General features: G+C 59.6%; 7 protein-coding genes across 10 annotated transcripts in view; 2 read left to right on the top strand and 5 right to left on the bottom strand.

The window, feature by feature from the left end:
- The first annotated feature begins 993 nt into the window (after window positions 1–993).
- Window positions 994–1398, top strand: NHLH1 (nescient helix-loop-helix 1). Its single transcript, XM_009983106.2, has one exon. The coding sequence runs from the start codon at window positions 994–996 to the stop codon at window positions 1396–1398; it is 405 nt and encodes a 134-aa protein (XP_009981408.2).
- A 16182-nt stretch (window positions 1399–17580) lies between these two features.
- Window positions 17581–24918, top strand: VANGL2 (VANGL planar cell polarity protein 2). 2 transcript variants are annotated; one of them, XM_086630434.1, is made up of 7 exons: window positions 17581–17651; window positions 17752–17872; window positions 19206–19813; window positions 22383–22513; window positions 23397–23532; window positions 23850–24081; window positions 24658–24918. In XM_086630434.1, exons 1-7 carry the CDS (start codon window positions 17581–17583, stop codon window positions 24916–24918), a joined length of 1560 nt encoding a protein of 519 aa, XP_086486560.1. The 2 variants fall into 2 exon arrangements, with proteins under 2 accessions (XP_086486560.1, XP_086486559.1); XM_086630433.1 differs by having other exon boundaries at window positions 22383–22519.
- Window positions 24919–29270: 4352 nt separating this feature from the next.
- LOC147526119 (uncharacterized) lies at window positions 29271–31437 on the bottom strand. Its single transcript, XM_086630341.1, has 7 exons — window positions 31377–31437; window positions 30414–30620; window positions 30167–30268; window positions 29839–29877; window positions 29659–29720; window positions 29451–29534; window positions 29271–29366 (listed from the first exon to the last, which is right to left on the bottom strand). Exons 1-7 carry the CDS (start codon window positions 31435–31437, stop codon window positions 29271–29273), a joined length of 651 nt encoding a protein of 216 aa, XP_086486467.1.
- A 2098-nt stretch (window positions 31438–33535) lies between these two features.
- LOC104374582 (SLAM family member 7-like) lies at window positions 33536–39038 on the bottom strand. 3 transcript variants are annotated; one of them, XM_086630435.1, is made up of 8 exons: window positions 38752–39038; window positions 38383–38652; window positions 38178–38204; window positions 37387–37485; window positions 37158–37202; window positions 35586–35644; window positions 35112–35222; window positions 33536–34869 (listed from the first exon to the last, which is right to left on the bottom strand). In XM_086630435.1, the coding sequence occupies exons 1-8, from the start codon at window positions 39017–39019 to the stop codon at window positions 34789–34791; spliced, it is 960 nt and encodes a 319-aa protein (XP_086486561.1). In that variant the 5' UTR covers window positions 39020–39038; the 3' UTR covers window positions 33536–34788. The 3 variants fall into 3 exon arrangements, with proteins under 3 accessions (XP_086486561.1, XP_086486562.1, XP_086486564.1); XM_086630436.1 differs by lacking the exon at window positions 38178–38204; XM_086630438.1 differs by lacking the exons at window positions 33536–34869; window positions 35112–35222 and adding an exon at window positions 35236–35284.
- Window positions 39039–44676: 5638 nt separating this feature from the next.
- On the bottom strand, window positions 44677–51459 carry LOC104376543 (signaling lymphocytic activation molecule-like). The gene is made up of 7 exons (XM_086630340.1): window positions 51408–51459; window positions 48266–48592; window positions 47630–47911; window positions 46580–46681; window positions 45572–45654; window positions 44858–45013; window positions 44677–44733 (listed from the first exon to the last, which is right to left on the bottom strand). Exons 1-7 carry the CDS (start codon window positions 51457–51459, stop codon window positions 44677–44679), a joined length of 1059 nt encoding a protein of 352 aa, XP_086486466.1.
- Window positions 51460–58209: 6750 nt separating this feature from the next.
- CD48 (CD48 molecule) lies at window positions 58210–61611 on the bottom strand. The gene is made up of 4 exons (XM_009988446.2): window positions 61410–61611; window positions 59570–59884; window positions 59225–59488; window positions 58210–58942 (listed from the first exon to the last, which is right to left on the bottom strand). Exons 1-4 carry the CDS (start codon window positions 61459–61461, stop codon window positions 58857–58859), a joined length of 717 nt encoding a protein of 238 aa, XP_009986748.2. The 5' UTR covers window positions 61462–61611; the 3' UTR covers window positions 58210–58856.
- A 4380-nt stretch (window positions 61612–65991) lies between these two features.
- LOC104374696 (natural killer cell receptor 2B4-like) overlaps window positions 65992–66387 on the bottom strand; it is a 4793-nt gene continuing 4397 nt past the window's right edge. Inside the window, exon 9 of the mRNA XM_086630339.1 lies at window positions 65992–66387. This exon is cut by the window's right edge and continues 19 nt beyond it. Within this exon, the coding sequence (XP_086486465.1) occupies window positions 66383–66387 (5 nt within the window). The 3' untranslated portion in view covers window positions 65992–66382.

Below are 66387 nucleotides of genomic sequence, written 5' to 3'. Positions count from 1 at the left end.
CAGCCCTTCTCCGGAGAGGAAAGGGAAAAGATGCGCCTGTGGCAAGACCTGCCTTTCCCAGCCCTGCTCCCGGGGTGCCGGAGGCATCTGTGCGGGCTCCGGGCCCCGGTGCCGGAGCCACGCAGGGAAGGCAGCCGAGAGGGAGGAGAAGGGAAAAGAGAGGCAGCTTTCCCGGCCGGCAGCGTAGCGTCCCGGAGGGAACGGGGAGCCAGCGTCTATTTGGACACATCAAGCAAAGCAGCTGTGTTGGGTTCCATATGTCGGGGGTGCCAGGATCCATGACATACGGGCTCATTTAGTACACAATAAGCCCCCCCTTCCTCTCGCCCCCGCAGTCTGTTTTTCCCCTTCGCTCATCCACCACCTGTCATCTCTCCGGAGAGCCGGGAGAAATGGTTTCCACCTTCTCCCGGAGCCACCCCACCGGCTCCCGCTCCGCCGCCCGGGACCGGGGCCCCGGAGCCCCAGCCCAGCCCGGCAGGGATGGCTCCGGGGCCGCAGGGCAGGCGGAACCGCCGCGCTCTCCGGCTCCATCCCTCGTGTCCGTGGGGAGCCGGGCAGCACTGAGAGCCCCTGTGCTTCTGTTTTCTAGAGCGTGCGGGAAGAGTTCGGCTCCGACACCTGACGGCTCCGAAACTGGGTCCTGCCACGGCTGCACGGAAGAGCCCGCGGTCTCTGGGCACGCACGGAGGACGTTTCATTATTAATTTTATTTATATGCATCCTGCCATCTTTCTTACATTAGTTACTGTCAAAGCCGTCGCCCGCCCAACGAGTTCTCCAGGGAAAAGGGAAAATTTTGCAATTCCCTTGGGGAGGCTGTGTGTGATGAGGAGGAAGAGGAGGAGAATAACCAGGGGCTTGCTGTGATCCGGAGACCTCCTCTTTCAAGTAGAGCGGTTTTGCTCCGACGTCGTGCCCGGCTCAGCCTGTCCTCCCGACGTACCGCATCGCTGAAGCCTCCACCTCTCTGTCCAACCCTCTCCCACCAAGATGATGCTCAATTCGGACCAGACAGAGCTCGATCTGCCCCCGACGCACTCCGAGTCCGAGTCCGTCTTCAGCGACTGCGGCGGCGGCCGCGTGGGCAGCGCCGAGGACGCCGGCGGCGTTGGCTTGTGCGCTCAGTCCCGGGTAAGCGAGCCGGGCGAAGCCGTGAAGAAAGACCTGCAGCACCTGAGTCGGGAGGAACGGCGGCGCCGGCGCCGCGCCACGGCCAAATACCGGACAGCCCACGCCACGCGGGAGCGGATCCGCGTCGAAGCCTTCAACATGGCCTTCGCCGAGCTGCGGAAGCTGCTGCCCACCCTGCCGCCGGACAAGAAGCTCTCCAAGATTGAGATCCTCCGCTTGGCCATCTGCTACATCTCCTACCTGAACCACGTGCTGGATGTCTGAGCCACCCAGCCTGCGTCCGTCTGTCTGGCTGCTGCGTCTCCTGCCTGAATGTGTGTGGGGCACCTGAGCCAAGAGCTCAAGTCCGTCTGTCCATCTATGACCTGAACCACATGTTGAGCATCCAAAACGCTGCACCTCCTGTGCTCATCCGTCTGTTCAAATGGACCAAGTCCCCAGCTGTCTGCTCTACCCCCCATCTGAACTATCTTCTGTATTTCCCCGCCACCAAGCCCGTGTCTGTCTGTCTTTCCATCCTGCCTGAGCCAGGCTGGATGTTTGGTCCATCACCCATCTGTCCGTCCTGCTGGACCTGCTGCCCGAAGCCTGTGCTGGCCGTGTACACTCCCGACTTCTGTCCGTCCTGCTGTGTATCCCACTTGAACTGCCTGTAGGATCCTGAGCCCGCGTCCGTCAGTCTGTCCGCCACGTCCGCTCCCTGACCCACAGCAGGAGCCACTGAGCCCACGTCTGGCTGTGCGTCACCTCTTTTACACGAGCCACGACGAAATGGGCCTGTGAGACGCTGCAGCACCGAGCAACCCTGGGGTCCACTGTCTGTCCGTCTGTCTGTCCACACCTTCTGCCACCGGCCACCCCACCAGCACGGCCAGTCTGGGTGTTTTGTCTCTTTGCTGCTGTTCTGCCCCTGGCATCGTGCTGGGCACTTAAAGGCCCACGTTGAGACCGCCCTCTCCGTAGAAGGAGAAGAGCCCAGGAGCATCCATGGGCACGGGGCAGCTCCTCTGTGTCTGCACTGGCTTTTCACGCCCCAAAAGGAAGCACGAAACGTGGTGCAGACCTGGCAGGACCTGGCCACGCTTTCCGCGGACGACGGCGGCCGCTTCGCCTCGCGCTGGAGCAGAGAGGCTGCTGGCTGGCTGTGCCACCTGCGACGCTGGCCCTGCTCCCGTGCCAGGCTGGAGCAGCACCCGGGGGCTCTCCAAGCCCCTCCGTCGCACATCTGTCTCCCCAAAGCTCAGCGCTCTGCCCCCCAGACCCCTGCGTCCCCAGCTTTGCTGCCCGACCCTCCTTTGCACTAGTGCACGACGAGTGTGAAGCCCCCCTGGCCTGGCCGGTGGCACCGACATCCGCGACCACCCAGTGCAGCACTTCATCCCTCCCCGCTCTTCCTCAGCCTCCCCAGTTCGGGTCTCCTGGTGAAAAAGGCTTGAGTGGGGTCACGAGCACGGCACGTACCCCGGCACGGGGGGGACACCGACGCTCAGCGCCCCCGGTGCTGTCGGGGCTCATGTGCAAAGAGGCTTCGCCCTGGGGTGCCGTGAACCCCCCTGGTTTTAAACCAGCATGGCACTGGTGCAGCGTGACATTTCCCAGCTCTGGGGCTGGGGCAAACTGCACTTTACCTGCGGCTGGTGGGACAGGGGGGTTGGAGAGGGGAGGGAGCAGGCACGGCCCCATTTCCCAGCTTCCAGCAGCTCTCCCCGGCCCCCCCCCGCACACGGATCAGCACTTTGGGAGAGGGAGGGGGCCGGGAAGGGAAAGCAGAGCCCAGCAGCCTCTTTTCCAGGGCTGAGACTGGGGGAAACTCGTTGCAAGAGTGAATGTTTTGCCTCGTTTTATGGCTGTTTGTTTGTTTTGAGAGTTCATTTTGCACTGGCAGTGGCAAGAGCACAAGCGGAGCCCGGGCCGGGGACCGGGACTGCCGGAGAACCGCCGGCTGTGCCTGGAGCCAACGCTCGGGGCCGCGGGCACAGCCCCAGCCCGGCTGGCGGGGAGCCGATTCGGGCTGCTCCTCGTTGGGCCGCGCTGGGGCAGACGGGCTTTGGCCGTGCCAGAGATGAAACCTTCGTGGTGAGAGGGTCAGTGCCACGTCCCGCCAGCACCAGCAAACCCCAGCGCCGGAGCAGGGGGGTCCCCGCGGCACCAGCCCCGCTCTGCCCTCCGGCATCCCACCCCCTCCTGGTTTTTGCCCTCCCGAGGTGTCGACCGCTGCCCATGGTGGGTGTCGGAGCCCTACGAGCCCCAGCTGGGCTTCCCGGGACCTCCCAGCCCTCCCGGCTCCATCCCACCCCGGCGCCCCGCGATGCCTCGCTCCGTACCTCATTTCCCACCCCCTCTCCCAGGAAAAGCAGGGAGAACGATGGCTACCTCTGTCTCGCAAGGACTCCCCGGTGAACGTGGGATCACCGAGGGCCGGAGCAGCGGATCCCATCACCGTACCGCCCAGCGGGGCAGCGGCAGAGCAAACCAGAGCAGGGCAGCCCACCCCCCCCCCCCCCTCCACTTCACCAGCCACGTCTCTGTGCCACGAGGATATTTATTGAATTAATTTATTGATAAATGTTATTATTTATTCGCTGTGTTGTGCACTTTTGGGAAAGGAAAGCGAGAAAACGAACAACAACAACAAAAAAAATCATCATGCCCCCGGCGGCAAACCAACCCCCCCCCCTCGTACGGTGTGCCCCAGCGTGTGTTTGTCTTGGCTGTTCAGGCTGTGCAAGGATTTATTATTTATGAGTTCACAAGGAAGTCGGGGAACGGGGGAAATGAATTAAACTGCCAGCAAAAGAGAGATCTTGAACTTGGAGTGCCCGGCTTCCCTTTTTCTTTCTTTCTTTTTTTTTTTTTTTTTTTGTTTTTTTAATCTCCCTTTTAACCGTCTCTCCCTTGCGCTGTTGGGTGGTGGTGGTGGATTCCCCCCGCAGGAGGTGCTGGCGGTGCCCGTAGCTGTGAAAGGAGGTGGTGGGAGGGGGTGGCCATCACCCACCGCTCCGGCCGAGGGACTGGGATGTGTCCTTTTGGCACTGGGAGAGTCCCACCAGCACTGGCTGGGCTCGGGCTCGCTCACATCCAGGGTGCACATCACCGTGTCCTTGGCTTTCCCCAGCTCTGGGTTTGCTGGGACGAGCAGACCCCGAACGGCCCCATCTCTCTGGTGACAGCAGAGGGCTGAGGACATCTGCTCCAGCCATCAGCATCTCCAAACGCCCCCAATAAACCCCCTTCCCTCTCCCCCGTACCCCCGGGAAATCAGCGCCGTCCTGGCACCCACGTCACCCGTCACTTGACCGTGCACCTCTGCCCTGCGGATCCTCCGTGGTCCCCTTCCCCGTGTCCCCCCGCGAGCCCCCCAGCCCACCTCGAGCTCCACAGGGGAGCAAGTTTGCGGCTCGTCTCCTTTGTCTGCGCCGCTGCCGCGCGCCCCCGGGGGGGGGCTGCAGCTGTTCGCCGACTTGCTCCAAATTTCTTCCTATAATCAATTGGCCTCGGCTGCGGCTCGGCGCAGCGGAGATGCGTCAAAGGGGAAATAATAAACATGGGGGAGGGAGGGAGGGACGGAGCGAGGAGACTTTTGCCCCGGGCTGCACGGGCGGTAGTGGGTGGTGGGGCACAAGAGGGGACCTTGGGGGACCTCGGTGTTCCCAGGACCCCTTTTCATCCCAGCTCAAGGATTTCTCCCCGGGCTGCGCCGTGTCCCCGCCGCCTGCATCCAGACTCGGCTCCTCTCCCGGCACCAACATCCACGCACGGAGATTCCTGGAGATGCCACCGAGGTGGCGATGGGCTTGGGGCAGCGCGCGCTCCGCGGCGGCAGATCCCAAACCCCTTTGGGGCCCGGCGCTCCCAGCCGCCAGCCCCGGCCCTGACATATGGTCTTCATTGTGCCTCGCACAATGGAATCACTCCATGCCCATTCACACACCCTCGCTGTCATCTCCGACAGATCGGGTCCCTCGCCGGCTCTTTGTGCCCACGGGCAGGCGGAGGAACCCGCAGCTCCGCTTCTCCTCTACCTCCCTGAGCGTTTTCCTCGACGCTTCCCAACTCTATTCCCTTCTCTCTCCTTCCCCACACACGTCTCCATCCCTCCATCCTTGCCCCGGCCCCGCTGCGCAGGTAGGTGCGTACACGTGTTTCACGAGCACTTTTCAGTTGAGAAATTCCCGTGGAAGGTTGTCCTGAAGGTGCAGACAGACGGACACGCGTGGAACCGCCGCGCTGCTTCTGCCCGGTGGCATTTCTGTGTCCCTGCCCCGAGGACGACGAGGTGGGGATGGCTGCCAGCCGCCTTCCACATCCCTTCCTCTCCCAAAAAGAAGCAGCCGGGGTAGGATGTGACACCCCGGGTTGGGAAGGGGGAAGGATACCCCCCCCACCACCCCCTTGTCCCAGCCTGCTGCCCCCGGGCTGGGCTGCCTGCCTGTGCCCGGGTCCCCCGGGATGTCACCGTGGGCAGCAGCTGCGTCCCTGCTCCGCTGCGCGGGGCGGCAGTGCCATCTGCTGGGGCCTGGCCCTGCCACCCCCCTCCCCTCAAGGCTGGGGACCCCCGTCCGTGCCAGCCGGGCCCTGGAGCATCCCTGTCCCCTGCCAAGGGACCTGAGGGCAGTTTGGGACCCGAGGGCGGTTTGGGACCCAAGGGCGGTTTGGGACCGATGTGTCCCCATCCCAGGCAGGGGCCGCAGCACGTGGCGCTGGGACAGGAGGGTCAGGGAGCTGAGGAGGGTCAGGCAAACCCCTGTGGAGATGGGTCAGATGCTGCTGATCCTGCCTGGGGCAGGGACAGGCTGCCCACCCTGCTTTCTAGGACTCCTAATCTCCGGAGTTATCTGCCCGGAGCCTCTGTCCTCCCCCTGCGGAGCGGGACGCCTGGCCGCGACACCTTGGGACTGATGGGTGTTGGACCTCTCTGGGGTCTGGGTGTTGGTGTGTGGGGTGGTGGGGCAGCTCTGGGCAAGGAGAGGGGTCCAGCGGGTGTGAGGGGACACAGCTGCCCCCCTGCTCTGCTCAGGGAGGTGGACGAGGACTTTGCAAGGGCCCTGGGTCTTCCCCGCTCTGCAGAAGGTCGTTTCCAAGAACAAGGCAAGACGGAGCTGGGTTTGGAGACTCCTTCATCCCCAGGAGATGGAAGGGAAGCGCCCAGCACCCTGGTGCACTGCTGATCCAGGGTGCTCCACACGGGACGGGGCTGGGCACCTTGCAGAGCCGGGCGGGCTCTTGTGTGCTGCGAGCAGGGTGCGGAGGGAGGGCACCATCCCCGTAAATCACAAGGTGGAACAATGTCCCACAAAGGTGGAACAATGCAGCCCTTCCCAGATGGCGGGGAGGCTCCAGCAGCCCCAGCTGGCCAGGAACGAGCTCCGAGGGCCCATTAATCACTCCCAGAGCCGGAGCCGGAGCGGGAAGGAGAGGACAGCCCAGGGCAGCTGGCTGCAGGGGGAAGGGGCAGCAGAGGGGACCCACACCCAGAGGGTCCCCAAGCCCTGTGGGTCACACGGACCCAAACTTGGCCACAGCTCCTGCATCCCGAGGTTACACCTCAAGGCCACTCCAGTGACTCAGCCCAGTGAACCGTGTGGAAAGGGGAAGTGGGGGGGACACTGACCCCCCCCCCCCCCCCCAGCTCTGTGCCAGGAGCCAGGGGAACCAGCACAGGCTGGGACCCACCTCCCTCGAGGCTCCACGGCCGGTGCAGGATGCAGCATTGTGTCTCTGTGCTGTTTCGTAGGTGGAGGCAGAGAGGGACCTGGGGCAGCCCCAGGGGAGAGGCCAGAGCTGGGCCCCCCCCGTGACAGCCGCAGCGTGGAGCCCACCCAGGGGTGGGAAAATACACAGTGGGGTGTCATGGGCCGAGCTGTGTGGGGCACCCCGGGGCGGGAGCTGCAACGATGGCTCCCAGACGGGCTCCTCCATGAGAGCCCAGATCCTCGACCAGAAAGGAGGGACAAGCTGGCCAGATTCGGGGGCGGGGGGAGTGTCGCTTCCGAGGTGCCCCAAGCTCTGTCCTCCAGCTTACAGCTCTGACTGCCCTTTCCCTCCCCTCTCCCTCCCTCAGCAGCTCTCACTGAGCTCAGCCCGGGCCTGGCATCCATGGATGCTGCAGAGAGGATGTTGCCGGACACCATCAGCCCGGTGCTTCAGCTTACGGGGCACAGGCTGGTGGGGGGGTACCCCAGGGGGACCCAAAACACATGAGCTGAGCTGTGCTGGGGCTCAGACTGGGCAAGACCCCTCCAGCCTGAGCTTGGCCTGGCCAGGACCAGGAGCAGGATCAGGACCAGGACCAGGATCAGGATCAGGATCAGGACCAGGAGCAGGACCACGATCAGGACACCAGGAGGCAGGAGCAGGACCAGGACCAGGAATACAGGACCATGGACTCAGGATCAGGACCAGAAAGCAGGACCAGGACCAGAAGCAGGACCAGGACCAGGAGCAGGACCAGGACCAGGAGCAGGACCACGATCAGGAGCAGGACCAGGAGCAGGAGCAGGAGCAGGAGCAGGCCTAACTAGCAACTAGCCCCTAGCCCCTAGCCCCTAGCCCCTAGCCCCATCGCTCCCCCCGCCCACTCCCCAACCCTCCTCCCCATTAAAGGAAAACAAGCCATTTAAATCCGGCCAATGGCGTGCGCCGGGAGGAGAGAGGCCGCACGCCATTGGGTAGCGCGGGGCGGGGGGCGGGCCCGGCCCGTTCCCAGCCCCGCTCATTGATATAAAGCGCCCGGCGGCCCGGCCCGGCTGTTCCGGGCAGCTGCCGCGCCCCCGCCGCGGGGGTCGCCCCACGCGTGGGGGTGTCCCTACGGCCCCCCTGGTCAGCAGGGTGCTCTGCGTGGGGGTCCCTGGCCCCTGGGGGTGAGGGGGTGCTGGGCCCACCCACCATGAGCCCCCCTCTGCTGCTGGGGGGTGCGAGTGGCCCGTGGGTGCAGAGGCTTCTTCCCACGGGCCCTGCTGGGTGAGGGGGGGTGCTGCCCTCCCCCCACCCCGTAAGGGACCCCTCACACCTGGGGGGGGCTTGCATAGGGCACAGCTCCATCCTTTCCAGCCCCCCTCCCCAGTTCCCTCTCTGCAAATGGGTGGTCTGCAGGTGTGTGAACCCCCCCCACCCCCCCCGCGTGTCCCCTGTCCCTGGGGAGGAGGGCTGGGTGAGGGGGGGTCCTCCAGGTGCTCCCACCCAGCCCAGCACATCAGGAGCCCGGGGGGACTGAGGGTCGGGGCCCCCCTGGGCCTGGGCAGAGCCAAGACACCTTTACCGCGGGGGTCGTGGGGGGGACCCTCCACCCGGTGCGCTGGGGTCAGAGCCGGACCGGGGCGATGGACCCACTTTTCATGGGTGGGGGCACCCGAGGGCCCCGGGGAGCTGCTTGTTCACAGGCACGTCCTTACCCCCACCCCAAAACAGCCCGGCCTGGCACAAGGCGGGGAGCAGGAGCACGACCCCAATGGGCTGTTACCCCTTGGGGGGCACCTCTGCCAGGGCGAAGGCTCATCCTTCCCCCCCTGCAGCCTGGCAGGGCTCTCACCCGGGAGCAGAGGGCACTGGGGGCACAGTGACCCCCCAGGAGCAGAGGGGCACCTGGGGGCATGGGGACCCTTAGGAGCAGAGGGATGCTTGGGGCACAGTGACCCCCCAGGGGCAGAGGGGCACCTGGGGCACAGTGACCCCCCGGGAGCAGAGGGGCACTTGGGGCACAGTGACCCCCCCCCCCCCGCCCCGGGTGTAGAGGGGCACGGGGACCTCGGCGGCTCTGCGTGACCCCCCCGACTGCTGAACCCAGCGGAGCCTCCCGGGGGGCTTAACCCTGAGCCCCACCGCGCCCACCCCCCAGGAGCGGGGACCCCCTGGAGGGGGGGGACATACCACCCCCCCTCCCCCCGCCATCCTTATCCCGAAAGCTGCGGGTCGAGGATCGGGTGGGACCCCCCACCCCGGGCGGGCCCCCCCCCTCCCCCTCCCCACCTGCAGGTACGGGGGGAGGAAGCCGAGGGTGGGTCCCGTCCTGTCGCCCCCCCCCCCCACCTAGACAATGGCCCCGGAGGGGCGCCGGGAGCGCGGAGCGGAGACAATGGGCGGGCGCGGGGGGAGCGGCCGGGAACAGCGGCGGGGGGGGGGGGGGGGGGGGCCGCCGGGCGCACGGCGGAGCTGGCGTGGGGGGGGGGACACCCGCTCCGCTGGGATTCGGGCTTTCCTCCGCCTCCTCCTCCTCCTCCTCTTCCTCCTCCTCCTCCTCCTCCTCTTCAGCAGCAGCAGCAGCAGCACCAGTGCCGGGATTTCGGTGCGGGGGGGGGGGCGGGACGCGCACAAAGGTGCGGCGGCGATGGTGAGTGCGGGGCTGGGGGCGGGGGGGGGACACACCGGGGCGCGGGGGGGGAGCGGGGCCGGGCGGGGCGGGAGCCGGGGCCGCGCTCGGCGCGTCCCCGCAGGAAGGGCCTGCGAAGCCGGGGACTTTCCTGGGCCGGCGGCCAGGCGGGGAGCGGCTGCTCGGCGAGCCCCGTGCCGGGGGGAGATGGATGGGGGGGGGGCGGGGGGGGAGGGGGCTGCCAGGCGTTTTCCCCCCTCCCCGGCTTTGATGGGTGGGGGGGTCCCTGGGGGGAGGATGCGCCCGGGGATGGGTCCCCGCTCCCACGGTGCTGCTCGCTCCCTTTCCGCCGGCCCCCCCCGCAGCGGGGCGGTGGGGCCGGGACCCCCCCCCCCCAAGTGCACGCAGCCTGGCACCGGTGCCTGTGGCTTTCCCGCTCCGCAGCGGGCATCCTTCTACTGGCCAAGTGGTCAACCAGCCCGTGACCTCCGAGCCCTTTGTGCCCAGCCCGGCGGTGGGCACGGGGGCTTCCTCCCCGCTCGCCCCCCCCTGCGGGGCAGGGGGACGAGGGTGAGCATTTTCGGGGTGTTCACCCCCCCCCTTCCTGCCCCGCTCCGGGGCTGGGTGGCTGCTCTGAAGACGGGGAGATGAAAAGAGCCGAAAGAGCCGCCCGCTCCTGCCGGATCGGGGTCTGGCCCCACCGACACGCTCACCTGCTTCTGGGAGAGACCCGGCCGGATTCTGATCCGGTTTATCTTGGTGCTGTGCTGGCGCTGAGCCCTGAGCAGACGGGGAGTTCCCTGCGCTTTACACCGGGCACGGGCTCGGGCACCGGCCCCGCTGCTCTCGCCCGGCCTGAGCGGCTTCGTTTCCCTGGGAGAAGGTGTAAAGCCTGTTGCCCCCCCCCCACACCCCCTCCAGGCCTTGGTGTAAGAACCGAGGTGGAGGGTTAAACCCCCCCCCCCCCAAAAAAAAAAAAGAAGAATTAAATATGATCTTCGCGGAGCCTCTGGGGACGGCTGTTGCTTAATCACAGCAATTCGGGATTGTGCTGGGACCGAGCCGGGCTCCGAGGCAGCCGGAGTCGGATGCGGTGGGTGCTCAGCCCGGCTTCTCCTGGGTATTTACGCCGTCTCTGTGCCTGGGAGGGCGAGCTCAGGATGAGACCGGCGGATTTAATTAGCAGGCGGCTTCATCGGAGCCGGCCATGCTCCTCGCCTGGCTGCGGGACCCCGGGGTGGTTGTTTTTAGGGGTTGCGGGTCGCTGGGTCCCATAGGCAGCCCCCGGCCCAGTGGCACAGCCCTGAGGACGGGCACAGGGGTGTGGGCACCGGCTGCCCATCCCCACGCTCCTTCTGGGCTCCATTCCGCCATTCCAACGCTCAAATGTGGTTTCTCGTTGTCATCGGCTCGCAGACAATGGGGCCAGAGGGGGCTTGGGGGAAGGCGGGGAGCCCATCACCCCGGCGTCGGGCAGGACCGAAGCAGCCCCAGCTCTTTGGACTGAGTTAATTTGAGGGTTTGGTTCTGTTTTCTGAGGGCCGGCACGGCTGGCAGAGGCTTTATGGCTTTATTGTCCAGCCAGGATGGTTGGGAGGGGACCTGGGAGAAAACCACAGGGGTCTTGGCTGCCCCCCCAGTGAGTGCCCGACCCTGTGGGCATCGTGGCACCGGGGCGGCTGGACCAGCTGCTGAAGCCGGACCCCACGCGAGGAATTTTTTTTTTCCCTTGTGCCCTCTGAAGGCGTTTGCTGCCTCAGGCTGAGCTCGGCCCCACCTCGAGCACCGTGGCCAGTGGGCGAAGGCGGTCGCTTCCCGACGGATGCTTTGCCAGGCTCCGAGACGCGGATAATGCCGTCTGCCCGCCGGAGCCTGGCAGGATTTAGTAGGGTTAAGTATTAGGTGCCTGGAGTGGATGGAGCAGAGCTATAATCCATCCAAAAGCGCAGTCGTGCGCTGCTGGTGGCCCTTTGGGGTAGGAAGTGGCTTTTTGGGGTGTCACCGCGGCGCCTCGGGGACGGAGCTGCCGTCGGTGCTCTCGGAGAACACGCCGAAATGAAAGCAACGGCCCAAAGCACCAACGCTGACCCCAGCTCCTCCTCGGCTCACCCCATCCCAGTGTCCTGCATCACTGCTCGGGACCACCGGAGGAGCAGTCTGGGACCACCGGTGGTCGCACCCTCCTGTGCCCAAGGGTGACCGTAGGTTGGTCGCTTTGCGCCGGCGTCCCACCGGACTGGAGCTGTGATTTGGGCAGCGGGAGGAGATCTGGCACAGGCAGCACCTCGCTGGGCAACGCTGTGCCCGTCCCACCTCCGCCTGGACCCAGCACCAAGAAACTTTGAGGCTGAAGCTGCTGCTCATCTTCCCGGGAAGCACCGAGCTGGGCACCGAGCCCTGGGAAGGGAGAGACCCCGGAACAGGGAAGCGGCCGGTGGGCATCGGGGTGGCGGTTAGGGTTAGGATCCCTTGGTGCAGGCACGTTTTGCAATGCAAATCCCTTTCTCTGTTGCATGGAATCCAGTTCTCATGCAAATCCCTGGATTTGGTATTTTTTTTTTGATTTTATTTTTTATTTTATTTTTCTTTCTCCCTTCTCCCTCTGGTTCTAGAGCGCGGCGCGGGCGCTTTGACCCGCGCGGAGGCAGTTAGCGCATCCCTGACTCCGTTGCCACTTCCATCATTCCCGGATGCTCAACGGGATCGAAACGCTGGGTGAAAGGGCTGGGGGTTGGCCCGGAGTGGCGCAGCAGGACTTCCTCGCCGGAGGAAACTCGGTGGGGACCGAGACGCTCCAGGGACTGGACGTTCCTGTGGATATTGTAACAATCCCGAGTGACGGTAATTGGAGGTGGCACTTTGGAAGGGATATTAAACCTTCTGCATCCAAGCTGACGCTGAGCAATTTGAGAGCAGAATGAGACCCCATGGGGGGAGTGGAATTAAGCCACTCGGGCTTCCCATGGGCCTTTCCCGCGTCCCTCTGAAGCGCCCGGTCGTGCCAACGGACCAAAAAGCTGGAAATTTGTGGATTCTTCCCAGTGATGGCATCTCCTGGGGCTTTCCCAGCCCGACCCGGGGGGATTCAGCTGGCGAAGGGAGCGGAGCAGCCCCTGGGTTGGGGGCCGTGCTGTGAAGGCTCAGCTCCGGGAGGATGCGTGGGGCTGGATACAGCCCAGGGAGAAGGGAAGGAAAATTGTGGGAGTTTGTGTTTCTGGAGGGGGTGCGCAAACGGGGGGAGGGCAGCGAGTCGCCGTGGTGGTCCCTCCCCAGCTCCTCCGTCGATGATGCACGGCCAGTGCTTGGGGCTTGAATAGCCATGGGGGGAAGAAACCTGCTTTGACCCCCCAGCTCCTGCCTGGGGAGTCCGTCATCCCCCTCCCCATCCAAGCAGGGACACCCATCACCCATGGGCACCCAGCTCCTGGTGCCGGCAGCCACATCGGGTATTTGGTGCGGCAGCGTGGGGCTCGGGGGGCCGGTGGGCGCCGGGGAAGCGCCTATTGTGCGAGGGCAGCAAGGCGTGTTTGTGTAGCCAAGCGAGCAAATGTGCCGGCCGCTCGGCTCGGCGGACCCGCGTGCCGGGGCCGGGAGGTGCCTCCCGTTCCCAGGCCGACTTCGGAGACGTGCCAGCGGCAGGGGGTCCCAAGGCCAATGGTCCCCAGTGTCGGTGAGCCGAGGGGGGGAACAGCCCAAAATTTCCGGTGTGAGGCAGGGCTGAGGCTCTGCGTTTGGTTTTCTGCCTGGCCATAAACAGTTATGGACTCCGGCTTGCGGTGTGCCTCAGTTTCCCCATCTGCGTCATGGGCAGAGCTGTGCTTTCAGCCCTCCCAGGCTTATTGGGAGGATAAACAGCAGTGAAGTCATGTGCCAGGAATCCAGGACCCCGGGATGCTCCCGGCCTCCTCCGTGACTCAGTTTCCCAGTCGCCGCGGTGCTCATCAGGAAAACGCCTGCCCAGATGTGACTGAATTTTCCTTCTGCTCGGCCCCGGCGGTGGGAAGCTGCCATCACCCCCCGCTCTCATCACCACGTTAGAGTGTCCTGGCTTAACGCTGGGATTTATTTAATGGATCTACATTTGCAGATGCTGGGAAAGAAAAGGGCACCGGTGCCATAAATCGCCGAGCTCTGGCACGGGAGCAGGCGGGCGCTCACCGACCCGCTCCGGTGCAAAGGCAGCTGCTTCCATCCCGACCCTCTCAGCCGGGACGGGAGTCGTTCGGCCGCCGATTTCTCCCTCTTCCCTTTGCTCAAAGCAGGATTTTCTCCAGCAAATGTCGGGGTCTGGCTCTGACGGGGTCCCGGCGCTGGATAAAGTGGGGAGGGTGCCACGCGGCGTGGGCTTGTGCCATCCCGGCCGAGGGCCACGCTGCCTCCTCAAAGGGATTCCCCTTGGAGCTGTTGGAAATAAGCTTTTTGCCTAGAAACAGTTGGATTTTTTTGCTTTTTTTGGAGCGTTTGAATGCGAAAGACAGTTTGTGTTTGAGGTTCCCGGGCTCAAAGGCAGGAGACACGGCGTTCCGGAGCGCCCCGAAGCCCCGGCCGAGCTCCCTCCGCTTTGAACCCCGCCGTGTGCTCCAGCATCATCCCGAGGAGCCGTCCAGTCTGGACTTGAAGATGTCGAGAGATGGCAAATCCTCTCCTCCCCTGGGGAATTTGTTCTGATGGTTAATCAACACGCTATTATAAAAAAAAAAAAAAAAAAAAAAAAACCAAAAACCAAAACGGTGAGTTTTCCTCCTTGTTTGCATGTGTCTGGCTTCTCGCTCCCGGCCCTCGGCGCTTGCTCGGCATCTCCGCCGGCTCGCTAAGGTGAAGCTGCTTCTCCTCCTGGAGACGAGATCTCCATTTCCAACCTCTGCCAGAGCACCTGGTGCTGCCAAACCGGCTTCCCCCGCTCCGCTGGGCAAACCATCCCGAAAAGAAAATCCTTTTCTTCACCGCCGGAGCGGCCAAGTTGCTCCATCAGCACCGGAGCGGCTGCGGGACGGGAGGATGAGGAGCTCCCGGCTCCAGCGACCTGCGGGATCACTGCTTGATCTACAAATCAACCTTGGAAAACTGCTGGGTTGGGGGTTATTCCCCCCACCCGCCTTTGCCGGGGAGAAAGTTTGGCCGGTTTGGTACGGGCGAGCCGGAGGGTCCCCGTCGGCCAGAGCCGGAGCCCTGGTCTGGATGCGGAGGTTGCCCGTGGCTCACCCGTGGATCGTGCCGGAGCGAAGCATCCCACGCAGCTGCCGTGCCCTGGGAAAGGGCCCCAGAGCCCTGTCGCCCGTAACCTCCGTCCCGTCACTGGTTTGGGATGGAAGGGCCGGGATTGCCGCAGCCATTCCCACGGCTCCTCGCTCGCTCCCCTCGGAAATACGTGCTGTGTTCTCCCTCTGGATCACCCTTCATCCCCCGGTTGTGGCTTTGCCTTTGGGAGCTGGGTGGCCCCGGGCTCCCCAGGCCACCGATGCAGTTGTTGGACCCCTTGACTCGTGGCCACGGGCTCGTGGTGGCCGAGGAGCGTTAAATCCACGGGTTGGAATCGCCGAAGTGCGTTGGAAAACCCCGTCTTGATTTTGACGGATAAATCGGCTTCGCCTCTCCGGGAGCTCCTGGCTGGAGCGGGGCGGCGTGGGAGCGGTGCTCAGCCGCGCTCCGGACCTCGGGGAGGGTCACATCCAGCCGCAGGCAGCCAGCACGGTGCCAGGGCACAGGACAGGGTGCCGGTGCGGCGTGGAGGTGATGCCAGGGCAGATTTTGGGCTTGTGACCTGCAGGACAAGGACTTCGGCGATGCCCGGTGTGCCCAGCCGCTCTCCCCCCAAAACACGTGGCTGCCGTGGCACACGCGTGGTCCGGGTCCCTCCGGGGCGGGGATGCCGTGAAGCATCCCGGCTGCCTTCCTCCTGATTTCTTTTCTCTCTCGCTTCCCCCAGCTTGCCCGTGGCCCCCTGGCACGGCTGCCCATCCCGTGAGCGGCCCCCCATGCGCAGCCCCTCGCCGGTACCCGCCAGCTGGATGCCGTCCCCGCCGGAGGCTCAGGATGCCCCGAGCGCCTCGGTGACCACCGGGACAGGGGCCAGCACCCGCCTGCACCCACCTCGCCCCGACCTCCCGCACCGTCCTGCTGGTGAGTCCTCCCCCTGGGTCTGTCCCCTGTCCCAGTATCAACCTCTTAATGGTTTTAATGGACCGAACTGGGGACAAACCAGTCCCCGGATGGAGGCAGCGGCTGAGGCTCCGGCATTGTTCCTGGCAGAAACTCGAGCCTGGCCACAAACAAAGCCCAGAATAGGGGTGGGGGGGGATGCTGACAGGAGGCTGGGGGGGTGCGCAGGGGGGTCCTTTCTCTCCCAGCCCCTTCCCCCATCGCTCGCTGGGGATGCTGGGACGAGCTCCCGGCCCTGTTGCCATCTCCTAGACAACCGGCGTGCAAGGGGGGGGCTTTTGTTTCCATAGTGATACATGTGGGAGCATCCAGCATCTGGGACAAAAAGGACACCCACCCCCCCCCCTCCTCGACCCCCCGTCTCCCCCTCCCCGAGGATTTGGAAAAGAGGCCAAAAGACATTTGGGATTTATTTGGGCAAAATGGCATTTCCGTGGTAACCCGGCACCACCCCCAAACACAGCCGGCGCGGCCGCCCCGGCATGCGGTCCCGGCTGGGAAGGGGGATTCGGGGCTCTGGGGGGTGCCTGATGCCCACAGCCCCCCCGAACCCTTAGAGTGAGGGCGGGAGGATTTGGCAGGACCCCTCCGACGGGGTCCGGCATCCCCCGGCACGGCTCAGGCAGCACCGTGTCCCCTCTGCCACCCTGAGTGTGGATCCCGTCTCTGTCCCACTCTCCTCCCTGGTGGGATCACGGACCCTGGCAAACCAGTGCCGAGCCCGCGCTGGGGCTGTGGGCAGCTCGGGAGGCCCCAAAACCAGTGGGGTGACCGTCGGTGACACCACCAGCACAGACCCCGGCTCCTTCCCGCAGCCCCCCGAGCCTTGGCGCGGGGTCCCGGTGCGTTACGCTGCCCGGCCGGGATCTGAGCTCGGCATTTTTTTCCCAAGCCGGCGGAGATGCGGCACCGTAAGCGGGCGTAGGCGGGTATCACGGGCACGTGTGTATGTATTTATATACATCCGTGCCCACGAATGGCTGTAATGGGACTTTGGTTGGGTGAATCGGTGCGCCAGGCTGGTGGGATCTCCTCCGAGCCAGCCCAGCCGCGGTGGACTGGTCCCCGGCTACTTGCCGGGGTAGCCAACACCGGTGGTCCCATCCTCGGAGCCACCGCGGTGGCTCCCGGCATCCCGGGAGCTCCCCGCTTCCCCCGGCAGCCCCGAGCGCTCCGCCGGCTGCGCGCGGAGCCGGAGCCGGGGCCGGGGTGAAGCGATGCTCCTCGAGGAACCGGAGCTCCCGGGGCTGAGATCCCGGCTCGGCGCCGGGAAACGTGCCCGGGCAGAGCCCCGCGCTGCGAGACGGGCCTGAAATGTTGCCTGAGCCCAATTATTCATTCCTTTTTTTTTTTTTTTATTTTGGCCCCCACCCTAGGCGCTCTTTTGGCAGCTCAACTAACGATCGTGATATTAATTAAAGCGTAAATCACCCGAAAGAGAAGCTAATGGTGCAGGATCGTTAATAAAGGGGAAGGTGCCCTCTTAGATCCCAGCTTGGGCGTGGGAGAAAGTAGAAAATGCCCCAAAATGCCCCAAATTCCCTTTTTGTGCTGAAGTCCCGTCCCTGTTTGTTGCTGGAGCTGTGGTGGTGCAGGGGTGGGGTGGGATGGGATGGGTGGGATGGGGATGGGATGGGGATGGGGATGGGATGGGGATGGGATGGGATGGGATGGGATGGGATGGGGATGGGATGGGATGGGATGCCCATCAGCAGCCCAGACCTGTGAAGGGGTGTCACCGGGATGCCACCGCGCCACCACCGACCCTTCCCTTCGCCCTGGCAGGCGGACGAGCCATTTTCTCCTGAGACGAGCCCAACCAAGCGATCAAAATAGAGTCCCTCAAGGTGACGGTCGACTTCTTGAAGGTGCCCTTGGGCCTGAAGAAGCCCCCCCTGAAGGAGGCCCTGGCCGCCGTCCCGGGGCCGGGCAGACCCAAGCCCCTCGGCGTGGAGCGGCACAAGCCCCGGCGCTCCGACACCATGGACAATGAGTCGCAGTACTCGGGATATTCCTACAAATCCGGGCATTCCCGCAGCTCCCGCAAGCACAGGTGACGGGTTGGTGGGGGGGGGGATCCCCTGGTCCCGATGGGTGCTGCCACCCCGGCGCACCCACCTCACTCCGCTCCACTCCCTTCTTTTGCCTCCCAGGGACCGGCGGGACCGGCATCGCTCGAAAAGCCGGGAAGGGAGCCGCGGGGACAAGTCGGTGACCATCCAAGCGCCGGGAGAGCCCTTGTTGGACAACGAGTCGACCCGGGGGGACGAGAGGGTGAGTTTGGGGTGGGGAGGGCGAACAGGGTTGGCATCCCTGCCCCACCGTGGGGATGCTGCCGAGGGTGGGAGCCGCCGGCGGGGCGCGGGGGCTCCCGGCATGCCCAGTGCTCGCCGGCGGAGCGGTCGAGCCGGTTGGGCTGGCCCTGGGCTGGCGGCCGGGCTCCTGCCAACACCGCGGCAGCGCCGGCGGGGAGGGCGGGCGGGCGGCGCGGGTGCAAATGAAAGGGGGACCGGCTGTGGCAGCGCCCCGGGGTGAGCATGGGCTGCCCAGGGTGGAAGACACCCCGGGGATCCACTCCCTGGGGATCGACTCCCTGGGGATCAGCTCCAGCTCCTCGCTCGGCACCTGCCGGCGCCGCCGGCTCGGCTGTGCCAAGGTGGAATAACCCCAGCCTGACTCCCGGCAGGATCGTGCCGGACCCCACGCTGGGTGCCGGCGCGCCGCCGGCTGCTGCGGAGCCCGATCCTCGGCTTTAATCATCTCCCAGCCTCCTACGCAGGCGGCTCCGGCTCTTTTCATCTTCCCCCATGGAGACGTCGGCGCCGGCAGAGGCCGGGCTTTGCCGCGGTCGAGCCTGCCCGGTGCAGCCGTGGCCGGAGCGAGCCGATGGCAGCGTGGGTTCACCTGGGTACAGGCTGGGATACCCTCCCGGACCCCCCTCTGCTTCCCACCCCTCCAAAAATCCCCCAGCCGGGGCTTTATTTTGCCGTTTGGACAGAAATTGGTGGTTTTCCTGCAGAAATTTGGGGAAGGGGGGAAATAGGATGCACTAAACCCCCAAGTTTCAAGGATGCCAAAGCGCCCTAAAACAGAACGGGAAGGTCAGACCTGTCCGGCACTCTGAGCCTGCCGGATCACCGGCGACTTCATCCCAGCCGGTGCTGGCAGCGGCAGCGCCCGCTGGCGCGGCGGCGGTGGGGAGGGTGTGTTGGGCCGGCGGCCGGGCATGTTCCTTCTGGCCCCGCTAATGAGGGGGTTTGCCCGGAAGCTGGATGCTTCCCACTTCCAAAGCTGCTCTCGCCGGTGCCGGAGAGGCGGAACGCGGCACCGGAGTCACCGACCGGGGGTTTTCCTGGAGGGTCGCAGCCAAATTGCTGCGTCTTTTCCACCCCCGACCCCAATCTGGAGTTTTCCAGCATCTAAATGGGGGTGATGGTGCCGGGCAGCGCGCCGGGCTTCGAGGTTTGGTGACGGTGGGAGACGCCGGCGGTGGGGTGGGGTGGGGTGGGGGTGCGGCGCGGCCGGCAGCCCCCTGGGGCGCTGGGGGCGGTGGAGGGGACGCGTGGGACCATCCCCGGCGTAACCCTCCCGCCTTCTCCTTCCCCAGGACGACAACTGGGGCGAGACCACGACGGTGGTGACGGGGACGTCGGAGCACAGCATCTCGCACGATGACATCACCCGCATCACCAAGGACATGGAGGACAGCGCCCACCTGGACTGCTCCCGGCACCTGGGCGTCGCGCTGGCCGGGGCGCTGGCGCTCCTCGCCTTCCTCACCCCCCTCGCCTTCATGCTCCTGCCCCAGCTGCTGTGGCGGGAGGAGCTGGAACCCTGCGGGACGCCCTGCGAAGGGCTCTTCATCTCCGTGGCCTTCAAACTCCTCATCCTCTTGCTGGGCAGTTGGGCGCTCTTCTTCCGGCGGCCCAAAGCCTTCTTCCCCCGCGTCTTCGTCTTCCGAGCGTTGCTCATGGTGCTCGTCTTCCTCCTCGTCGTCTCTTACTGGCTTTTTTACGGCGTGCGCATCCTGGACTCGCGGGACCGGAACTACCAGGGGGTGGTGCAGTACGCCGTGTCGCTGGTGGACGCGCTGCTCTTCGTGCACTACTTGGCCGTGGTGCTGCTGGAGCTGCGGCAGCTGCAGCCCCAGTTCACGCTCAAGGCCGTCCGCTCGGCCGACGGCGCCAGCCGCTTCTACAACGTCGGCCACCTCAGGTAGGGGGGGGCCGGGCGGGGGGCTGCGGGGGCGGGCGGGCACGGGGCGTGCAGAGACCCGGCAGCACCCGTGCGTGCGTGTGCATTCATCTGTGTGCGTGTGCACGTGCGTGTGTGCGCGTGCACCTGTGCATGTGCGTGTGTGCTTGTGCACATACGTGTGTGTGTGCATCTGTGCATGTACATGTGTGCACGTGCACATACATGTGTGCGTGTGCACCTGTGCATGTGCGTGTGTGCATGTGCATGTGTGTGTGTGCACCTGTGCATGTGCTTGTGTGCTTGTGCACATACATGTGTGTGTGTGCACCTGTGCATATGCGTGTGTGCATGTGCACATACATGTGTGTGTGTGCACCTGTGCATATGCGTGTGTGCTTGTGCACCTGTGCACGTGCATGTGCGTGTGTGCTTGTGCACGTGTGCATGTGCACCTGTGCATGTGCGTGTGTGCTTGTGCACATATATGTGTGTGTGTGCACCTGTGCATGTGCGTGTGTGCTTGTGCACGTGCATGTGTGCATGTGCACCTGTGCATGTGCGTTTGTGCATATGCACGTGCATGTGTGCGTGTGCACCTGTGCATGTGCGTGTGTGCTTGTGCACATGCGTGTGTGTGTGTGTGTGCATCTGTGCATGTACATGTGTGCACGTGCACATATATGTGTGTGTGTGCACCTGTGCACGTACACGTGTGCATGTGCACATACGTGTCTGTGTGTGCACCTGTGCATGTACATGTGTGCTTGTGCACCTGTGCACGTGCATGTGCGTGTGTGCTTGTGCATGTGTGCATGTGCACCTGTGCATGTGCGTGTGTGCTTGTGCACATACATGTGTGTGTGTGCACCTGTGCATGTGCGTGTGTGCTTGTGCACATACGTGTGTGTGTGTGCATCTGTGCATGTACATGTGTGCACGTGCACATATATGTGTGTGTGTGCACCTGTGCACGTACACGTGTGCATGTGCACATACGTGTCTGTGTGTGCACCTGTGCATGTGCGTGTGTGCTTGTGCACCTGTGCACGTGCATGTGCGTGTGTGCTTGTGCACGTGCATGTGTGCATGTGCACCTGTGCATGTGCTTGTGCTTGTGCACATATATGTGTGTGTGTGTGCATCTGTGCACGTACACGTGTGCATGTGCACATACATGTCTGTGTGTGCACCTGTGCATGTACATGTGTGCTTGTGCACCTGTGCACGTGCATGTGCGTGTGTGCTTGTGCACGTGCATGTGTGCGTGTGCATCTGTGCATGTGAACGTACATGTGTGTGTGCACCTGTACATGTACATGTGTGCATGTGCACATGCATGTGCGTTTGTGCACCTGTGCATGTGCACGTGTGTTTGGGCACCTGTACATGCGCACATACATGTGTGCTTGTGCATCTGTGCATGTACATGTGTGCATGTGCAGGTGCACGTGTGCTTGTGCACCTGTGCATGTACATGTGTGCTTGTGCACCTGTGCATGTGTGCTTGTGCACCTATGCACGTGCGTGTGTGCGTGTGCACCTGTGCATGTACATGTGTGCTTGTGCACCTGTGCATGTGTGCGTGTGCACCTGTGCGCGTGCATGTGCGTGTGTGCTTGTGCACCTGTGCATGTGTGTGTGTGTGCACCTGTGCATGTGTGCGTGTACACCTGTGCATGTACATGTGTGCATGTGTACGTGCATGTGTGTGTGTGCACCTGTGCATGTGCATGTGTGCATGTGGACATACATGTGTGCGTGTACACGTGTGCATGTACATGTGTGCATGTGCACGTGCATGTGTGCATGTGCACCTGTGCTTGTACATGTGTGCATGTGTACATACATGTGTGCGTGTGCATGTGCACCTGTGCATGTGCACATGTGTGCTTGTGCACCTGTGCACGTGCATGTGCATGTGTGTTTGTGCATCTGTGCATGTGCACATGCATGTGTGCTCGTGCACCTGTGCATGTGTACATGTGCACATGTGCATGTGTATGTGTGTTTGTGCACCTGTACATACGTGCACGTGCACTGAGGCGTCTGCACTTGCACTGATGCGCACGCAGGTACATACGTGCACTTGCACTGACGCAGGTGCATGTGTGCGCGTGCGCTGACACGCGTGCATTGATGTGTGTGCATGTACGTGCACGTGCATCGATGTGTCTGCACTTGCCCTGATGGCGTGTGCACTTTGTGCCCGTGTGCGTGTGCACGTCCATCTGTGCCCACGTGCGTGTGCACGTACGTATGTGCACGTGCATTGATGCGTGTGCATCGACGCGTGTGAACGCCCGTGGGTGCGTGTGTTCGTGCGCGTGCACACCCGTACTCACGAGTGGCTGTGCCCACGCCGCTGCCCGCCGCGGCACGCTGGCATCATCCGGCCGGAGGAGCCGCGCGCGTGCCCGCAGCGGGCACGGCCCCGCTCCCTGCGCGGGGTGAGACGTCCCCGCGGTGCCACACACTGTCCGTCCGTCCGTCCGTCCCTCCCCGCCCTGCCCCGCTGTCTGTCCCCCCGCCCTCGGCGCGGTGCTCACGGGCTCCCCGTGCCCCCCGTGCCCGCCTGTGTTTCCCGCAGCATCCAGCGAGCCGCCGTCTGGATCCTGGAGAACTATTACCACGATTTCCCGGTCTACAACCCCGCCCTCCTCAACCTGCCAAAATCCGTCCTGTCCAAGAAAATGTCCGGCTTTAAAGTCTATTCCCTCGGCGAGGGTGAGCTCCCCGTCCCATCCCCATCCCCATCCCCTTCCCCCTTCCCCCTTCCCCCTTCCCCCTTCCCCCTTCCCCCTTCCCCCTTCCCCCTTTCCCTTCCCCATCCCTTTCCCTTCCCCATCCCTTTCCCTTCCCCATCCCTTTCCCTTTCCCTTTCCCTTTCCCTTTCCCTTTCCCTTTCCCTTTCCCTTTCCCTTTCCCTTTCCCTTTCCCTTTCCCTTTCCCCCATCCCCTTCCCCCATCCCCCTTCCCCATCCCCCTTCCCCATCCCCCTTCCCCATCCCCCTTCCCCATCCCCCTTCCCCATCCCCCTTCCCCATCCCCCTTCCCCTTCCCCTTCCCCATCCCCTTCCCCATCCCCCTTCCCCCTTCCCCTTCCCCTTCCCCTTCCCCATCCCCCTTCCCCATCCCCCTTCCCCATCCCCTTCCCCATCCCCTTCCCCTTCCCCTTCCCCTTCCCCTTTCCCCTTCCCCTTTCCCCTTCCCCTTCCCCTTTCCCCTTTCCCCTTTCCCCTTTCCCCTTTCCCCTTTCCCCTTTCCCCTTTCCCCTTTCCCCTTCCCCTTTCCCTTTCCCCTTTCCCCTTTCCCCTTTCCCCTTTCCCCTTTCCCCTTTCCCCTTTCCCCTTTCCCCCTTTCCCCTTTCCCCTTTCCCTTTCCCCTTTCCCCTTTCCCCTTCCCCTTTCCCCTTTCCCCCTTCCCCTCTCGTTCTCTCTCCTTCCCTTCTCCTCCCTCTCGTTCTCCCCTCCGGACTCTCCTCACGGCTCCGGAGCGCCCGGAGCAGGATGGCCACAGCCCGGCTGTGGGGCAGGGGGTGCATCGGGTACCCCGGACCCCCCGGTTCCCCTCTGACCTCACCCTTTCCCCCCCCGCCCCGTAGAAAACACGACCAACAACTCGACGGGGCAGCCCCGCGCCGTCATCGCCGCGGCCGCGCGGCGCCGCGACAACAGCCACAACGAGTTCTACTACGAGGAGGCGGAACACGAGCGCAGGGTGCGGAAACGCCGCGCCAGGTACGGCACCGGCGGCGGGCACCGGGATCCGGGCAGCATCGGGTGCCCCGTGGGGTGCCCATCCCAGGAGCCCCTGTGAGGACGTGGAGGTGGGGGGTCACCTCCAGCCCCCCCAAAACGAGCTGTCCGCGCTCTTGGGGATGCACATCCCAAGCCCGGCTGGTGTGTGGCACAGCCACATCTTCCCCAAAACTGTTCTGGGGTGGAACTGGGTTCCTGCCGTAGGTGGGCAGCGGGCAGGTGGCTCCCCCCAACCCCAGGGGATCTCCTGCCCCGTGGCCCCATTGCAGCCACGTCCATGGCTTCCCTCCCTGCAGGCTGGTGGTGGCGGTGGAAGAAGCCTTCACCCACATCAAGCGGCTGCAGGATGAGGACCAGAAGAACCCGCGGGAGATCATGGACCCGCGGGAAGCGGCTCAGGCCATCTTCGCCTCCATGGCGCGGGCCATGCAGAAGTACCTGCGCACCACCAAGCAGCAGCCCTACCACACCATGGAGAGCATCCTGCAGCACCTCGAGTTCTGCATCACCCATGACATGACGCCCAAGGTGTGTTGGGGGGAACACGGTGGGGTGGGACGGGTCCATGGGTTTGCCTGAGGGCTTCGTCCAGGGCATGAATCCTAGAATGGTTTGGGTTGGAAGGGACCTTCAAGATCATCCAGTTCCAACCCCCCTGCCATGGGCAGGGACACCTTCCACTACACCAGGTTGCTCCAAGCCTCATCCAACCTGGCCTTCAAGGGATGGGGCAGCCACAACTTCTCTGGCAACCTGGTCCAGTGCCTCATCACCCTCATGGTGAAGAATTTCTTCCTTAGATCCCATAGAAATCTCCCCTCTTCCAGTTCTAAGCCATTGCCCCCACTTGGGTGGGGTGTTTTTCCCCCCGCCACGGGAGAGCATCCCCCCAGGAGGACAAGAGGTTGGGGGACCAGAGCCAGAAAAGCAGGTGGTGCCCCAAGGGAGCCCCACGCAGCGCTGGGAACCAGCGCACGAGGATGTTCTTCCTGCAGGACCTGCCGAGCAGCTTGAGGCTGCAAAAAAAAAACCCCAAACCCAACAGAATGGGCTGAGCCGTAGGGAGGTGACGGTGACGTTCCCGTGTCCTTTCCCTCCTCCAAGGCCTTCCTGGAGCGGTACCTGACAGCCGGCCCCACCATCCAGTACCACAAGGACCGCTGGCTGGCCAAGCAGTGGACGCTGGTCAGCGAGGAGCCGGTGACAAACGGTTTGAAGGACGGGGTGGTCTTCGTGCTGAAGCGCCAGGACTTCAGCCTGGTGGTGAGCACCAAGAAGATCCCCTTCTTCAAGCTCTCGGAGGAGTTCGTGGACCCCAAGTCGCACAAGTTCATCATGAGGCTGCAGTCGGAGACCTCGGTGTGAGCCGAAGAGGGATGGAGAGGGGTTGGAGCCGGGGGGAAGGAGACCCTCTCCGGAACCCACCCCACCGCCGGGGGTCGGGGAGCCCACGGCTCGAGGGCAGAACTGCGGCGGGCGCCGTGCCCGGCTCCACCGCCTACCTGTGACCACTCGCCCGTTGGGGTGGGCTGAGCCCCTTCCTCCTCTTCCTCCTCCTCCCCGAGCCCAGGTCCGTGTAGCATCCCCCCCGGCGGCGCGGCCGGGCAGGAGACGGCGTTCCGGTGCCATAACCCAAGGGCTAAACCTTCTTCACCAGCGTCTTGGAGCGGGTCCCGGCGACCTTCCGCGCGCGCCCGCTCTCTGCCTGCCTCTGACCTTCAACCAGTCCGGGGCTGGTTTTTAATCCTAGAGATGGTTTTTTTGTTTGATTTTTTTTTTTTTTTGGGGGGGGGGATCTTTTGCAAACACCTCCGCAATCCGTGGCTGCTATGAAAACCTCCCCCCGGCATCCCGAGCGCCGGAGCGGTGATGCTCCCGCTCGTAGGACGGTTTCCTGCGATGACGGTCTCCGTGCTCAGCTCTTAACGATGAAAATCTGGGATTTAAGAAAAGCAGAAGGGTTTTGGGGTTGGGTTTTGGTGGATTTTTTGTTTTCTGAAGTGGTCTCCCCGCTGTCCGAGTGACCCGTGGCCACCATCCCAGTACAGTCCCAGTGGGGCGTCCCCGTGCCGGCGGAGCCGCAGCTGGGGGTTGTGGCTCAGAACATCTCTGGGAAGTCCGATCCCGGAGCCGGAGCCAACGGGATGAATGAAACAAGGGGCTTCCTGGCGAGGATGACGAGGGCTCAGGGCTCCGTGAGGTCCTTAATGAAGGTCCCGTGGTGGCCGGTGGCCCGTGGTGGCCCCGACGGCGAGGCAGCCCCACGGAAGCTTTTGCCTTCTCTCAGTTTTGTTACGGTCGCAAATACCTCATGGATTTATTTTAATTTTTAATTAATTTTTTTTTTTTTTTTTTTCTCTCCCTCCACATCCCATCATCCGACCACGCCGTGCCGGGTCGGGGGGTCCCGGAGAAGGGAGGGGGGGTGGGTTCAATGGTGGGAGCTGCCAAATCGAGGTGTGCGATTGGGTTCGATTCCGATTTATTTTATCCGAAGCACTAAAGGGATGTGATTTTTATTTTTTTTTTGGAGGGGGGGGCAATGATGCCACTTGGGCCATCGCTTCCCCAGTAAGTACCAGTAAGAACATTAAGATGCTGGGGGGGCCCTGGGGGTCCGTCGCTGCTTGGGGTTGGCTTTCCCAATTTCCAGGAAATCTCCGTTTTTGGGGAGTTTCGAACTCCTCTTCCAGCCTCTGAGGCTGAAGGACCCCGTTACCCCCCCAGTACCCCCCCCCCACTGGTTCCATCAGCGCTGCTGCTGCCAGGAGCCCGTTTTGGGGGGGTTTTCTGCAAAAAAGACTTCAGCGAGCGGCGGGGTCAGCTGGGGAGGGGGGATTTTCCACTCGGAATTTAAGAAGAATAAACCCTTTTCCGTTCGGTTTTGGTTTTGGTTGTTTTGGGGTTTTGTTTTGTGGTTTTTTGTCGTTTGTTTTTTTTTTTTCCGCAGAGCCGAGACCTTGTGCATGCGTGTAGAAAATTTGTAAAATGTAAAATCGTTTTTTAATATATATAAAAAGCTCGTTTTTACAGTTTGCAGTGGATCGAAGCGTTACGGCAGTGGTAGGAACTTTTGCTGGTTGGTTTCGTTGGGTTTTTTTTTTTCATAGAGGAACTAAAATTGTACAAAATTTTTTTTTTTTATAAAATAAACCCATTTTGACTTTTTTTTTTTTTTTTTTTCCTTCTTCCTCCTTCTTCCCGCACCCGGTGCTTTGGGGTGCGGCGGTGGTTTTAGGTCCCAGCTCCTGCTGGGTCTGGGCAGCTCGGAGCAGATGCTGCGGTGGCAGGATGAGGCCTCGAGGGAGCACTCGGAGAGAATCATCCTTGGAGGGTGCTCGGTGCGGGACAAGGGCTGGGGCTTGGGGGGAACCGGGGAGTTAGGGTCTGTGGGGTCAAGGGTCTGGGGTCTACAGGGCCAAGGTCTTGGAGTTTATGGGGGTCAAGGTCTTGGGGTTTGAGGTTTCAAGGGTTTGGGGTCTATAGGGCCAAGGATTTGGAGTTTATGGGGGTCAAGGTCTTGGGGTTTGAGATTTCAAGGGTTTGGGGTCTACAGGGCCAAGGTCTTGGAGTTTATGGGGGTCAAGGTCTTGGGGTTTGAGATTTCAAGGGTTTGGGGTCTACAGGGCCAAGGTCTTGGAGTTTATGGGGGTCAAGGTCTTGAGGTTTGAGGTTTCAAGGGTTTGGGGTCTATAGGGCCAAGGTCTTGGAGTTTATGGGGGCCAAGGATTTGGGGTTTGAGGTTTCAAGGATTTGGAGTCTATGGGGCCAAGGATTTGGGGTTTGAGGGACCAACGGTTTAGGGTTCAAGGGTCCAGGGTTTTGGGCTTTGAGGAGCCAAGGGTTTGGAGTCTGAGAGCCAAAAGTTTGGGGTTTAGAAGTCCAAGGGTTTGGAATTTATGAGACCAAGGGCTTGAGATTTGAGGTTTCAAGGGTTTGGGGTCTATAGGGCCAAGGAGTTGGAGTTTGAGGGTCCAAGGGTTTGGGGTTCAGGGGTCCGGGGGTTTGGAGATTGAGGAGCCAAGAGTTTGGAGTTTGAGGGTCAAAGGTTTGGGGTTTAGGGGTCCAAGGGTTTGGAATTTGTGGGGACAAGTTTTGGGGTTTGAGGGGCCAAAGGTTTGGGGGTTGAATTTTCAAGGATTTGGGGTTCAGGGGTCAAGGGGTTGGGGTTCGAGGGCCCAAGGGTTTGGAGTTTGAGCACCAAGTTTTGAGGTTTAGGGATCCAAGGTCTAGGGGTTTATGGGGCCAAGGTCTTGAGGTTTGAAGTCTCAAGGATTTGGGGTCTACAGGGCCAAGGAGTTGGAGTTTGAGGGGCCAAGGATTTGGGATTTAGAGTTCCAAGATTTGGGAGTTTGAGGTTTCAAGGGTTTGGGGATCAGGGATTGGGAGGTTTGAGGGCCCAAGGGTTTGGGCTTTGAGGGCCAAGGATTTGACATTTAGGGGTCCAAGGGTTTGGAGTTTACGGGGGGCCAAGGATTTGGGGTTCATGGGGCCAAGGAGTTGTGGTTTATGGTGGCCAAGTGTTGAGGGGACCAAGATTTGGGGTTGGCGAAGAGCTTGGGCTGAGCGGGGAGCAGCCTGGAGAAATGCCCCCACCCTCCCCGTGCTGGGGGGGGCTGGCACATCCCAACCCCTTTGCTGGGGCAGTGAGTCCCCCCCCCACCATGCACAGCTCCCGGGGGGGCTGCGAGAGCCTCCGCCTGCCGCCGGGGCCGCTGCCTGCCGTCACCTCGCTGCCGCGGCGGATGTGCCAACACCTGCACCCCCAGCCCACCCGGGGCCCCCGCACCACGGTTTGGGGTGGGGGGAGCCCCCCCCCTCCCGCAGCAACTGACTCACCGGGACCGAGCGTCAGCGTTTCCTTTGGCTTTCGCACCTTTTCTGCCCCCGTCTCAGCCCTGGGGCCCCCCCCAGGACCCCCCCTCGTTGCAGCAGAGCGAGGGGAAACTGAGGCACGGCAGTGCGACTGCAGCACTGGCCGCAGCAGCAAGGGCAGGAGCAGGGAGGGAGGTTGGGGGGGGGGTTGCTGGTCCCCCCATGAAGCTGTGGTGGGGCTCAGGACCCCCCCCATCCCCATGCTCACTTCTCCCAGGGGCGTTGGGGCTCCCTGGGGTGGTTTTTTTCCAGCCTTTGCCCCATCTTGCCCTGTGATGAGTTCCCCAGTCCTCTGTCGCACTGCTGGTCCCCGGGGTGGGGATGGGAGGAGGTGGGGGAGGTTATTTCAGTCCTGGGGGGGGGTGGGGGGTGTTTCTTTTTTATTTTTAATTTTTTCCTTCTGTGGGGAACCGAACAGCACAAGAAATTCCTTCCCCCGGTGGGGGTTGACCAGCCACCACCTCTGCTCCGGGGGCGGAAAAAGTGACGGCTGCGTTGGGTGGGGGAGGCTGCGGGTCCTGTCGGAGAAAATCTGGGGGTTCTGGGGTGAAATCTTCCTTTATTGGCTCAGTTGTGCCCGGTACTGGCACCCTGAGCCCCCGTCCTTGCACGTGGGGCACAGCAGTAACTGCACACGCGTGTCCCCGTCCCACATGTGTCCCTGTCCCATGGCATGTCCGTGTGCCCATTCCCACCGGGATTTGGGCACACGCTCGAGCATCCATAGGAAGGGCCGAGGCGACGCACGATGCACATGGCCCCCGGGTCCCCGTGCTGTCCCTCGGGGGTGGCCTCGTGCTCCGGGGGGGTGTCTGGAAGCCGCTGGGCTCCCCCGGGAACCCTCAGTCGGCACCGGGCTCCCCGGAGCTGTGGGCATCACCGGCGGCACTGGGGGTGTCAGGCTGGGGAAAAGGGAAATCAGATGCTGGGGGGGGGGGCTCCAAACCCACCCCAGGGACCTGCGTGGGCTGGGGCTCAGCTGGCAGCACCCCTCCATCCCGGGGGGTGTTGGGGTGAAATACCTGGGGCAGGGGGGGGTCCGGCTCGCAGAAGGTGGTTTCTGGGTGCTCCGGGTTTGGAGATTCCTCCAGCCCCTTCCTCTCCTCCTGCAAGAGAGGCGGCTTGAGGAGCGTCTCTGAGCATCCTCGGCACCCACCTTGGCTGGCATGGATGGGGAAACTGAGGCACGGGCCATGCGGGGCAAGAAGGTGCCCATCTGGGGGGGCTCACCTGGGGAGGGGGGATTATCGGGGCGGTGTCGGGGATGGGGAGGTGGTCCAGGGCTCCCAGATCTGCAAACACAACGAGCTGGGATGTGAATCGTGGCGCTGAGATGGGGGTCAGCGATGGTAGAACCGGACCCCCCCCCCCCCAACGGGTTTTGCCGGGCTCCGGTTGACCGCGGCTCACCTGAAGACTCATCGGCAGACACGGTTCGGTCCCGGTTCCCTGCGGATCGGGGCAGAGATGGGCATTAACGACAGCAGGGCCCAAAAACCCAGCGAGACCCTCCTGGGAAGACCCACCCCCCTACCCCCCCCCAGAAGCACGAAGCCGGACCCCCCCGCATCGAGCTGCACCAGAATAACTGACTTTTTACGGAGCTTTTCGCTGCGTTGCGGATGTGGGTGGTGCGGTGGCTGACACCTTTTCCTGCTCACCCAGTGGTGGAGCGAAGCGGGGGGTGGGATGCCTGCACCCTGGGGTGGGGGCGGGGGTGGGAGGGGGGAAATCTCACCTTCCCCCTTGGTCCAGCGGTAGGTGAAGAAGAGGACGAGCAGAGCGACCGCCACAAAAATGACGGGGGACCAGTACCTGACGGGAACAGCCGACGTGTTTTCTAGGGGCAGAGATGAGAGATGTGGGTGTGTGGCACCCAAAGATGTGGGTGTGTGGCTGGGGGGGGTCCTGGGGGGGGGTGCAGGACCCTCCAGGATGGTGGGACATCCCCCAGCTGCATCTCTGCCTTCCTCCATAGGACTCACGGGTTTTATTCCCCACGACACCCGCTTGTGTCGGCACGGGGGTGGTGATGGGGCCACCAGTCCAAGGAGGGGTTGTGGTGGCCACTGGCCACGTCGTCAGCACGTCCACATCCCCGGTGGTTGCGTTGGGGTCTCTGGTTGGCTCCGGGACACCATCGCTCCGCGCCGGGCTTTGATGCTCCGGCTCCTTCTCTTTGAGGATGAGAGCTGGGGATGAAGGGCGTTAATTCACGTCAACGCGGCTCCAGACCAGAACCATCCCCAAGGACCAGGAATGGAGCTGGAGAGCTGGGGACCGCCCTGGCCACGCCGTGGTCCTGCACTGGGAGCTCAGCCTTCACCACGGCTCAGCAACTGGCAGGGTAGGAGCAAGAAAAGTCTGAGCCACGGCCCTCCGGCTAACGAAGAAGGTGCTAACGGCGGCAGTGCCGCGGTGGATGCCGGGAAACGGAGCCAGTGGCTCGATGGAAGTCATGTGCGGCCACACGCCGCCCCGTAGCGTCACGCCGGGAAGCTGCCGGAGGCTGAGCAACCGGCGGCGGTGCCAGCGCAGGCGGGTGACTGTGATGGCGAAACGGAGTCTCCGATTAAAGGAACCAGCCCACAGGCGCCGCGGCCCCGGCCGGGAAAGGGGCCGATGGGCAGCGGGCATCCGCTCCGCTCGGCCGGCAAAGGGCTGGAGCTGGGGAGCCCAGGGCACGGGTTTGCGGCACAGCTCGGTGCTGGGGAACCCAGGAAATCCCAACCCTCCCCCCAGCACACGAGCCAGACCCAAGCCAAGCAGTCTAGCAGGTGCCCGAGCCTTTCGCCCCACCGAAACAGCCAGGCTGGCATCCTGCCCTGCCGCGGAGCCGGCGGCGGCAAAGCATCGCACCTGCTGCCTTCGCACCTCCTCCTCCTCCTCCTCCCTCCAGCCCCAGAGATGGGGCGACCCCACGGCGGCTCCCCCCCAGCCCCACTCACCAGCTCCAGAGCAGAGCACCGCGACGCAGAGCCACCCAGTCCCGACGCCTCTGGGCTCCATCGTTCTCTGCCCCCCCCGCCCCGAGCCCTCCGCCCCTGGCACCCCTCTCGCAATGCCTTCCTTCCCCTTTCTGCCCCACCAACGGCTTCCTGTGCGCTCAGAGCTGCTGGCACTGAAATCGGGTGATTAATGGCCAGAAATCATCCCGGGGGGTCATTGCTGGGGTGAAGGATGGGGCCCTGCCAACCGTCAGCGTGGCTGAAGGAGGAGGTGATGCTCTGGCACCACGCTGGCTTCTTTCAGACCGGTCCGTGGTGCCATCACTGCTTTTTTAAAGCCCTGTCCAGGCTGGGAATTGGAGTTAAAAGTACGGATTCGGTGCCACGTGGGTGAATCCCTTGGTAAAACGCACGACCCGCCGAGGTACAGAGATTTTTAATTGATGGGTGTGAGTCTGAGGAACTCAAAAACAAGCTCGTCTCACACTGTGAAAACGCAGAGAACAAACAAATTACTCCACGGGCTCGTCAATAATGGGCTCTTTTCCCCCAAAATAAGAGGCAGGCAGAAATCGAGCTCAGATGCGTCTCGCATTTTTATTCCTCGAGGCTCCCCCGTGCCAGGCACTTCAAAGGAGTCTCCGGTTTCAGCCCTGAATAATTTACCATCCACGCAGACGAGACAAAGAGCGGTGGGGGAAGCGACACGGCAAGAGGTTTCCCAGCGCAGGCAGCGTCCGTCTGTCCGGCAGCACTGGAAAAATTGATGCCAAGGGGGACGTTTTGCTCAGTTGCTGGGTTTGGGGAATAAGGAGGGTGGGGATGTGCCCGTGGTCCCGCTCCCAGGGCACCCGGGTGCTTGGAAGTCCCAGCTCAGGTGAAGCCACGCAGACCCTGCGGCAGGACGTACGTGCCGGTGGGACATGGCCATCACCGCGCCGTGCGGCATTCCTGCATCAGCCGGGGCTCCGAGAGCTGCTCTCCTCCCTGAAACTCTGCTGGGAAGCTGCTGAGCTCCAGAAACTATCGCATCCAAAAATAAAACCTCCTATACAAACAGATGCAACAGAGCAGAGCAGGATGGCACCAGCCACGCTCCTTGTCGTGTTTTCCCCCACCCCAAGTCTGGACCACCTCAAGCCCCCGGACCCCAGCGTGGCCCTGCAGCATCTCAGAGGAGCGCAGGGTGCTCGTTCACGGCACGAGGTGATGCTGAGCACGGTGCTGGCGCTGCGAGGTTTGGCTACTCCAACAGCTCTATCTTCCAACCTCAGAAGGACATGGAGCTGCTGGAGCGGGGTCAGAGGAGGCCATTGAGATGATCCGAGGGCTGGAGCACCTCTGCTCTGGAGACAGGCTGGGAGAGTTGGGGCTGTTCAGCCTGGAGCAGAGAAGGCTCCGGGGAGACCTTCCAGCACCTTCCAGTGCCTAAAGCGGCTGCAAGAAAGCTGGAGAGGGGCTTTGGACAAGGGTGTGGAGTGATGGGACATGGGACAATGGCTTTAAACTGAGAGAGGGGAGATTTCGATGGGATCTAAGGAAGAAATTCTTCCCTCTGAGGGTGGAGAGGCACTGGACCAGGTTGCCCAGAGAAGCTGTGGGTGCCCCATCCCTGGCAGTGTTCAAGGCCAGGTTGGATGAGGCTTGGAGCAACCTGGTGTAGTGGAGGGTGTCCCTGCCCATGGCAGGGGGGTTGGAACTGGATGGTCTGTGAGGTCCCTTCCAACCCAAACCGTTCTATGATTCTGTGAAGATCCCCAGCAGGTACAGGAGCAGCAGAACCACGGCGGAAGCAGCTGCCTGGGTGTGGGTGCCCGGGCAAAGCCTCGGCTGTTTCCTTTCTCAGCTCTCTACCACCAAGTGTTAGTTTTGCTTTCTTTGATTCAGTGTCGTGGTTCAGCACAGCAGAAGCTCAGCCACCACGCAGTCGCTTGCTCAGTCGTCCCCTCGGTGGGGTGCAGAGGACAAAAATGTCACAAAAGGCCTGAGGGTGAGATAGGAACAGGGAGGGAGCACCCACGGACCATGGCCTCGGGTAAAAGGGACTCGGCTTGGGGTCAAATCAGTTTAATTTGCTTACAGCTCATTCAGAGAGGACAACAAGAAACAAAACCAGATATCAAAGAACACCTCCCCCCCCACCCTCCCTTCTTCCCGGCTCTGCCACAGTCACGGGTTCTCAGGGAGCTGCCACCTGCTCCAATGTGGGGTCCTCCACGGGCTTCAGATGCTTCTCCACCCCGTCATCAGCCTCCAGCAGCTCACGGAGACCTTTCTCCACAACCTCCTTCAGGCTCAGGCATCTCAGCTCCAGCGTGGGGTTCTCCACGGGCTGCAGGTGGGTCTCTGCTCCACCGTTCATGCCCACAGGTGGCAGGGAGAATTCCCGCAGGGGAATCCCAGCTCCAGCACCTCCTCCCGCTCCGTCTTCCCTGACCTGGTGTCTGCGTGGCCGTTTCTCTCGGGTCTCAGTCCTCTCTCTGCTGCAGCCGTGCCGGGCTGGATGGATGTCGGCAGTCCCGGCAGGACGAACTCCATCCAGCGGGCACCCTGGGAGCGGGGCGCTTCGGAGCTCTCCAAGCTGTGCCACCACAGCCATCTCCAATCAGATAACGTTAGCACGGCACAGGCAGCCTGGGAGGCTGGTGGGGGGCAGCCTCCCACCTCCCCCCCTCTCTTCAGTGTAGGTCCAGCCCCATTCAGACTCCTTTGTGCCCATCTTAAATAGGGCATTGGCAGAGGCACTGATTGGCTCAGCCCCGGCCAGAGGGGTTGGGAGTCTGACCTGGCCAGAGGCCAGCCCAACCAGTTTTGGAGCCAAGGAAGATTTTCACAGCTACTTACAGGGGCCATGTCTGCAGCCCCTCCCCTGCCACCAAAATCTCATCGTGTAAACCCGGCACATTTAGTAACCAAATGAACAAGATGGAGCATTTGCTGAGTTTAAAAGTATACCAAAAGGGAAAAAAAAAATATTCAAAGGGCTTTAAGGGTCTTCTGGAGCTTTCAGTCCTCTCATCCCGAGGCTCCACACCACGAGGTGCTGCAGGACGAGTCCCAGGAGTATCAGTTCATGGCCTTGCACCAAGATGTTTGGGTTTGCAGTCACAGTTTTGATCCATGTTCCTTGGTTTGGTCAGAGAGGGTAGAAAAAGGAGCCCAAATGCCACGTGGATGCCAACACACAGGCAGACATCTTGTGCCAGACCAGCCTGCGCTCATGCAGCACTTCCAGCCTCACGTCGTTGGCTGGGGACCGCTGTTGACCAGTGAACCGGAGGCAGCAGCGGTGGGGAGGGAAGGGGGGGATGCTGCAGCCCCATGGGCCGGGGTCCGGCAGAACGGAGCACCACGCTCAGAGCAGGCTCACAGGTGCATCGGAGCTGTGCCGGGGCTGCGACGTGGAGTCTGGCTAGCTGACCAACAAGTGGTGGCTTTTCTCACCCTGCTTTCGGCACCCCGGCACGTTGTTGCCCATCTTCTCATCATCTGTCTGTAATTGCAAAGGGACAAAAGCTTCACTCAGGCTTGTGGGAGTCGATCCCTTCGCTGGTGAGAAAGCGAGGGGGAACCCACGGGCTTGGCTTGAAGCTCCAGACCCCAAGAAAGGCCAGTGAAGCCCCGTCTGTCCATGCCCCCTGCTCCAGGGGTTGCATATCCCTCCCTGAGGTCTTGCCCAACTCCTTGCTTGGCGCTGGAGCCCCTCCGGGGAGGTGGCCACGAGCACCGACTCACCTGGGGCACAGCCTGAACGGTGAAATAGATGGTTCTGGAGTTGTCCATGTCTGGGATTGGTGCCTTCTTTGGGTCATCTTGCTGTGTGTTAGAGAAATTCTGCAGGTCCCTCTGGGGAGAAGATTTTAACAAGTGTTTCCAGGGCTCGGAGCTGGCAAAGGGGTCTCAAAAGCCTGGGTGAGCCAGAGAACCCAAGTTTGGTGGGGCTGGTGATAGAGTCCCTGGTGATGCACCGGGAAGCGCAGGCAGGTGGCCGTGCTGGTTGCCTTTGGGCAACCCCCGGTGCTGGCATGTCCCCTTTCTGCTTCCCAGGAGGATCTAACAGACAAACCCTGGGGCTGTCCAGCTGCTGTCCTTCCTCCCCGTCCACACCACGTGGTCTCCAGGCCATCCCCGTCATGTAGGGACCCCTCGGCTGCTCAGCCCGGTCCGGCCATGTACCAGCAGGACGAGGATGAGTCTGCACCAACTCACCTGCTGAGAAGGGCCGACCTGGGCGTACACCGTCGAGTCCTCTGCTCCTGCTCTGGCCCCTGCAAGGAGAAAAAAGTGGAGGGTCAGTAAGGGAGGGGCTGCGGTGAATCCCCTTGCACGACCCGCGGTACTGCCGGCGAGGGCAGGAGGGAATCCCGGCGTAAAGTGTGCTGGGGTGGGGCCATGCTGGAGCTCCAGCACCCAGCAACCCCTCGGAGCTGCTGGAGTTGCTTGGTGTGGGTCTGCGTCGAGGTGAACGCGGCTTCTCATCCCACCATCCCTCCTGCCCCGGCCGCTGCGGGAGCAGGACGCTGGCTTCCAGCTCAAACAGCAGCAGTGGAAGGGACTTGCTAGTGAAAATCAGCTTTTTTTAAAAAATTTAAATCCAAGATTCACGGCTGCTTTCGGAGGGCAACACGTGTTTGTCTTTCCTTCGTACGTTGCCATCGTTGCGGCAAGCGTTAGTGTTGGCTCCTTCTTTGGCTTATCGACCAGAGCGGGGAGAGGGGATTTAAATCCTTCATAATCCCATTTTTGGGTCAGAATTTCTCTGCTTCTCATTTGAAGTGCTGCTGCCAGATCCTCAGAGGAACAGCCGTGAAGGCTTCAGCCCGTGCAGAGAGAAACACTTCAAGAAGATGTTTTGTCCATGGTTCCCAATGGAAGAACTGGATCCAAATCATCGGTTGGGAGGAGCCCGTGGTCCTGGTCCTGGTGTGCACCAACATCCCGCTGGGGCACACGCAAATGCAAAAGACGAGGCAGGCACTCCCCTGTTCACATCAGCTTTATTTCGGGTTAGAAAAGACAAAACACGCACATTAAAAAAAAACGAACCCGTCAGCAAGATCTCTGTTGGGTGTTGGCTCAGTTGTAGCGGTGATGGGCGCAGTACCTGTCACGAAACAGCCCTGAACATCAGGGAGAGGAGATGGGAACGGGTCCAGTGGTCGCTTCTTCCACCCAGTGTCTCGGCTGGACTTGCACCCCGAACCCCCGGGTCTGGCGGAGCCGATTCCGATGCGATGCTGAGGACATGCTTCAGGCGCCGTGGCCACCATCGCCATCGTGCTGCTCCACCTCTCACAGGAGCCTCTGATCTCTTTTCCCTAAAAACCGGGGAACTGGGCAGTGGCTCTTTCGGGCAGCAGTCGCTCGAGCTGCACATGGTGCTGCAGGGGATTGTTTCTGGATGGGGGAAGCGCAGCCCCTCATTGCTCGTCTCTGCTCCCCCAGTTGCTTCTTGCCAGCTCTTGGCTTTTCCCAAAATCCCTCTTGCTTTGGCAACCTCATGGCTCTGCTCCCAGCTTCTTCTTGGTGGGATGGCATGAAGTTTTCCAGGAAGAGATTAGAGGGGAGCATGGCTTCAGTCACCGTGACGTCGCCTGGGCTCATCCCCTTCCACTCGCTTTTGTGCATGCGGCGTGGGGGCTCGGGGTCCCATGAGCTGGGGTACACTCCGGTACCGAGCCACTGGATGGTTTCCCTCCTGATCTTAAACGCCACTAGACCATTCCCACCAAAAAAAAAGGGGGAGAGAGGGAAATGCCTGGGGGCGCCCCAAAGTCCTACCTGTGTCCGTAGGCTTGGCTGTGGGCAAATGGAAGATCCTCCACCCTGGGGGAGAAGCAAGATGGGGTTCCCGTCAGCAGCGGCAATCAAAGCGAACCCCACACAGCATCCTCAGCTCCAGCTGTTGCACCTCCGGGCACCGGCACCGGCTGTGTCCTCCCCTCGCCCTGGGTCCCATCTCCTGCTCGCCAGGGCTGCAGGACGGTTGCCCATGGTGGAAGAAGCTCACCTCTTCGTGTACAGCAGACCACGAAGACAACCACTGCTAAAAGGACCGCAGCTCCAATCACTGACACCACGATTAGAGCCTGCCTGCTGGAGTAGGTGCCTTGGAAGAGAAGAAAGTTTGGTAACAACATCCCGAAATGTATCTGCCTATTCTCAACATCAGAGCTGGGGGGAAACGGGCACGGCTCTGCTCCAGCACCCCGCTGAGCCCTTTGAGATGCTTGTTTCACGATGACACGGACCAACATGGAAAGGAGACGATGCGCGGCACGAGGACGAGCAGCTTTGCAGACAGAGCAGCGGCCGGGGGGACTCCCGCCCCAGGGCTGCCCCCACCGATGTCCCCTGTGCTCCGGGGACCTCATGGGCGGCTTTTGGGGAAGGAAAAGCCCATGTGGGCATTTGGAGAGGCAGCAGGGGTACAGGGAGCCATGCTCCCACCTCCCGGTCATCCTTGGCTCTGTCTCTCCACTGCACGGATTGATTTGATGCTCCCACCCATCCCAAGCTGAGATTTTGAGGGAGGGAACAAGCCAGAGATGTGGACTCAGCTCCCCTCCCCAAATTCTCCAGGTGACAAAGACAACACACGGACACTAAGAGCGCGGCTCAAAGTCTGGATAACCCCGGTGAGCCTTTTTGGGAGGAGGTGGACTGGGTCAGCCTCAGGCTCCCCATCTCCCCCCATCCCCAGGCGCGGGGTCCGGGGCGGCCGGACGCTATTAGCTGGCTGGGGCACACTGAGACATTCAGGAGCGAGGCCGGACACGGACGGGCGGTTCGGCAGCTCACCGGTGGTGCGAGGGTGGGTTGTGTTTTCTGGTGGCACGGGTGGCACGGCAAGGGGAGAGAACAGGGAGAGAGATAAGTAAGAGGGTCGCGTTTGTCTCTTTGCATGCCGAGGCACAACTCGGGGCAGGGGGGGAAGCTGGAGTCACTGGGAGCAGGATATGGCCCATCCCCACCACCCATCCACACGTCTTTCCGTGGCAGTTACCTGCACAGACATCAGCGGGTGAGATGACGGTGATGTTGCGGCGGCTGACGGGGTTTTGTGCCACACACATGAGCGGCGCCGGCAGCTTGTCCATGGCCGACACCTCCAGCACCACCACGGGCCCCTTCTGCCACACCTGATCCCCCCTGTTCCACTCGTAGGAGACGTTGCCGAAGCCGAAGCCCTCCGTGGCGCAGCGCAGGGTGTAGCGGCAGTCATCGGCCGAGCAGTTCTGCGCCACGCAGGTCACCGTCGGCACCGGCAGCTCCCCTGCGGGAAGTGGGGGGCTGTTAGGAAATCCCCAAACCCCCCATTTAGCACAAAGCATAAAAAAACCCACCCCACGTCAAATACTCAAAAGGCACTTACTGTACACGTGTAGGGTGAAGGTGTTTTTTTCCCGAGCGGTGTTTGCGACGTAGGTACCGGTATCGTCCATCGTCAGCTGGGAGATGGTGAGCGCGCTTCCGTTTTTGGGGAAGGTCAAGCGCGGTTTGTAGTCTTCCTTCACAAACGCGGGACGAGGATTGCCGAACATCACGGTTGCTATAGCATCATTTCCAAAGGTCCACGCCACGGACTCTCCATCCAGTTTCTTGAGCTGGAAGGTGACGGACTCACCAACGGCCCTGGTCATCAGCCCTTCCCCGATGTCAGAGCACACTGGGGAGAGAAGCCAGGGAGAGGATGCACAGCGAGCTTGGGGGCTGGCTGGTGGAGAAGGCAAGAGGGCTCAGGAAAGGTCCTTGGCCAAAAAGGAGTGCCTCGCCCCGCTGCGATCGCACAGCGTGATGCCACAGACAGGCTGATCTACAGGGGCCAGGGCCACCCATGCTATTGCGCACAGGACCGCTGTCAGCTGCGGGTGAAGTCATAGAATCATAGACCAGTTTAGGTTGGAAGGGACCCTTAAAGGTCATCTAGTCCAAGCCCCCTGTCATGAACAGGGACACCTTCCACTACACCAGGTTGCTCAAAGCCTCATCCAACCTGGCCTGGAACACTGCCAGGGATGGGGCAGTTGCAGCTTCTCTGGGCAACCCGTGCCAGTGCCTCACCACGCTCAGAGGGAAGAATTTCTTCCTTATCTCTAATCGTTATCTCTCCTCTTTCAGTTCAAAATGATTGACCCATGTCCCATCACTCCACACCCTTGTCCAAAGCCCCTCTCCAGCTTTCCTGTAGCCCCTTTAGGCACTGGAAGGTGCTGGAAGGTCTCCCTGGAGCCTTCTCTTCTCCAGGCTCAACAGCCCCAACTCTCTCAGCCTGTCTCCACAGCAGAGGTGCTTCAGCCCCCAGACAATTTCTGTGGCCTCCTCTGGACCCTCTCCAGCAGGTGCATGTCTCTCCTGTGCTGAGGACGTCAGAGCTTGATGCAGTGCCCTGGAGTGGATCTCACCAGAGCGGAGTCAAGGGGCAGAATCCCCTCCCTTGACTTGCTGGCCAGGCTTATCTTTATGCAGCCCAGGAGATGGTCAGTTTTCTGGGCTGCAAATGCTCACCCGAACCTTCTGGGGCATCCCTGGGGACGAGGGTGCACGCGGGATCACCAACACCAGCGAGCACTGAGGAACTACAGAATTTAGGGGATTCTTTTTTTTTTTAAAGAAAGTAGTTTTCTCTAGGCTGAGGTCCCTCAGGAGGACCCGTTCCTTCGCAGCCCCCTGAGGGCTCGTGAAGCGAGTGGCACCAGGTTCCCCTGCAGCCACGTGAGACCAATGCCACTTCCCACGTGGAAGGGACAGAGCCTTGGGGTGCAAAATGACAGCACAAAGAGGAGTTTGCAACAGCTTGGCAAGTTCAGGCAGATTTTTCTGCAGCACTGAACCAAAGGGCCAAGCTCACCTACAGGAGCAGGCAAGGAAATGGGTGGCCCCTTCCCCAGACATGCAGCTGTTTCGCCCCTATTCTGAGAAGGAGAAAGATGTTTCCTTCTTAGTTGTTTTACTTCTTGTTTTTAAAAATATGTGCTTGCCAGTCTGGGCTAGGGCAGAGGTTCCTGGAACGGGAACTCATCCTGGCTGAGCTGGGCAGCCTGACCATGAGACTGTCAGCTCTCCCTGGGGCTCCGCATTTCTGGTCTCCCCTGCCCAAACCCATGGAGCTGCCTCCGGGACATCAAGAACAGGCACGTCCGACCGCATGGCAGGAAATGTTGGTCGGGGGGGATAAGCATGAAGAAGGATATCTGTTGAGACAGCAGATAAGGGCACTGGAGGGTTCATCTGGCAGCAGAACCCTCACCAACACTGCGGTGAGGAGGCTGGGGCAGAGCCCATTTCCCTTTGCCTGAAGAGAGGCAGAAAATGCCTCTTGTTCCAAAAAGCGCTAAATAATCCACAAAAAAGAAGCTCAGGAGCATGGAAAAGTCAAAGACAACACGTGGCGGGGAGACCCCCCCATGTAGGAGACCACACAAGATCAAGAGGCCAGCGCAGATCACGCTGGGCATCTTTCACCCAACATTCTTGGAACAAGGATGGACATCCATCCCAGCGGAGCTGCACGTGGCACCGCTGGTCGCACACATGCCATCCCTGTCCTCACTCTTCCAGGAGTCCCTAAAACCACCCTGAGCCCCTCATGGACTCCTTCCCTTCCACCACCAAGGGAAAACAAGCGCCTTGCACTTACTTGCTTGGAGGAGGAGGAGGAGGAGGAGGAGGAAGGTGAGCTGCGGGCACCAAAACGCATCCATCAACCCGCAGTGCATGGAGAAGGGCTCTCCGCAGCAGCGTCTACGACGAGTCGTGGCAGCAAAAGACGGATGCAAGCACACAGCTGCACTCACACAGCTTTCTCTTCTCTTCTGGTTGGTGGAAACTACACGTCATCAAGGGCTGGTAACAGTCACAAGATTGGAAGAGATGGCAACAAAATTCCACGGTGATAGTGAAAACTTCAGCTGAAATACTCCATTTCCAAGCAAAGAACATCATCGCGGCCACGTGTGACAAGTGTCCCAGCTCCTCTGTGGAAACCACCCTTAAGAGAGGGATATCACGGAGACCATCGCAGGTCAGCACCTTGGAGAACACTGGTGCCCATGGACCGATGTCACTGGGGCATCCTTCCTAAGGGATGTGGAGATCCAAACTCTCCATCCTCCCAAACTCCATCCCCCACTGGATGGCACAGCTGAATGGCAACTGCAAGGAAAGCAGCCACTTCCCTAATTTCAGATGATTCTGGGAAGTAGCATGACGCCGGCATCATACTGAAATTCAGGTGAGGGAAGCGTTCTGGACTAGCTGGGGATGTTGGGCTTTAAAAAAATCCTGGTTCCTCTACACCAGCAAGGGAGTGGGTGGCTGCTGTCACCCCTCAGGTGCCACGGGAGGATGGGTGGCGGGATGTCTGAGGACACGGACTCACGTCTTTGCTCAATACCAAAGCACTAACATCGCTGAATTCCTAAAAAACAGCTCTTCTCTTCTGGGGGGATGATGAGAGGCACAAAGAGACACCTTGGAGGATGAATCATCCCTTTGCCTCCTCCAACCATCACCTGGGACCAAGGGAGGGTCTGCGGCTTCGTGGCTCAATGATTCTTCTCAATGGCAATATTAGGCAAAATTATGGAAAAAAAGGAGGTGATTGGTGACAGCCAACATGGCTTCACCAGAGGCAGATTGTGCCTGACTGGCACTTGGTGCCAAGTCTGGTGGCCTTGTACACGTTGGAGTACAGCGTTGGTGGATAAGGGAAGAGCAACTGATGGCATCTACCTGGACTTGTGCAAAGCATTTGACACCGTCCCACGTGGCAGCCTGGTCTCCAAACTGGGGAGACACGGATTTGACAGACAGACCACGGTAGATAAGGAACTGACTGGATGGTAACAATCCAAGAGTTATGGTCAATGACTTGATATCCCAGTGGAGGCCAGTGGCAAGTGGTGTTCCTCAGGGGTTGGTGTTGGGGCTGGTGCTGTTTAACATCTTTGTTGGCGACATGGACAGTGGGATCAAGTGCACCCTCAGCAAGTTTGCTGATGACACCAAGCTGTGTGGTGTGGTGGACACGCTGGAGGGAAGGGATGGCATCTAGAGGGACCTTGACAGGCTGGAGAGGTGGGTCTATGCGAACCTCACGAAGTTCAACAAGGCCAAGTGCAAGGTCCTGCGCATGGGTTGGGGCAGTCCCAAGCACAGGTCCAGGCTGGGCGGAGAACAGATGGAGAGCAGCCCTGAGGAGAAGGACTTGGTGGTGTTGGGTGATGTTGGCTCAACACAAGCCGGCACCATGCGCTGGCAGCCCAGAAAGCCAACCGTGCCCTGGGCTGCACCCAGAGCAGCGTGGGCAGCAGGGCGAGGGAGGGGATTTTGCCCCTCTGCTCTGCTCTCCTGAGACCCCCCTGCAGTGCTGCCTTCAGCTCTGGGGGCCCCAATATCAGAAGGACACGGAGCTGTTGGAGTGGGTCCAGAGGAGGCCACAAAGATGATCCGAGGGCTGGAGCACCTCTGCTCTAGAGACAGGCTGAGAGAGTTGAGGCTGTTCAGCCTGGAGAAGAGAAGGCTCCAGGGAGACCTTCCAGCACCTTCCAGTGCCTAAAGGGGCTGCAAGAAAGCTGGAGAGGGGCTTTGGACATGGGTGTGGAGTGATGGGACACAGGGCAATGGCTTTAAACTGGAAGAGGGGAGATTTCGATGGGATCTAAGGAAGAATTTTTTCCCTCTGAGGGTGGTGAGGCACTGGCACAGGTTGCCCAGAGAAGCTGTGGCTGCTCCATCCCTGGCAGTGTTCCAGGCCAGGTTGGATGGGGCTTTGGGCAACCTGATGTAGTGGAGGGTGTCCCTGCCCATGGCAGGGGGGTTGGAACTGGATGATCTTGAAGGTCCCTTCCAACCCAAACCATTCCATGATTCTATGACCAGCATTTTTCCTCGAACTCTTCCCAGTATCGAGCACGTGATGTCCTCTCGCAGCCATGGGGCGGGCTGCGATGCTCAGATGCACATCACAGGGTGTCCCATCATTCACTGGGCTCCATCCTGCACCACATGTCGGGCACAGAATTTGGAGCTTTTACACCATTTGAGAGACAAAAGGACCAGCGTGACCTTGCCCTTCCCTGGACCTGCCCATGCTCCTGGGGGAAGTGGTCGCTTTGCTGGTGGACTTTTCCAAGGAAGTAGCTCAGCTGATTCTTCTGTCATAGAATGAGGAAGCTACAGAGGTGAAAAAATACTAATTCCTCTTCCCCCTCTCCACTCCCCAAAGCCCGATCCAGCCCCTGACACGGCCCTCCAGCAGACCTTTCCGAAAGGTTTTCCTATAAATTTATTTTCCTTTCCCTTAGCAGCGGCACAAGAGATCAGACCTGTTGTACGAGCTGAGTTACGTCGGGATTATAAAGTATCTCAGACTGGGGGGGGACTGGAAAGATTTTACAGCCCTGGTCCCTTGTCCAGGCCACCTCCAGCATCCCCACGCTGGGTATTTCTGCAGGGAAGTCGGGAGCTGGTGCAGGCAGAGGGTGGGCAGGTCGTGGGCACGAGCTGCCTCCCCCCATCTCAGCCAGAAATTCAGCTTTAAATAGTCCCCGTGGCAGAACCTCGCCTGGTCCCGTAGTCATCAGTGGAAAAGGATGGGGATGGAAACGTGCGGAGGGACACGGCTGCTTCCCCACACATGGGCACGGGCTGGCGGTGGCACCAGTGCAGGGGGGTTGGGTTGGGGCTGGGCAGGCACCGGGAAGGGCTCAGCCCCGGGAGGATTTAAAAACTTTCTTCGTCATTTTGGGTGAAACTCAGGCGTTTCGTAACCAGCCGGAGCAGAGGTCAAAAAAAGTTAAGAAAAAGAATCACTTCTGATTTCTCTTCACTGCCGTTGAACCCATGGCACCAGTGTCACCAGGCGCCGCGAGCCGGGGCCATAGGATGGGGCCGTGGGGCGAGAAGCCACGAGGCAGGGATGAGGTTGGGGTGCCAACCTGTTCTGGCCGTGCTGCCCGGTGCTGCCCTGTGGTGCTGCTGGGCTGACCCTTCCCTTCCGAGGCATCGATTCTCTCTCCCTTGCTCATGCCCGGCTGCGGGGTCGTGTCCGGGGCCCCTCTACCCTCTCCCAGTGCTCTGGCATCTCACCAGCCACAGCCCCGGGCAGATTTCTCGCCTTCCTTCAGTCCTGCTCTTTGCTCCGCGGCCGTCGGTGCAGCCCCAGCTCGGCTCCGGCGAGAGTTGTGCCGGAGGGTTTTTGCCCCAGTTCCCCAGGGTTTCCTCCAGCTGGGAATGTGGGTGTTGGTGCCCGGTGAGCAGATGCCAGGCTGGGCTGCTGCCCGCTGCCCAGAGACGCTCAGGCCATGGGCATCATCACACTGGCATAAACCGTCATGGGCTCCTCATCGCGGCTCTGCAGCAAAGAGTGGGGAAAAAACAGGGGGTGGGCAAGGTGCCCGAGCTGGGGGGCGCCGTGGGGTGTCCCCCAGCAGTGCCCAGCCAGGGCGAGGAGCAGGGCAGGGGACAGTCACCCTTACCTGTGAGAGGGATGGGAGGCTCTGTGGGGTGGGGGGCTCTGCCATGGGACTGGGGGCTCTGCCAGGGGCCGGGACCGTGTCCGGGGGCAAACCGGTGGCTGCAGAGTAGATGGTGGTGCAGGAGGGGTACTCGGTGTCGGGGGCCCCTTTCTGCTTCTGCGTGGAGAGTGGAGGATGAGCAGTGGCTGGCTGGAGGTCCTTCCTTCCCCCTCCCCACATGGACCCACCGTTTCCTCCCCAGTTTGAGCTGGTTAGGACTTGGGGAGGGGAGAAAAAACACACAGTCTGTCCCCAAAGCCACCCAGGGACGCCAGGGAAGCTCCAGCATCCAACCTTATTCCCAGCAATTCCCAAATTAACGGCGAGCAGGCTGACTCTTGGAATGGATGGGTGACCCCAGGGAGCCCACGGCCACCGCAGCCCCCCCACCAGCCACAATCCCACCCTCCCCCTCACCAGCCGTGGGGCTGCGTTGACATCCAGCAGCCACAGCCCATCACAGAGGGTGCCACAGACCAGCGAGGAGGCACCTGGGGCTTTGGGTGCTGCTGCCCAAAGCCGGGTTGTCACCATCCAAGACCCTCCCCACCCGAGAAACGCTGGTGGGGTCATGACCACGGTCCCCAATGGCTGCGGCGCTCGGGGTCTTGTGGCTAAAGGAGCATTTTCCCCCGTGCATCGAGGCCGGCCGGGGTTGTGCGGGTCGTGGCTCACCTCCACCCGCTGCACTTGGGAGTAGATGGTGTGCACCGCGGCGTCCTCGGCGAGCGGCGAGTGCGAGCGATCCCGGCGGGCTGCTGCGGGGGGATAAGTGGGTCACGGAGCTGCGAGGGGAGCAGGGAACAAGGGGGACCCCCAACACTTCCCAAGCTGCATCCCGCTCCTGTGCCCCGAGGCACGGCGAGGGTGAGGCCACGCTGGATCCGTCCCCGGCACGGTGCCTGCCAGCTGGACCCGGCTGTATCCCTATCGCCACCGCTGCCCGGCCGTGGTCGGAGGATTTCTGGCCACACCAGGTCAGCTTTGGAAATTTCTCCTTGCACAGAGAACGGGAATCATAGAATCATAGAATGGTTAGGGCTGGAAGGGACCTTCAAAGGTCATCTAGTCCAACCCCCCTGCAAGGAACAGGGATATCTCCAACTAGATCAGGTTGCTCAGGGCCTCGTCCAACCTGGCCTTGAACGTCTCCAGGGATGGAGCATCCACCACCTCTCTGGGCAACCTGTTCCAGTGTTCTACAACTCTCATGGTAAAAAATTTTTTCCTAATATCCAATCTGAATCTACCTCCCTCTATTTTAAAACCATTACCCCTTGTCCTATCAACAAGGGAAAGGGGGACACAGCCTGGATGTGGCACTTGGAGAGATGATACTCTTTTGAATTTGGGCTGGGATCATTCCATTGCCCTTGAGACCGTTCAATACCGCCTCAGAAACCCATCATCCGGGTAAAGCGTTGGAGATCATGTGCAGATAGTTTCTCTTCTTTTTTTTTAAAAAAACTTTTTAAAGCTGGTTTCCTTCCTGCCTTTCACTCTGCGCTTCGAGAAAAACACAGTTTGCTCCTTCCCAAGGGCCAGGGTACGCCCAAGACGAGGTGCCCACGGGGTTCAACCCCTTAGTCCATTCTTCAGGGCTGTCTGGGGGCAACTTGTGATCCTCCCCCCACCTTGCAAGGCTCACCCCACCAACCAGCACCCCTCCCTCACCGCACTCACCGTTGCACACCAAATAGGCGGCCACGGAGACCCCGATCATCACCGCTGCGATGATGAGCACCACCACCAGCACAAGATCCTCCATCCTCAGCCCGCCAGTTCCTGGGATGGAGGGGCAGAGAAGGGAGTGGGTCAGCTGCCAGCCCTGGGTGACCCTACTCAAAAAAAAAAATAATCTTTCTTCATCTCGTCACCTAATTTTGGGCTGATGATTTTGATAGAACAGGAAACAAGGGCAGGAAACGCTTCTCTCGAGCAGAGCTCGCTCTCTAACTGCTTCCAGTCTGCAACAGTCAGTGACAAACCTGCTGGGGGCCAGATCGGGGCCGGATGAAGCCCAAAAAGCTTCTCCTGTGACTTTATGGAGGCCTCCAGGCAGCCTCTTTGTACAACACCCAGCTCCAGCTGGGGAGGTACCCGGGATGGCCCCGCTCCCAGACCACTGTTGGTGACACCATGCAGGGGTGTCCCATGGTGTGAGGAGGTTTTGGGGCAAGGGGGTGAGAAATGAGCCCGAAACTCCCCCGGAGCATCTCATTTTAGCATCTCCTTTTCCTAAGCAAGAGTCCCGATCATTTTTCCCCATGGGGGTGTTTTCTCAGGGCAGGTCACTGTCAGAGCCCCCGCAGAGATGCGACATCCTCACCGGGTCCCTGGGGAAAGGGGTAGTGACCGCGCTGGCCCGGCCTCGGCAAAAGTCCCCCATGTCACGAGGGAGTCCTAGAAAACCCCGGAGAGAGAGCGTGTGATTTTTGCCCCAAGAGCCTCCCACAGGGAAGTTGCCGCCGAGGTTTTTACCCCCCCTACACCACTCGGGGTATGAGTCTCACGCATTCAAAACGAGCCTGGAGCACCGGGGCGCGGCGAGCGCGGTGGCCGGGGAGGCAGGTGGGACCCACAGCCCCGTGGCCGGTGTTTATGGGAAGGATTGCCACTTTTCTTGCGATAAAGCTCCTTTGAAACTGCCTAAAGCAGCGTGAAAAAGGCCCCTGCAAAGCAAGAGCAGGATGGGGAGGCTGGAGAGAGCCGGGTCGGCAACCACGGACTTACCCCCTTGCTCGTGGCTGCACTCGGAGGAGTTGAAGGTGACGTGCTGGGTGCTGACGGGGTTGCTGGCCGTGCAGTCGCAGGCGATGCTGGTGTTCTGCAGGGGGTAGGAGAGGTGCAGGAGGCTGTCGTTGCGGGAGCAGAGCCCCGAGGTGCTGGTGTCCTGGCTGCTCCAGCTGTAGGAGACGTTGTCCCCCCGCTCCGCCGTGCAGTTGACGGTGACGGTGCAGCTGCCGTTGGCCAGCACCCAGTCGACGATCTGGATGCTGGGGTGGGACACCGGCTCTGGAGGGAGGGAAGGAGGGAAGGGGCAAAGGTTTGTGTCTGGGGAAGGATGCAAACGTTGCCTTGGCCCCTGCCTGGGGAATCCTGCTGGCCTTTCCTAAATCCCTGGGAGATGGAGAGGAACCGCTCTGGTCCTGGACTCTCTGCAAATGGCATTAGATTGGGACATGGCCTGCTGGCACTCAAAGGCTCCCAGGTGGGGCTGCAAGAGGGTCCTGGGCTCACTGCAGCACCTCGACATCAGGGTGGGCATCTTCCACCCTCCTTGACCACCACCCACCTCCCAGACCCACTCCCAGCACCGCAAAAGGCTGGAAGCATCCAGCACGGTTCTCCCAAAGCAGCGTGTCTCACCGTACACCTCCAGCTGTATCTGCCAGACTTTCTCCTCCGGCCCCTTGCTGACGATGTACTCATAGAGCTGCCTGTCCTGCCTGCTGGTGTTCAGGATCTCCAGGGAGAAGTCCGACTCGCGGAAGCGAATTCGTCCCTTCATGTAGTTGGTGCAGTTGCCACCCGAGTACGTGAGCAGGACGAGCTTACTCCACGGGTCCTCCGTGTCCCGCTTCCAGACGGCCGCCCCGAAGCGCAGGGTGAGCTCCTGGAGTTCGGAGGGGATCTGCAACAGCGTCGCCTTCCCCAGGGTCCCCAGCAGCGTCTCCCTCACCCCGTGGCCCATGCCTGGGAGGAGAGCAGAGAGAAGGGCTGAGGCATGGAGGCACGAGGGGCTCGGAGACGCCATTCCATCCCTCCCCATCCTGGCTTTGCGGATGCCTGTGGAGCTGCAGTAGCTGGCAATGGCATTGGACCCACCCTGGCAATCCACAGATTGGGGACAGCTTGGGTTACGTGAGATAAATCGGTCAAAAACTGGACAGATTGTCTAACCGTGTTCCAAGCTCCACCTTATCCACCTCATCCTGCACCAGTGACTGCCGGCGGGTGGGAACATGAGCCACGCTGTAAGTCACGGCTCAGTGCGAGCTCTGCCCCATGCACACCCCACAAGATCATCCCCAGAACCAAAGGAGTGACCCCCAGCCCTCGGCTCCCCATCCTTGACCCCAAAGCATGCAGGTTGAGGACTTGGCTCAGGAGCTAGAGGAGAAGCGTTGCCTTCGTCTGCTCTTCCTCCTCACTCTCGCCTTTCTGGAGCAAGGAGAGAGTCTTCATTTGCATCAACTTCAGCGTTCTCCTGTGTCAGGCACCCAATGTGATGGCTAAATCCTGATTTAAAGCTCTGGGCTTTCTGTTGGCACAACAGCAGCCAACCAGCGCGGTGAAACATCACCCTCCAAGCAGGGGAAGGCACCTGGGGTCCCAGTCCGGTGGGGATGCTGGTCCTGAGAGAAGGATGCTGGCAGAGGTGGGTCCAGCCTGGAGAAGTCCCAGTGACACCAGGGCAGTCCAGAGGGAAGCGATGCTCAGTGGCTCTTGGTGGATGTCATGGCACCCACCTTCCTTGAGCACCTCAGCTCCAGAAACCTCCGGTGGGACTTTTCTTGTAGAAATTGCAGGAAATGCAGCTTCCTGGAAGCGGGCTCTGGCATAAATCCCAGATTGTCCTTCTCCTGGTCGAGGTGGTCCCAGGTGCGTTTCTTGGTGGCCACGGAAAAGCGCTCTTAAGAAGAGGGGTGGAAGCATCGCCCACGCATCCTAAAGCATCTCACCCACCTGGATTTCCTGGTGAGCACATGGAAGGATCTTCTCCTGTCTTTTGCAGTGATTCATATCTGCCTGCACCCCCAGGGCAAACAAGCTTGTTTTTGTAAGAAACAGTGTGGGGAGAGGTGCCACCTCACCGCTGCTGCCAGCCGTTGGCACCGGGAACGTGAAAGGGATCCTGTCGTGTCATCCCCACGTTTCCTACCAACTTCTTTCCATCAGGGTGAGGATTTATCCCAGAGGGGAAAAGAAAAGAGGGGGAACTACCCCCAGAAAAACGAGTCTGGGGAGGCCCAGATAAGCCCAGTATCCGCCTCTCCTGTGGCGCATACAATTCTGGTAAAAACCACAGAGCGAACGCTCCCCCGCCGCCATCCCGAGTGCCATCGCTTCCTTCTTCCCCCTCCGTGGCAGAGAACGCAGCAGTTTGAGCTGTCTCTGGGGACTACATCTCCCCAGCCTCAGAGCAGCCACACGGACACGGTTGTGATCCCACCGAAACCCCACGGTCTGCCCGACGCGGTGCCTCATATGTTTTTTTTGCTGATCCATTTACCGTAAAGCTGAACCTTTCCCAGTAACACGTGTTTTGGGTGCTCAGCGGTCGGGCTCCTCACCAGTTACCAAATGGAAAAGCCCTTTCTACATCATACTAGAAAAAGCCTCTGCCCCGGCGAGGAGCATCTCCTTGGTGGAGAAGACGACTTGATCAAAGCAAGGCTGTAGGAGGAGGGATGTAAAGAGGTCTGGAACTCTCCGTGCTGAAGCCCAGCTGGAAGGGCTGGAGGAAGGGAAGAGATCCACACCAGTGCAGCGCTGGGTCTGGAGCAGCCCCCCCATCAGGTGTTGGGCTCGTGGGACTTTCGGTGTGCTGGTCAGGCAGGAAAGCCCCGAGGGGAATTTAAAGGCAGGTATTCTAGTAACAGCGACCCAGCAGAGCCAAGGAGAACCCCCAGCTCTGCCAAGGTCTCTGGTTTCTCTTCGTTTTACACCCGGTAATTCCACTGATGCGGTGGCAGAGGGGTCACGTGGCTGCGGGGACGCGCGGTGTCCCCAGGGAAGGGGAAGGGGCGTCAGGCTGGCACCAAGAAGAGGGTCGGGATTAATCATGGCTCCCTTTGCTCTGCTTGTGGGCCCCGACTCACCCACGCACTTTTGTGCAAGCTCAGCACCTCCGATTTTGTAGCATCCGTCCATAATTGCCAACAGGATGGGAGGAGAACTGGGGGGGTCTGGGTGGTCCTTGCTCCCTGACCAGCTCATCTGGTGGGTATATTTTGACTCATCCAGGGCACTGTCATCCCCAGGATACCATCCACAGCTGGCCAGGGCTCTCCAGGCATCCTGAAACAGGCATTGCCCCACTGCCAGTCCCTTTCCACCTGCCTTATCCACACTTTATATCTTGGGTACCATCTCCGACCCCGCTGGCACCTCTTGATCCAGTATGGCAGAGAGTGAGACAACCCACCAAAGACCTTCATCTCAAGCACCCTTGTACTCAAGTACATCTGGTACTAAATTATTTGCTCGGTGCTATTAATACCTCATTAAAACCCACGGCAGAGTGCTTCATGATCGCAGCTACACTTTGTCCATCACCATCTTTGTTGGTTCATCATCGTTCATTCTCTCCTTCCTTAGCCTGACTAGTAGGAGTGAATTCGGGATGCACCACGCATCCAGCTTGGAGTCACAAGGCGTTTATCTTCTGCCTGAATATCTGACCTGCCCAGCACACCGCTCCCGATTTCTAAAAGTCTCAATATCCAACAAAAACCCCCCAAAACAACCCGAACCGAGTATCTCGCGGAGAGGAAAACGTACATACCCCAAACGCGGCCGAGAGAGATCAGCAGCCAGAGACACGCTCCGCAGCCCATGCCTCAGATCACGGAGCCTCTGCCGCACTGGAGTCGGTATCTGCTGCTGGGTTCATTATAACAGGTGCAATCAGATCAGAGATGCCGTCCCAGGCCATGTGTTTCCTGTTTTTGGCTGAATGACTCTTTCTTTTCTCTTTTTTTTTAATATTTTTTCTTAAGTGGAAAGTATTCAAAGCACCGAGTCGCGTCACCAATGCTTCACCTTCAGCCCAAGAGACCTACAGAAGGAAGCAGAGCATCAATTTATAGTTTGTACCAGAACTGCATCTTCCTGCCACGGGTCCTTAACCCGACCCCGAAAGAAGAGGAACAACCAGGGAGAAAATAATTTCATTTACAGTAACAGCTTCCCGGGGCTGTACAGAGCCTTCGAGCTCTGCCACCGCAGTGGGGGTGGGCAGATGCTCCCGCCACACAGCAGCATCCCAACCACTGCTGCTCAATCCCAGAGCCGTGGGAACTGGGGACCCAGCATAAAGCCCACCCAGAGAGTGGGTGTGCAACAGCACTCACAGCCACGATGCCCACCGGTCCACGAAAGCCCCAAATCTTCTGGAATTAACCCATACCCTGGCTTTGAGCCGGGTGGGATCTCCAGCGAGGAGGAGTATGGGTGGTCTTCAAAAACCCACCAAGGAAAAGCCCAATCCTTGTTCTCAGGCTGGGCGCTCAAGGAGGTGACCCAGACTTCAGTTTGCTCCTGTTCAACGCCATCTCCATAGCGGGAGCTCAGGGGTGGGGACCGTCCCCCCGCCCTGGGTGGGGATGGAGTGGGGACCGCAGCCTCCTGCGCTCAGCGGAGAGTCGGGGACGGGGAGCGCGGGGAAAACACACCACTACACCACGCGCTTGTTCCGCTGCGGGAAAGGGGTGAGAAAAACTTGGTTGTTTTTGTGTTTTCAATGGAATGAATTATTCACCTTCTCCAGTGCTCGGCCCACGCGGCTTGAAAATGGGAGAAGAGTTTTTTCCCCGCTGCTTTCTTCAAGTTTTCGTTGCTTTTTCTGGTTTTCAGAGGAGAGCAGAGGCGACAGACAATTCCTTATCCACCGAGTGGTCCATCCATCAAATCCATGTCTCCTCAATTTAGGGACAAGGATGTTGTGCGGGAGAGTATCAAATCATCGTAATCATAGAATGAATCGTAGAATGGCACAGGTTGGAAGGGACCTCAGAGATCATCTAATCCAACCTCCCTGCCATGGGCAGGGACGCCTCTCAACTAGATCAGACTACTCAAGGCTCCGTCCAACCTGGCCTTGAAATGCCTCCAGGGAAGGGGCATCCACAACTTCTCTGGGCAATCTATTCCAAAGTCTCACCACCCTCGTACTGAAGAATTTCTTCCTAAGATCTAATCTAAATCTGTTCTCCTTCAACTTAAACCCATTTCCCCTTGTCCTATCAGTGGACACTCTTGTAAAAAGTCCCTCCTCAGTCTTCCTGCAGGTTCCCTTCAGGTATTGGAAGGCAGCTATTAGGTCCCCCTGAAGTCTTCTCTTTTCAAGGCTGAACAATCCCAGCTCCTGCAACCTGTCCTTGTAGCAGAGGTGCTCCAGCCCCTGGATCATCTTTGTGGCCCTCCTTTGAACACGCTCCAACAAATCTGCATCTCTCTTATGGTGGGGACACCAGAACTGGACGCAGTATTCGAGGTGGAGTCTCACAAGAGCAGAGTAGAGGGGGAGAATCATCTCTCTTGACCTGCTGACCACGCTTCTCTTGATACATCCCAGGATGCAGTTGGCCTTCTGGGCCGCATGAGCGCACTGCCGGCTCAAGTTGAGCTTTTCATCTATAAACACCCCCAAATCCTTCTCTTCAGGGCTACTCACAACCCACTCTGTGCCCAGTTTGTAATTGTGCCTAGGATTGACCCGACCCAGGTGAAGGACCTTGCATTTTGACTTGTTGAAGCTTATGCAGTTTGCACTGGCCCAATTCTCAAGCCTATCAAGGTCCCTCTGGATGGCATCTCTTCCCTCAAGTGAGTCCACGGCACCACACAACTTGGTATCATCAGCAGACTTACTGAGGGTGCACTCAATGCCGTCATCCATGTCACTGACAAAGATGTTGAACAGCACTGGACCCAGAACAGACCCTCCAAAATGCTTTGGAGAAGTCCAGGTAGATGACGTCAGTTGCTCTTCCCTTATCCACCAGTGGTGTAACCCCATCGTAGAAGGCCACCAAATCTGTCAGGCAGGATTTGCCCTCAGGGGAGCCATGTTGGCTGTCACCAATCACCTCCTTATTTTCTATGTACCTTAGCACAGTCGCCAGGAGGATCTGCTTCATGATCTTGCCGGGCACGGAGGTGAGACTGACTGGCCCATAGTTCCCTGGGTCTTCCTTTTTCCCTTTTTAAAGATGGGGTCTGTTTCCCCTTTTCCAGTCGGTGGGAACTTCACCAGATTGCCACGACTTCTCAAATATGATGGATAGTGGCTTAGCAACTTCATCTGCCAGTTCCCTCAGGACCTGTGGATGCACCTCATCAGGTCCCATGGACTTGTGCACCTTCAGGTTCTTTAGATGGTCTCGAACCTGATCTTCTCCTACAGTGGGCGGTTCTTCATCCACCCAGTCCCTGCCTTTGCCTTCTGTGACTTGGGCCGTGCAGCTGGAGCTCTTGCCAGTGAAGACTGAGGCAAAACAGTCTTGGAGTGCCTCAGCATTCTCCATATCCCAGGTAGCCAGGTCTCCCATTTCCTTCCAGAGAGGGCCCACATTTTCCCTAGTCCTCCTTTTATCACTGATGTACCTGTTGAAGTTTTTCTTGTCACCCTTGACATCCCCAGCCAGATTGAATTCCCTCTGGGCTTTAGCTTTCCTTGAAGAGGCCAAAGTCTGCTCTCCTGAAATCCAGGGCAGTGAGCTTGCTGAGCACCCTCCTCAGGATCTTGAACTCCACCATTTCATGGTCACTACAGCCAAGGCTGCTCTTGAGCTTCACATTCCTCTCCAGCCCCTCTTTGTTGGTGAGAACAAGATTCGACATAGCACCTCTCCTTATTGGTTCCTCTACCACTTAGAGAAGGAAGTTCTCATCAATGCATTCCAGGAACCTCCTGGATTGTCTATGCCCTGCTCTGTTGTCCCTCCAACAGATAACAGAGTGGTTGAAGTCTCCCACAAGCACCAGGGCTCATGAACGTGAGGCTGCTCCTGTCTGTCTATAGAGGGCCTCATCTGCTTAGTTTTCCTGGTCAGGTGGTCTGTAGCAGACCCCCACTACCATGTCAGCTGACCCTGCCCTCCCTTTAATCCTGACCCATGAGCTCTCAGTCAAAGCCTCATCCATCCCCAGGCAGAGCTCCATGCCCTCCAGCTGGTCTTTGACACAAAGGGTGACACCTCCTCCTTGGATCCTCACCCATCCCCAGGCACAGCTCCATGCCCTGCAGCTGGTCTTTGGCACAAAGGGTGACACCTCCTCCTCATCTCCCCTGCCTGTCCTTCCTAAAGAGCCTGTATCGTTTCATTCCAACACTCCAGTGGTAGGATTCCTGCCCACGTGTCTGTGATGTCAATAAGATCATAGCCGTGCAGGTGTGCACGTACCGCTAACTCCCCGTTTATTCGCCATCCTACATAACATTTGCATAGAAGCATTTGGGTTGGGCCTCTGATGGAGCTGACTCACTGCCTGGAGAGGCTGGAATTCCTTTCTGCTGTTCTTCAGGTGCTCTCAGCTGGTCTTATCAAGCCTGATATTATCTGCCTTCAAATCTAGTTTAAAGCCCTGCCAACAGAGCTGTGTTCCCCTTGGAGAATCATAGAATCACAGAATGGTTAGGGTTGGAAGGGACCTCAAAGATCATCTAGAGAAAGGTGAATCCCCTCTGGTGCCACCAAGCCTGGTGCCGTGTAGGTCATCGCGTTGGAAACCCTAAAACTAAGGCGGTGACACCCGCCATGGAGCCACATATCAATAGTCTCGGCACCTCCGTTTCTTCTAACGTCGCTGCCTGCAGCTAGAAGGGGAGAGGAAAACAGCCTGTGCTCCAGATTCCCTCACCAACCGTCCCAGGGGCCTGAAGCCTCTTTTGATGGCCCTTGGACTACACGTTGTGGCCCAGCCCATGGCAGCGGGGTTGGAACTAGATGATCTGCAAGATCTCTTCCAACCCAAACCATCCTATGATTCTGTGATTCATTGCCCCCCACGTGGAAGAGCAGTAACGGACAATAGTCTGAGGGCTGTACCAGGCTGGGAAGCTTCCCAGTGATGTCCTTAATGTGGGTGCTGGGGAGGCAGCAGAATTCCCCAAGAGGAGGGTCTTCCTGACTTATCAGACCCTCTGCTCCCCTCAGATGGGAGTCACCCATAACCATTACCCATCTTTTCTTCCTCGTGGAGGCAGTCGTGATGCAGGAGGTGGGCACTTCTGACCCTGGCAACACCTCTGGTGTAGATGAACCGCCACCCACACCATCCGTCGATGGCCCTTCCACCTCCAGACCCTCACACCTGTTGTGCAGAGGCACCTGGGAAGGTGAGGTGGGCAATGGTGGGGGGCTTGCCCAGTGCAGAGAACTTCCCCTTCCACCTCCTTCTGAGAGGGTGATGGCCACCAACTGAACTCACCTCTGGAGCGATCAGGATCAGGGTGGCTGCATCCTTCCCCCCCTTCTGTGCCAACCGCCACTCGAACTGCCGCGCCACACTCCGCTTGTCCACTCTGGCCGCCCACGCTCCCCACGCTGACTTTTCGTAGTGCCCAGGGCCACCTCAGCGTCTCCCAACAGAGCTGACGCCTCCTGGGGGGGTCTTTTCCTTTCCCTGGCGTTGCCCTTCTTCAGGAAAAGGCTCTGTGCACCAAGAACTGCTGCTCCGTAGTGGATCGGGCCGGCTCTGGAGCAGCTCCCTTTGGCGACTGACCTGAGTCAGTCTGAGAAACAAACAAAAAAAACCCAAACCTCCCGCCAATCAGTGGTTGATGGGTGGGAATTGCTCAGCAGAGGTGTGGGGAAAAGAAAAAAACAAAAAGGATGAGTCAGAGCCATACGAAGGGACTTGGCTCCTTTTCTTGCTGAGGGCACACAAGGAGCTTCGGCTCAGCTGAAACACGTTGATGGTTCTTGCTGGCGGCAAGCCGGCTCCCGGACCGAGGTGGTGGAGAGGGTGAGGACATGGCCAGAGAAGGGCAACAAAGGTGGTGGTAGGTCTGGAGCACAAGTCTTATGAGGAGCTGCTGAAGGAACTAGGGTTGTTCAGCCTGAAGAAAAGGAGGCTGAGGGGAGACCTTCTCACTCTCTACAACTATCTGAAAGGAGGTTGTAGCGAGGTCGGTGTTGGTCTCTTCTCCCAAGTAACAAGTGATAGGACAAAAGAAATTGGCCTCAAGTTGCACCAGAGGAGGTTTAGATTGGATATTAGGAAAAATTTCCCTACTAAAAGAGTGGTCAAATGTTGGAACAGGTTGCCCAGGGAAGTGGTGGACTCACCATACCTGGAAGTGTTCAAAAAATGTGTAGATATAGCCCTTCAGGACATGGTTTAGTGGGATGGTGGTATTGGGTTGTTGGTTGGACTCGATGACCTTAGAGGTCCTTTCCAACCTTAATGATTCTATGATTCTATGACATCGTCTTGGGGGTATTTTGCAGAGCAGGGACCTGCCCAGGCACAAATCCCACCTGAAGAGCTGGTGCTCAGGAAGGAGGTCTCCAGGGGAGGGGCTCCACCAGCTCAGCTCCCCAGGCAGGGCAGCAGGATGGTCCCCAATGGCCCCCAGCCCTCCCCTTGCCACAGATGGGTGCCCCACATTTGGAGCAGGCTGTGCCAGCATGGAGAAACTGGTTGCCACAAACTGGTCTAGGAAAGCCATAAAACCCCAACGATGGACATTGGCCAGGAGAAATAGAAAAAATTACTTGATGAGCAAAACAATCAAGAAAAAGTCCTTCTAGGAAGCACTTGGAGGCACAAAAAACATACAATGAAAATCCTCCTTTAACCAAAATTAATGATCCTAAATGCCTTTACTTTCGCCATCAGCTGAGGTTGAAGTCTCCCAGCTGGAAAGGTGCCGGAGACACGGCACCAGGCTCCGTGTTTATTCATCACAGGAGGTTTGGTGATGGTGCCGGTGCTCAGCAGTCATCCCAGGTTTGGTCAGAGAGGCAGAAAAATCCCAAACGCCCATCGGGGAATGGATCAAGACCTGAGCAAATATTTTCAAGGGAGGAATTTCTGCAAAAAAACATACTTTGATGCTAAAAACCATCAGCCACTTGGCGGGAATTACCCCGGGCTGCTCATTAGACCCCGGGAGCTGGAACGACTCGTGCTCATTCCTGATTTTCAGATGAGCCGGTGAGGTCCCTGTTGACCCTTTGATGAATCCAGTCGTAAGAGGCTTTGCTTAAAGATGGCTCTAGAACCCAGTTCTCCCCTTTCTCAGGCTGGTTTGCTGTAGCTGGTGGAAGCAGCAGCATCACAGGGCTGCGGTGGCCCTGAGCTACGGCCCCATCCCTCCTCGCAGGCTGAGGGACCATCTCCATCACTGAGACACGTCCTCCCACCCCGGTGGGCCCGTGTACCCCCCACCCAGAGCCATGGGGGACAGCTGTGGAAGGGCTCCTGTCCCCGACGAGGACAGGTGGGTGGAAAACACAGTTCCCCTCATCATCCCACCTCCATCCCCAAGCACTCACCGCGGCCGACCCCAGCCCAGAGGAGAATGCGGAACATTAAAAACGCTAAAATTAATTAATTTAATGTATGTACAAGCAGACATTTGTGAAGGCAGAGCCTGTACTCGCAGTGCCAAACCGTCCGTAGCAGAGAAAGAGGAAGGTGCCACCACAGCTCTTCCCCTTCAAGATGCTCCAGTGGTCCAGACCTGGAGGAGATCGGGCAGCAGCCAGCTGCACCCGTGCACTATCCTGAACTGTCACACTGCTCATCGGTCCCATAAATGCTGTCACTGACACCAGGGGATGGCCAAGGACCTCCCAAGTCCACGGGAAGCCCCAGGAAAGGCTCAGCTTGGGTCTCCCTGCAGACGTCAGGGCTGGGGAGAGGAGGATTTCCAAGCAGTTAACTGTAAATTTAGCGATTTAGATCCGGAGTTCTCAAAAATCATTGGTGACAGACCTGTGAAACGTGACCTCTGATTAAAACAAAGCAGAAAATGTGAAGAGGGAAACCGAGGCATGGAGCTACCCTGGAGGCAGCTGCAGAGCAGCCAGAGCCTGGGCTGGTGGGAAGCAGGTGGCTGTGGAGGAGACCGAGCAGGTGCTGGTGTATCAGACACTGGTTGTAACGGTTCCCTTGAGCAACCACATCTTTCTGCATCCAGCTGGTTTGGGGGCCTCATCCAGGCACCAGTCCTGTGGCCGAGGGTGGTGAGACATGGAGAGTTGTCAACAGCGAAGCATCGTTAAGCCAGAGCGAGGAGGAAGAGGAGGTGTCCCAGGCCCACCAGCACTCTGGTGGTGGTACAGGACGCAGGGCTGGAGGACTTGGCTGGAGACAGAGGGAGAGTCGAGGTTTGGAGAGGGCTGTGGGTGCCCAGCCCTGGCAAGGAACCCCCCAGCTCCCTCCCTGCATGGACTCTTGCCACCCACCAACCCATGGCACAGGGGGAAAAGAGACCCACAGGACACCCATGGGCCACCCTCAGACTTGCAAGGCTCCACTGTCCCCAGAGTCACCCCGGAGGGTCCTTGGAGCAAGTAGAAGCCAAGGCCACCCCACAGCCCATCCCACCCAAGTTTTGCCATCTCGTGCGTGCATGGTGGCCGGTACCTGTCCAGGAGCAGGGGTGCTTGTAGGTCAGGGAGGCGTTGTTGGAGGAGACGGGGTTACTGACTTTGCAGATGTAGGTTTCTATCGAGGCGTCGAAGGCAACATGCAGCTTGGAGGCATCTTGACTCTCCAGCGAGTGTTTGTTGGGGAGGATCCACTTGTAAGTCACCCCTTGGAGCCCCACCGAGCACTCCAGGGTGGCTTCGCACCGTGCCGGGTCATTGCCGATCACTTTGACACTCACGGTGGGCTTTGGGACCGGATCTGCAAGAGGCAGCGAGATGTCACAACCTCCCCGTCCCCGCCGCGGGGTGCTGGGACAACCCTCCCATCCTCTCAGCTCACCGTACACCGTCAGGAGGATGTTTTCAATGTGCTCCTTGCCCGCCTCATCCTCCAGGTACACCTGGTACCTGCTGCTGTCCGTTTTCTGCAGGGAGCTGATTTTGAGGGTGTTGTTGGAGAAGAGCCTCAGTCGTCCCTTGTAGGCGTTGTTGGGGTACTGGACCTCACCGCGTCTGTCCCAGCTGGCGATCTTCACAGAGTTGTTGAACCGCCAGTGGATTTGGGGGTAGGATCCCTGGTTTTGCAGGCTGGGGCTGAGATACGCCACCCCACCAACAACTCCAACCACCTTCGACAGATCGTGTCCTGCCCAGGCTGCCAAGAAAGCAGAAACCGGTGCTGTTTGGCCAACCGGACACAGCTCACTCCTCCCCGGGCTTCATACCCACTTGGGAGCCTTGGTTCTTCCTAGATACGTGGAAAATTCAACAATGAAGTTCAACAGGGCCAAGTGCAAGGTCCTACACGTGGGTCAGGGCAATCCCATGCACAAGTGCAGGCTGGGCAGAGAATGGGTGGAGAGCAGCCCTGAGGAGAAGGATTGGGGGTGTTGAGTGATGAGAAGCTCACTGTGAGCCAGCACCGTGCGCTGGCAGCCCAGAGAGCCAACCGTGCCCTGGGCTGCACCCAGAGCAGCGTGGGCAGCAGGGCGAGGGAGGGGATTCTGCCCCTCTGCTCGGCTCTCCTGAGACCCCCCTGCAGTGCTGCCTTCAGCTCTGGGGGCCCCAACACAAGAAGGACACGGAGCTGCTGGAGCGGGGCCAGAGGAGGCCATGGAGATGATCGGAGGGCTGGAGCACCTCTGCTCTGGAAACGACTGGGAGAGTTGGGGCTGTTCAGCCTGGAGAAGAGAAGGCTCCGGGGAGACCTTCCAGCACATTCCAGTACCTAAAGGGGCTACAGGAAAGCTGGAGAGGGGCTTTGGACACGGGTGTGGAGTGATGGAACATGGAGCGATGGCTTTAAACTGAAAGAGGGGAGATTTCGATGGGATCTAAGGAAGAAATTCTTCCTTCTGAGGGTGGTGAGGCACTGGCACAGGTTGCCCAGAGGAGCTGTGGCTGCCCCATCCCTGGAAGTGTTCCAGGCCAGGTTGGATGAGGCTTGGAGCAACCTGGTGTAGTGGAGGGTGTCCCTGCCCATGGCAGGGGGTTGCAACTGGATGATTATTAAAGTCTCTTCCAACCCAAACTGTTCTATGACTCTACGAAAACACAAATAACCCATTCTCTCACTAATTCCTGACACCTTTGGGTTCTTTCAGCCCTGGAGACGTGTTGCAGAGACAGGCTCTAGAGCTGGTGGTGAGATTTCTGCCCCTCCACCCCAAGCACAGGCAGCACCAGATGCCCTTGTGTTTTCTTTTGCTTTTATTTTCGAATCCTCTTCCCACTTCAGGCTCACCCGGAGCAGCCCCTCACGCCCAGCTTGGTGGTGGCCATGATGGGGGCTTCAGTGGGAATGGAGCCGGTGGGTGACACCTCGGGCACAGCACCAGGATCAGAAAAGCACCAGGATCAGGGGAGAGCACGGGGACGGTTAACCTAAGGGCACACCCCCAAGGTCCCCCACCATCACCAAAGCCACCCCTTCACCATGAGGCTGGTGAGGCACTGGAGCAGGTTTCCCAGAGAAGCTGTGGCTGCCCCATCCCTGGAAGTGTTCAAGGCCAGGTTGGATGGGGCTTGGAGCAACCTGGTATAGTGGAGGGTGTCCCTGCCCATGGCAGGGGGGTTGGAACTGGACGATCTTGAAGGTCCCTTCCAACCCAAACCATTCCAGGATTCTATGATCCCCTCCCAACCCAGCACCCTCACCCCGGGGGCACCCACCGCCGTACCTTGCATGACGAAACAGAGGAAGAGGAGAACCGTTGTAAGCGCCACCGCCATCTTCTCGCCGAGTCCACACCCAATCCCCAGAGTAAAAATCCCCTTCACTGGGCAGCTGCTCACCGAGGACACCCCTGAGCCGGCAGCCCCCTGCCACCGTCCCCAAACTCAGGGCTGAGGGGGGTCTGCAGGAAATGGGTGGTGGGGTGGTGCGAGGGTGGTGCGAGTCTGGGAGTCACGTGAACCCACTTCTGCTTCCTGCCCAGTTTGCACCGGAAGCCGGTGGCAGAGAGAAGCAGCAGCTACTCTCTGGGGACAATCTTCCTGGGGACAGGGGCCAGGTTGGAGGAGGCTTTGAGCAACCTGGTGTAGTGGAGAGCGTCCCTGTCATGGCAGGGGGGTTGGAACTAGGTGAACTTAAAGGTTTCTTCCAACCCAAACCATTCTGTGATTCTCTGATTCTTGGACACCACCCACAGCACCCCATGGGCCCCCCAACCCCCCCATTGGAGTCACCCCATCATCCTGACAGTAAACGAAACGCTGACCCCGGGGTGGGGGTGACATCTCCCCTTTACAGCTGCTGTAAACAACCCACCAGGTGCCCATTTCTCCACCTGCAAACCCAGGTCTGTGTCCTCGCCGAGGTCTGGTTCCCCCGGACACACCATCGGGCAGCCCTGACTTGAGTGGGGACCACCAGCACCGGCGTCGGGGGTGTCCCGGTGACCCCAGTTCGCAGGTGGGGAGGAGACAGGAGGGATGATTTGTTGATGTTAAAGCATCACTGCAGCCCCAGCACCCCGACCGCGAAGGATTTTAATTACAGCCCGGATTCCTTCCTTGAAAGACGACGTTCCGGGGCCTTTGTTCGGCACCGGCCGCGGGATGCGCTGGGCAGCAACGCTGGCACAGCCCCCAAGTCGGGGGCAAACAGCTGCCGGCGTCTTCCCACGCGCCGCCCCGGCTGCGAGCGCGGAGCACCGGGGCCGACCCCAGCGGTGAACAAAGGGCGACGGCGGCGCCCGCTGAGTCCTGACCCAGTTTGATTTAGCCCCGGCCGCCAGCGAGGAGATCCGGTGTCAGCGCGGGAAGGCGTTAGCACGACCGCGCCAGCGGCCGCGCCGCGGTGCTGCGGCACCGATCCGGTGCTCATCTCCATGCCGGATTGCGCCACGGCAAGATGAATAAACCTCCCTGGTGGGGAGCCGAGTGCTGCCTCAGCAGTTGTCTCCGATACGCAAAAGCGGGTTGTTGGCGTAAGTTACGGCTCCGTGACGGAGCGCGGCTTCGGCTGGGACCCGATGGGCTGATGGACATAGAATCATAGAATGGTTAGGGCTGGAAGGGACCTTCAAAGGTCATCTAGTCCAACCCCCCTGCAAGGAACAGGGATATCTCCAACTAGATCAGGTTGCTCAGGGCCTCGTCCAACCTGGCCTTGAACATCTCCAGGGATGGAGCATCCACCACCTCTCTGGGCAACCTGTTCCAGGGTTCTACAACTCTCATGGTAAAAAATTTTTTCCTAATATCCAATCTGAATCTACCTCCCTCTATTTTAAAACCATTACCCCTTGTCCTATCACAACAGGCCCTCCTGAACAGCCTCTCCCCATCTTTCTTGTAGGCCCCCTTGAGGTACTGGAAGACCGCTATAAGGTCACCCCGAGCCTCCTCTTCTCCAGGCTGAACAGCCCCAACTCTTTCGGCCTGTCCTCATAGGAAAGGTTCTCCAGCCCTCTTATCATCTTTGTGGCCCTCCTCTGGACCCTCTCCAACTGGTCCAACATGGCAGCCCCCACGGCTGTGTGTCGTCACCATCAGATGCTTCTGCTCATCAGAAGCACGGATACACGGCGATTTGGGCTGAGACGCCGTTCCCGCCTTAGCCCCCGCTGCCAGGCAGTGCCCGCAGCCCGGTGAGGGTTGCCGCCACGTCCCCAGCGCCCGCGCCGGAGCGTTGCCATCCCCTCCATCGTGCCTGGACTTTCCCCACTGAACTCAGCCGGCCACAGCCCCCGCTGCCGCCTTCCCATCGAGGCCGACCGCCGTGTGCGGAGGGGGATGCCGTCACCGTGCGAGAAGTATTCGACTCGTGAGAAGCAGAGGATGGGGCTTGGGATGGCGTAAACCAGCCCAGCTCCGGTGGCAGAGAGCCAGCCCAGCCTCCTAAATTCCCTCGTCGTGGCAGTCAGACACCCCCTCCCTCCCCAGTTAATGATCCCAATTAACGCTCGTTTCACAGGGAGCTATTTTGATGCCGGACTCCGGCAGGAGGGGAGCGTTGTGGAGCTGCCACGGCTCCCCCCACTGCCGTCAAAGTGCCACGTCTCATTTTAATCCCAAAGAAAAGCCCTTGATCTTACCTTCGGGAAGATCTTTTGAAGCCAGAGCCCCTCTTCCTCCTCCCTTCTCCCAGGGCCACTCATGCTGGAGCAGCATGGGACAATGTAAGGTGGTGGCATCGCTGGTCTCCGGTTGCCATGGGGCACCCATGGTGGTGCCTGCCCAGAGCTGATGCCCATGGCCACCTCTCCCCTACCCGACACACGCAGCTGAAACTTTGCAAAGTGCATCTCCGCGTGAGACCTCACTCGCTTGAGAGGTCCCCGAGCCACAAACAAGGCAGTTCCCACTCCCTCCCTGCACCCCGGGTACATTTCAGGCTATAAATAGCCAATTAAGCTCATTAGACAAGCACCACGATTGCCTCAACCTTATATTTGCACCGAAAAATCATTTCCTGAGGTGTACCGAACCTGTTAACACCTAAAAAAACCCCGTGAGGTCCCACGCTGGCGCTGAACACGTGTGCGTCACGCGTGTCACCTTCCCCCGCGACCTCGCCTGCCCAATTTCACATCCATCTCCTCCAGAGACAGGTTTCCATCACTGAGTCTGGGGGAAAATATCTGAAGAAACTGCTGAGGATCTAAGCAGTTGCTGGAGACGTTCAAGGCCCGGTTGGACAAGGCCCTGAGCAACCTGATCTAGTTGGAGATATCCCTGTTCCTTGCAGGGGGGTTGGACTAGATGCCCTTTGAAGGTCCCTTCCAGCCCTAACCATTCTATGATTCTATGATTCTATGATTCTAAGTGAAGGATGTCGAAATTGAAGGAGTTGTAAAAAAAACATCCGCCAGCAAAGGCAGCTCTGTGGCTTCCGGGAGAGAAAAAAATAATCAAAAAACTACTCAAAAATCAGGGCACCCCGGATCACAAACACAACCCAAAATTCTCTGCCAGCTGCAGCGCAGACGGGGATTGATGGGGTGGTGAAAGACTTTGAGGAGCGAGATATTATCACTCGCACGCACTCCCCCTGCAATTCTCCAGTCTGGCCAGTTAAAAAGCTGAACAGGCCATGGAAGCTCACCATGGATTTCAGGCAACTGAACGTCAACGCTGCACCTTTAGCGACAGCTGTACCCAACATGGCTGATGGTGGATCAATATCCTCGTTGTAACTGACGTTTGCCGGTTGTATTCACAACCGAGCGTAGTTCTTTTTCCTTGTTTTCTCTCTTTCAGGAATCTTGGATAAACTGCAGGTGGACAAGTGGATACACGTCCTATTAATATGAATTTCGACTGTAATACTATTCTTACTGGTTATGGTAATCTGACAACCTAAATTCTAAAAAAAAAAGGCTAATCAACAAGTTGGGTTTGTGGTATTATTCCACATCTCACCCTTGATTTGTAACCAAAAGACCCAGGATGGCCATGGTCTCCAGCTTTCCTTCGATACGCAAACAGTATGGGATGACATCCCAGCAGCAACCCTCCAAATCTGGCCGCTGTAGTGCTGCACAACACTGAAATATACCTCACGAGTGGAAATGGGACAGAAATAAATGGATTTACGTCCTAACAGGAACAGTTGGGGAAAATACCCAAAGAGAATGTAGAAAAATCAGTGAGTCAACATATGAAAAAAGTTCCCAAATGACGATCTCTGGCAATCTGATAGAGATAGAACGGTCAAAATTCAATTCAAACATCGCAATTAAATTTTGTTGCACTGAAGAAGGGAACTGAGCCAAACATGACTCCACCACAATGCGTTGCTGCAAGTGGCACAGCAACAGTGACACATCAGACTCCAGTACAGTAAACACCGAAGTTACCAAATCTTGTACCAGTGAACAAAGGAACTACTTCATCTCGATTAAACCTGTTTATGTGACATGCCACTGGCAGCAAAAGCAACCCGCTCCGACGGGCCTAACATTTAAATTTAAAATAAATGCTGTGGCCAAACCCTTAATGATATTTGTTGCAATAGTCACATACCACGGCACGGATACCCTGATCACCTTGAACATCAAAGATGGAATTATACTCTTTTTCACTGTAGTACATGGTGATGACATTACTGTACGATATAAATCGATTAGTGAATCTCTTGCTGAACCTATAAATGTTACGAGACTGGATCCCAAAGATCTACCGTATTATATGAGAACCAAAAATGAGATTGTCAGTTTAATTTGACCTCTGTACAAGATCCTTATAGGGTCATGTACAACAAAAACCACACAAAATACTGGGGAGAATTCAAAATAAATTTTACGACACCTAATACCAAACCGCTCGTTGTAACCAACCCCAAATTTCTGAAATTAAACCATATGTGTTCAGAAAAACAGGTCAGCAACAAATGCAGTTTAACTCATCATGGTCCTTTGACTGGTCTTCTGACCTCAAAACATGACAGAGTCTTTCCTCCTCCCCTCGCAGGAAAAGTCTCCGAGGCACAGTTGAGGTTTGCATCCTTGTGGAAACCCCCATCTGACCATTTCCACCCCGAGCAAGCCTCCGGCTTTGCCAAGTAGGGTCCTGGTGGGTGCTGGCAGTCTCTGGGTCCTCCAGGAGAAAAGTGCCATGGGGAAGGGAAGGTCCTTCCGAGGCAGCCGGGGCACTAGGAGAGGTGGAGGCCGGCAGGAACCGGGGGTGAGGTCTGCAACGGGGGGCGTCAGC

The sequence above is a fragment of the Tauraco erythrolophus genome, assembly GCF_009769465.1.
Source record: "Tauraco erythrolophus isolate bTauEry1 chromosome 30 unlocalized genomic scaffold, bTauEry1.pri scaffold_44_arrow_ctg1, whole genome shotgun sequence".
Lineage (NCBI taxonomy): Eukaryota > Metazoa > Chordata > Aves > Musophagiformes > Musophagidae > Tauraco > Tauraco erythrolophus.
This window is presented reverse-complemented; position numbering and strand designations above follow the sequence as displayed.

Excerpts from the sequence above, each read along its gene's own strand:
- NHLH1 (XM_009983106.2), top strand. The coding sequence starts at position 994 with ATGATGCTCAATTCGGACCAGACAGAGCTCGATCTGCCCCCGACGCAC.
- VANGL2 (XM_086630433.1), top strand. The coding sequence starts at position 17,581 with ATGGACAATGAGTCGCAGTACTCGGGATATTCCTACAAATCCGGGCAT. Across the intron at positions 17,652-17,751 it reads CGCAGCTCCCGCAAGCACAG|GGACCGGCGGGACCGGCATC; the intron begins GTGACGGGTTGG and ends TTTGCCTCCCAG. Across the intron at positions 23,533-23,849 it reads GTGCGGAAACGCCGCGCCAG|GCTGGTGGTGGCGGTGGAAG; the intron begins GTACGGCACCGG and ends CCCTCCCTGCAG.
- LOC147526119 (XM_086630341.1), bottom strand. The coding sequence starts at position 31,437 with ATGGAGCCCAGAGGCGTCGGGACTGGGTGGCTCTGCGTCGCGGTGCTC. Across the intron at positions 30,621-31,376 it reads GGTGCTCTGCTCTGGAGCTG|CTCTCATCCTCAAAGAGAAG; the intron begins GTGAGTGGGGCT and ends CTTCATCCCCAG. Across the intron at positions 30,269-30,413 it reads TGTCGTGGGGAATAAAACCC|AAAACACGTCGGCTGTTCCC; the intron begins GTGAGTCCTATG and ends CTCTGCCCCTAG.
- LOC104374582 (XM_086630435.1), bottom strand. The coding sequence starts at position 39,019 with ATGACCAGGGCCGTTGGTGAGTCCGTCACCTTCCAGCTCAAGAAACTG. Across the intron at positions 37,203-37,386 it reads GGTCTGCTGTACACGAAGAG|GGTGGAGGATCTTCCATTTG; the intron begins GTGAGCTTCTTC and ends CTTCTCCCCCAG. Across the intron at positions 35,223-35,585 it reads AGGTCGGCCCTTCTCAGCAG|AGGGACCTGCAGAATTTCTC; the intron begins GTGAGTTGGTGC and ends TCTTCTCCCCAG.
- LOC104376543 (XM_086630340.1), bottom strand. The coding sequence starts at position 51,459 with ATGGGCTGCGGAGCGTGTCTCTGGCTGCTGATCTCTCTCGGCCGCGTT. Across the intron at positions 47,912-48,265 it reads GATACAGCTGGAGGTGTACG|AGCCGGTGTCCCACCCCAGC; the intron begins GTGAGACACGCT and ends CCCTCCCTCCAG. Across the intron at positions 46,682-47,629 it reads GTGCAGCCACGAGCAAGGGG|GAACTGGCGGGCTGAGGATG; the intron begins GTAAGTCCGTGG and ends CCTCCATCCCAG.
- CD48 (XM_009988446.2), bottom strand. The coding sequence starts at position 61,461 with ATGGCGGTGGCGCTTACAACGGTTCTCCTCTTCCTCTGTTTCGTCATG. Across the intron at positions 59,489-59,569 it reads CATCCTCCTGACGGTGTACG|ATCCGGTCCCAAAGCCCACC; the intron begins GTGAGCTGAGAG and ends TGCCTCTTGCAG. Across the intron at positions 58,943-59,224 it reads GCACCCCTGCTCCTGGACAG|CCAAGTCCTCCAGCCCTGCG; the intron begins GTACCGGCCACC and ends CTCTGTCTCCAG.